Raw genomic sequence first — 72,089 nt, forward strand, 5'->3', positions numbered from 1 at the left:
TGATAGTGCTGCCCATTATAGTTGGTATATCCAAAAGATTGTTGTCAATTAAAATGATCACTCATTGCTTGTTGTCCATGATTAGGGGTAGATGAATGCTGCCCATTTCCATTATTTCCAAAAGATTGATGTGACCAAACAATGAGTTTCCATGCAAATGTTGGTTATGAGTGGATATCCCATGTGGCAACTTGTCTTCTTGATCTTTAGCATGCTGGAAATTGTCTCCTTTCCTTGCTTTATCATGTGCATACTGCCCTTGATCATCTCTTGCACGAAGAACTTGGGTATGTTGAGAACCAAAATATTTGTAAAAGGGATGACATCCATGTACAAACTCATTTTTGTCATCATGCATGGAATAATCTTGCTATCCTTTATCTCTTGAACTAGTAAAGTTGGGCCTCCAAGAATTGGTATGAGGCTGGACTGTTTCATTCACCTTAGAAGTTCCTCCATGTTCAAACGTTCATGGTATATGCTGATGGCCTATTGTGAACCTCACATTACCATGAAAATCAGACCACTTCCTAATCAGACACACCACATTTGTCAGATTCCAAGAATCAGACGAGAAGGAATCGTACATACCACCCCATCCGATCGGATGCTTTATCATTCGATTGCAGCAATTGGACCAAAGAATCGGACCCTGTATCCTATCCGATCGAACACACATTCAAACCAAGCACTCGTCTTCGATTCAGAGAATCAGACATAACCCAATCAGACCAACTCAAGCCATCCGATCGGACACACCTTGTTCGATTGTGATAATCAAACCTGACCCTATCTTATTCCTAGAATCAGACATTGGTAAATTGGATGTTCGATTTTCAAAATTGAACATTGATAAATCACACACAGCTTGAGAAACAAAATCTAGAAATTTGACAAACCTCGGCCAACAAGAAGCATGATCTGCACAGGAAGAACCCATCAAACACCTCATAGGTAGTTACAGACCTAGAAAGCGTGGCCGAACAGTCTGGAATTTTGTTTGGTGTTGTGGGTTGATTGTAAGATCTCAACTTGACCCTATGATTGAGTTGAACAAAACAACGCAGCGAAAAACTCTGGAAGCCAGCGAGGACATGAATACACAACCCTATCAAGCCAACGCATAGACAAGAGTGTCGGAGCTACACACACTTTATTTTCTCACTCACACTAACTTCTAGGCACTTGAGACACATTTAAGGAGAGGACTTGGTACAGGAGTTTGGATGCTTCAGAGCATGCCAATTTCATTAGCTTGAAAAATCTATTCATTAAGAGATTTTTCAAACCTAGGTACTCCCCAATAACCTGCTAGTGCAACTCATGAATGTTCAGGCATGGAGAGAAAGAGGATATTTGAGATTATGTAACAGAGTCTCTTCAAGAGCATCCCCATGGGCAAGAGACCAACCAAAAGAGCGGTATCCCCACAGTATTCATTAACAAAATATGAAGTGAAGAGCTCTACAAAGACTTGACTGGCAACTCGAGCTTACAATGAGACACACTGGCGAGGGTCTTTGAAGAAGCTATTAGAGTGGACGACGAGCTTAAGGAAAGAGGCTCCAAAGGCTCAAATTGAGAAGAGTCTAGTGCCAAAAGTTCCAAGAGGGCATCAACGTCGAGTGAGAGAGTAGACCCAAGCATGCAAGGCAAAGGAAAGGGCACTCATTTGGAACATAAGCTAGTAGAGATTAGGATGGACGTAGCCAAACTACAGGAGATGATGAGATGGCCAATACGCCCACACGTCCAATGTGTGCATTGTGGCAGAAACCACTTGCCAGCTGAGTGTCAGGGTCCTAGGTCATGATCTTGCGTGGTAGGTTCTGCCATGACACCATGTATTGTCGATTACCTTGGAGGCTCGCATACCCACAGCCTTACGGTCAACCCTACCTTGAGAACAGGCCATTGAACTTCTTTGGAAGGGGAGCCCCATTGGCTCTCTTGGCACCTAACAATGCCAAGCCATCCATCCTTATGATAGAAATAAATCCTACATGTATCCTTAGACCACATGGACCCTAGGTGATCCACCCACTAAGTGATGCTTCAGTTTACTATGTGGATGAGCCTAGCGGCAACGAGCCTTATGTGAACCCATACATGCCATACGATGAGGAAGGAAATGCAATCCTTATGGACTATCTACCAATACCGGTGATGGCATTAGGAAGAGGGAGAGGCAAAGGCCTAGGAGCACAGACCCAAGAGCCTTGGACTTGCAGTCACCCAGGACACATTTCTTTGCGTTGCCCCGAAAGGGAGCAAGCAAAAAGAGATAAGCTTGACTTGAGATGCGTTGAGTGTGGAATCACTCATCTATTTGTCGATTGCCCTAGGTGAAGGCCATCTTCTGGTTCTGCAAACTAGCCATTGGTTCCATTAGGGTTTTTTGGTGTTGAGACACTCAATGGGGAGGCCATGCCTATCCTATTGCATGTCATGACTTGTGCGTAGATGAAGCAGGCCAGCATTTCATTGCCAGGGCCTAACAACCTTGACGCAACCTTAGTTGGAAAGAAGAGCCGGAGACAAAGGAAGAAAAGACCAAATGCTAAGGTTACCCTCAAAATCAAAAGTAGCCACAATATCGGCGGTTGGAAGGAAAGTCATTGACACAGAGGAAGAAATGTCAACCCCACAGACGGCTGAAAAGGGAAGTGCTAAGGTCGAGGAGTACCCCAGCCCGAAGCACCAACTGGAAGCCATCAAGAAGGTGAAAGAGTGGGTGAAGGAGGCCTAGGAGCACCTAATGTTGAGATATCGAGCTCCACTCGTGATATGCCAGGGTGACCGTTGTGCATTTATGTCACCGACTTGTCAGTTGCAGATGCGGTTGGTACACCGCCCATGAATAATAGCTACATGACAGCTATCCTTATCTACTCTAGTTCATGGCTCAGTTAGTATGCCACCTTAGTTAGTTGAGTTTGGTTTGAGACCCATATATAGGGTTCTTCTATTTCTTTGTAAGAGAGTTCTTTGGCTTCCACAACTAAGAAGAGGAAAACTGTTTTCAAACAGCCTCCACCCTTGTGTGTATTCCCCCATTGTGCAAGCAAGAAAGCTGACAGCTATCCTTATCTACTCTAGTTCATGGCTCAGTTAGTATGCCACCTTAGTTAGTTGAGTTTGGTTTGAGACCCATATATAGGGTTCTTCTATTTCTTTGTAAGAGAGTTCTTTGGCTTCCACAACTAAGAAGAGGAAAACTGTTTTCAAACAGCCTCCACCCTTGTGTGTATTCCCCCATTGTGCAAGCAAGAAAGCTACAAGTGAGACTCCTTCCTTCTCTCCCACAATCTTGATATGGTATTAGAGCCTTTTTCGTGGTAAGGAGCTCAAGAAAGCAAGCCAAGCTCATAGTGTTCTGGTAAGAGGAGCAGTGTTGCTTTCATTTTCTGTTTTGGGAGCAGATCTCTACAGGTAGCACAGCCAGAAATTGCAAGAGTGCATTGTCTCAGGTTGAGACGCCCTTTGCGGTGAAGCAAGAGGGCAGTATATGCTGCGAGAAAGGGATTTAGCCCTTGGCGACCCTGTTTTTTTGATTTGAGGCCATTTCGGGGCCTGTTTTGGAGGCGGAAGTTTTCTGTACGCACTCATTGCAGTATTCTGTAATGGCATCTGATTCTCTTTCACAGATTGTAACTGAAAAGCTTGACAAGAACAACTTCCAAGCATGGAAGTTTAGAATGACGAATTTCCTTATGGGAAAAGGAATTTGTCGCAGGAAATGAAGAAGAACCAGTTCTTCCTGATGTTCCCAATCAACAGCAAATGCAGGCATTCAAAGCATGGCATGAGAGAGCCAGGAAAGTTATGTACTGGCTGTCTATCAGTATTTCAGACTCTACGATTGTGCATATTCAGGATGCAAGTACGCCAAAGGAGGCATGGGATACTTTGTCAAAAATGTATAGCACAAATACGCAAGCCAGGAAAATGCAGCTCAAGCAAGAGTTGCATAATGTGCAAAGAGAAAGTATGAGCATCAATGACTACCACATGAAGGTGAAGAAGATTGCAGATGCACTTGTTTCCATTGGGTCGCCAGTGGAAGATGATGATTTAGTTTCTGTGACCTTGAATGGTCTAGGAAAGGATTATGCACAGTTCCGAACATCCATTTCCGTCCGTGAAAGATTTCCTGATTTTGAGGAGTTGATTGCTCTTCTAAGTTCTGAGGAGCAGAGAAATGGTGGTGCATCCTCTTCAGGAGGAACTTCAAAAGAAGCTGTCTTCTACTCAAATGCTGGAAGAGGTAGAGGCAGAGGTAGAGGAGGCCGATTTGGAGGCCGTGGTAGAAATTAGAATATGCAGCAAACTCAAGAAAACCAGTCCTATGGAGGAGGACGTGGTAACTCTAGAGGCAGGGGGAGCCAAAGAGGTTGTGGTGGATGGCAAAGAGGGCAAAATGCAAACAACAATGTTGAATGCTACTACTGTGGTAAAATGGGTCATATGGCTAAAGACTGCTATAAAAAGCAGAATGACATCATGAATGGAAAATTGCAACAAGGGAATTATGCATCTTCTAGTAGACAGGGTGATGACAGAAATGAGTATTTGTTTATGGTGCAGCACATGAACAATTCTGTGACAAGTGTAGAAGAAAGCAATGATGTATGGTATGTTGACTCAGGTGCATCAAACCACATGACAGGTCATGCAGAATGGATGGAGGATGTAAGGAAAATGGAAAAACCAGGATTTGTGGAGACTGGTGATGATACTACACTTCCTATTGTGCAGATTGGAAAAATTCCTTTGTCTATGCAGGATGGGAAAAAGAAATACATGTCAGATGTATTTCATGTCCCGAATATCACCAAGAATCTGGTTTCTGTTGGTCAAATGGTTGAGCAGGGCTTGCAGGTCAGATTTAATCCTCATGGATGCTTTGTTGAGGATATGAAAAATAAAGGTCGCTTGATAGCAAAAGGAAAGAAGAAGGGCAGAATGTTTACGTTGGATGCAGACATGTCTGAATTGAGTGCAGCAATGTTTGCACATGGGACCGGTGTAGTTGCAGATATTGATATCTGGCATAAACGCATTGGTCATGTTAATGTACAATGACTTAAATCAATGCAGGCCCAAAATATTATTGCAGGATTGCCAAAATTCAAGGTTTCAGAAATGCATAAGGTATGTGAAGCCTGTCAATTTGGAAAATAGGCAAGGAAACCATTTCCTAGACATGTTCAAGAGAGTGAGAAGCCATTGGAATTAATCCACTCTGATGTGTGGACTACTAAAGCTGCATCTCTTGGAGGCTGTCATTATTTTGTCACTTTTATTGATGACTATAGCAGAAAAGTTTGGGTGTATTTTATGAAAAAGAAAAGTGAAGTTTTTGGGCATTTCAAAACTCTTAAAGCTATGGTTGAAAAAGAAACAGGCCTGCAAATAAAATGCCTAAGGTCAGATGGAGGGGGAGAGTACCTCTCAAATGAGTTTGCAAGGTTCCTGCAGGAGCATGGCATAAAGCAGCATTATTCATGTAGTCATACCCCACAACAAAATGGAATTGCAGAAAGGAAAAATAGGCATATTGGAGAGGTATCGTGCCATGCTCAACGAAAAAGACTTGCCAGATTTTTACTGGGCTGAAGCAGTTGCTACAGCAGTCTATATAATGAATAGGACTCCCACTGCAGCAATACATGGGATGACTCCAGAGGAGAGGTATACTGGTAGGAAACTAGATATTTCTCATTTGAAAATTTTTGGTTGCATTGCCTATGTACATGTGCCAGATGAGTTGAGATCCAAGTTGGATCCAAAAGCTGAGAAGTGCATCTTTATTGGTTATTCTCTGCAGCAAAAAGGGTATAGATGCTATAACCCTTCTACTCGTAAGTTTACAGTGAGCAGAGATGTTGTTTTTGATGAGATGAGTAGTTGGTATAAACCAGTAAATGTGATTGATGATGTAGATGCACAAAATGGTAATGCTGCACAGAATTCACAGCAGCAGTCACAAAATATTAGTGGACCTGGAGCGTCCTCTAGCAGTGGTTCACATTCTTCGCCATGGACAGGCAGATTGAGATCAGGAGAATCTTCTCAAAGCAATGCAGATAGTGGTATGCAGGTATCATGAAAAGGAAAAGAGAAGGTTGATCAGCCCATGTTTGATGTGAATGCAGGTCACTCTTATGTGGATGGTGAATCCAGTGGCTCAGAACAGAGCATTGATGATAAGTTGGGTATTCCTTCTATTGTTACACCTAGAGTAAGGAAGACCAGGGATGTTTTGAGAGCACCTGGGAGTGAACCTATTTTGCGCAGGTCTACGAGAGCTAGGTATCCTGTGGATAGGCTGAAATATGATGGATTTACAGCCATTCACTATACATATATGGTCAAAGTGATACAAGAACCAGAACCCACTTCTTTTGAGCAAGCCATGGGAAAAGAAAAATGGGAGAAAGCCATGGATGAAGAAATGGATGCCTTGGAAGCAAATGCTACATGGGAATTGGTACCTTTGCCTAAAGGTAAGAATGCAATTGGTTGTAAGTGGGTTTATAAGGTGAAGCACAATGCAGATGGTTCTGTGAACAGATACAAGGCAAGATTAGTAGTCAAGGGGTATCCATAAACATATGGCATTGACTATGAAGAAACATTCAGTCCGGTTGCAAGGATGGCAACCGTAAGAGCAGTCATTGCTATGGCTGCATCAAAGGGATGGTCTTTACATCAGATGGATGTAAAGAATGCCTTCTTGCATAGTGATTTGCAAGAAGAGGTCTATATGGAGCAGCCACCAGGTTATGTGCATGCTGTTCATCCTGAGTTTGTTTGCAGGTTGAAGAAAGCCTTGTATGGATTGAAGCAAGCACCTAGAGCATGGTCTGACAAGATAGGACAGTATCTTGTCACTATTGGCTTTCAGATTTCCAAGGCAGATTTCTCACTTTATGTGAGAAAAACAGAGAAAGGTATTATGCTACTTGTCATTTATGTTGATGATTTGATTATGACAGGTGATAGTGATGAAGATATCCTTCATGTGAAAATGCTATTGAAGCAGAAGTTTGAGATGAAGGATTTGGGAGAGCTGCGTTATTTCTTGGGCATTGAGGTGATTAGATCACCAAGTGGGATACAGCTCTTGCAGAGGCAGTATGGATTGGACATGCTGTCCAAATATGGGATGACAGGCTGTAAGCCTATTTCAGTTCCTTTGGAGCAGAATATGAAGCTGAGCGCAGATGCAGGTGAGCTTCTGGAAGACCCTACTATGTACAGACGCATAGTAGGAAGCTTGATTTATATGACCATTACCAGGCCAGATTTGAGCTATGCTGTTGGATTGGTAAGTCAGTTTATGCAGGCTCCAAGGAAACTGCATTTGGATGCGGCTAGACGCATACTCAGATATGTGAAGTCCACATTGCAGTATGGACTATTTTATGAGACTGGGGTTCAGATACAGTTGCATGGATACACTGATGCTGATTGGGCTAGTAGCATTTCTGATAGACGATCTACCAGTGGATATGTGTTCTCTTTTGGGAGTGCTGCAGTCACTTGGAGCAGCAAGAAACAGCCTACAGTTGCCTTGTTCAGCACAGAGGCTGAGTACAGGGGTGCAGCAATGGCTGCATGTGAGGTAGCTTGGTTGCATAAGCTACTTTATGATATGCATCAGCCTACAGATGGGCCAGCTGTCATTTATTGTGACAACATGAGTAGTATACACTTGGCAAATAACCCAGTCTATCATGCTAGAACAAAGCATATTGAGGTGCATTATCACTATGTGCGGGAGAGGGTTTTACTAGGTCTTATTGATCTAGTTTATGTCAGCACAGAGGATCAGGTAGCTGACATATTTACGAAGGCATTGGGCGCAGAGAAGTTGCGCAAGTTCAGAGACCTGCTTGGTGTGCAGGAATTGGGATTGAGCTCGAGGGGGAGTGTTGAGATAGAGCTCCACTCGTGATATGCCAGGGTGACCATTGTGCATTTATGTCACCGACTTGTCAGTTGCAGATGCGGTTGGTACACCGCCCATGAATAATAGCTACATGACAGCTATCCTTATCTACTCTAGTTTGTAGCTCAGTTAGTATGCCACCTTAGTTAGTTGAGTTTGGTTTGAGACCCATATATAGGGTTCTTCTATTTATTTGTAAGAGAGTTCTTTGGCTTCCATAACTAAGAAGAGGAAAACTGTTTTCAGCCTCCACCCTTGTGTGTATTCCCCCATTGTGCAAGCAAGAAAGCTACAAGTGAGACTCCTTCCTTCTCTCCCACAATCTTGACACCTAAAGGACACTGAGCCTATGCTAGAAGACAAGATCGATGATCTCTCAAGCATAAGCATGCCAATCTCTCTCCCACGACCAAGATCAAGGGAGGCGATGGCACCACAAACTGGGCTACCTAGACAAAGTCTAAATGCTTTAGGCTAGCAAACCAGTCAGGGCCATTGGCCAAGAATTTCATAATTAGGAGAGAGGCAAGTGACTAGTAACCTCCTCAACACACTGTGGCCACCCTTGTAACTCTAAGCTTAGGCGACCTACTTAGGCAACATCCAACGCTATGGCTAGAGCTGAAACAGTGGGTTGAAGAATCAAATGAGCCAATTACCACAGACTTGCCTGAGCACGATGCAGAAACTCAAATACCGAGTTTGACACTGCACTGCATACCTAAATCCTTGCACTTTAATGCCTTTTGGGTTAGGCATAGAAATGCATGCAATCCTGCTAGTCTTAGCACTGGGGGTTGTCACCAAAAAGAGGATCATGGAAATGGGGATAAGAGTGAGTGTGCTAAGCCATTTGGTACTCCAAACTTGGGGTAACCCACCAGTTGAGACTGCTACATTTAACATCACACTAGCTAATAGAATGAAGGTGAAGGAGTGTTGAAAAATTGACCAGTGGGAATCCAATTCTCTGTTGACTTTATAGTCATGAAGGGAGTGAACTACGACATCCTGCTAGGCCGACCCTGGATGCGCAATGCAAGAGTTGTGGAGGACTAGGGCAATGGCTTTATCTTCATGGGCAATCAAACATAGGCCGTAAGAGTGGAGATGGGCACATGGAAGACTACGCTTGTCGACCTGAATGCCATCTCTACCATGCTGAAGGGCAAGGACACAGACTAGGGGATCCTATGGGGCCCTTACCAAGTATATCCCGTGCCTTGAGGATGAGCGAGACTGGATGCATGTTCTTGCTACCATTGACCTACCGTTCTCAAACGTTGAGGAGTACAAACAAGCCATCAAGGCAAACGGAAAACTCAAAGACATACCCTCAGTGCCAGTCTACATGATGACCGAAAGCCTATGCAGAAGACCAAACCTGGTCATGTTTCAAGTCCCAAACAATAGACGAATAGACAGGATGAGCTAGAACCTGTAAGCCCAATCAGAGATGAAGGGCCAAGATCAAGCACCCATGTGCTAGAGTTTGTGCCACTTGCAGTGCAAGAAGGCAAGGGCAAGGCCCCAATCACCCCCATTCCCACTTTCCTGACGCCCGCCACCACCACTGCCATCTCCACTCCCCATTCTATGATCTAGCTGGATGCCAACAACTTAATGGCTTGGGTCTAGTACTTTGTGAATATAGAAATGGGCCAAGGGGCAGGAGAAGGAACCCCTTGGTAGGAACCCCTTGGTAGGAACCAAAAGGTTAGCAACGACAGACACCGAGTCGAGGCAAGACCCTAAGAGGCAAAAGGTGGGAGGTTCCACAACCTCCGTCCTCGCAATAGAGAGGCCATCCAAAGAATATGACGAGTATGTCAAGGAGCTCCTCTCTCAAATTAGAAAAGCCAAGGAGGAGAAAAAAATCGTGGTAGCAGAGCTTGAAGCCAAAAAAGAGGCCATGGTTGCATCCCAGTTGGAGAAAACACTCCAAATAGCCATGGCCCAAAGGGAAGCTCATGAGCTAAAGGAGCAGCTACAAGCTAAGGAGAAGACAGAAGTGGAATGAACAGCATGATTGAAAGAAGAAACCAAGGCCATACTACGCCTAAAATGGCACAATGAAGAGATTGTTGCATGCTATGAATATCTACAAGCTAAAATGGAGAAAATCACTAAAGCCATAGAAGAACTGGAGGAGCTGAGGGAGGAAAGAGCTCACAGGTACGAAAGAGAGGTGGAGAAACTAACACAAGAGGTTGCCTCAACACAAGAAGAGTAGCAAAAGCTAAGGATAGAAATGGAAGATCAAGAATGAAGGCTGACAGTGCTAGCTCAGAGGCACGGGGAAAGCCGTGAAGATATGAACATGAGGGCACAAGAATGGGCTAATTAGAATGAAAAAAGAGTCAAAGCCTTCGCATGCCATCTCACTCAAGTTGAAAAAGAAAAGATACTTGCTGAGAGCAGAGCGAAAGCAACCCAAATGAGCTTCCAAACCTAGCAACACGCCTTCTTGGATACCCTAGTGGACATCACCCATACAGAGAAGGGAGAGTCCATAAAGGCAATGAAAAAGAAACTAGGAATGGCTTGTAGGGCACTAAAAGCAAGACTAAAGATGCCGCCACAACCTAGTGGAGTTGGCCCAAGCCTGGAAGAGCAATGCCATTATCTCCTATTGGCATGACTAACCTTGCAGGAAGTGGGCGCACTTAGGTTCCTCGAAGAAGAGTAGCAACAACCAAGCTAGGAGAGGGAGGTGGATATGAACTTTGAAATGAGATTACACAAAAAAGAGCTTGTCCACTGCCTCCTTCCTTGCGGTTTGAAGAGCAACAACATGCAGAAACCTCCTCAGAAAGAAAGGTGGCACTGAGGAAAAGAAGAAAACAAATGGTGGAGGACACAATGAGAAAATGAAATGCCAAGGGAGTGAGGGCACCCTAGGCACCTATCCCACCATGTGAGGATGATGCCTAGTGAGCTTCCACGCCAACCTTGTAATTTGGGAGAGGCAATAAATGTTGAGGAGCCCCTTTGACTTTAACTTCCAGTTCCCCACCATCTTGCGTAGGGTCTTGCCCATCAAGGTGGCGGAGGAGGTGATTAACATCGGAAGCAGGCTTGGATAGAAATTGCTGGAGGAGAGAGAGTAGAATCCCACCTTATGGGCCACTGAAGTTGCCAAGTTTTGGCAGAATAAAGCTTTTGAAGTGCTAAGGTCTGTGGTTGGCTACGAATGTCAACCTAAATAGAGAAGAAGGGTCTCCGACTCCAACCTAGACACTTGGATGGCCTTTTGTAACACTCAACCCTTTGTATGGAATGACCCAACTTTTATGCCTTACCCTTGAAGGATGGGAGTGGATTTTGACTCCAGTGTCCACGACTGCTACAAATTCCCTATAATCTACAATCCTAATTGTAGTACATATTGAAGAGGCCCTCGTCTTCACATAAGAGAACTTGTGTGATACCCCAATCCAATTAACTAACAAATTCTCTTCATGCTCTGTCCCCGCTTTCATTACTACTTGTAATTACCTTAGACTACTTAGGATACTCCTTAAGCAAGACCCCACCCCGCAGGAGTGCAGCCTTCCAATACTTCATTTTGATCCCAACACTATAGATAGTTGTGTGATGTCTCAACTAATGATGTAGGCTACTCTATTACCTTCATTTTTCTTAGCCCTTACAGAGGACATGAATGATAGCTGCTTCACCTACTACAATCATCTATTCCTCTCCCTTCAGGTCTACCTAAACCTTAAGGGGTATCTCCAAAGCTACCAGTTTCTTAACACATCTATTAAGCCCCCTTCTCCACCTCACTCCAATGATGAAAACTAACTTCTGTCACGACTATCTAACTTGGGCAAAAAAAAGACACCACGCAAAACCCGCAAGTTCCACATAGATCACAGTAACTGCACCTATGGGTTCTCAAGTTAGGTGCGTCCGGTGGCCTCGGTTGGCCGGCTCTGTGTCTAACCCCCGTAGCCCTTTGAATTTCCCATGACACATGCTTAGGGCACATCAAGGATAGGAAATACCTAGGAAGGTAATTCTTGCCTATGGTTAGACTTGTCACCCTAAGTCCCATGCATCGCACCTCCCCTATGCACAAACTGGGTCCTCAAGTGTGGGACACCACCGAGGACTTGGACCCATCTCCCAGTTCCACAAGTGTGGGCACCACGTACTCCATGATAAGGAAAAAACACCCCCAAGTAGTGCACCTTCTTTTCTTTCCAGGTACAAACAAAGACCTTGACCACCAGCTCAAGAGGCCCCATCATCCATGCAATGCACTCCCCATCTTATGCAACATGCCCCCATGCAAGCACAACACAGAAAGGGGCGATGAGATGCGACAGCCCTAGTTGAAAAGTGAATGAAGAAGCTCATTTGAAACAATGCAAGAGAAGGCAAGTGCGGAGGGCCAAAAAAGGGATATGTCCAACAGGATATTCAATTTCAAAGGCATAAATCTCTTCAACACATCCTCCAACACTAGGGCTCATTCCAAACTCAAGGGCCTCCTAGGTCCATAAATCTCTCCAACACTAGGGCTCATTCCAAACTCAAGGGCCCTTCAATTCCATAAATCCCTCCGATACTAGGGCTCATTTCAAACTCAAGGGCTCTTCGAGTTCCATAAATCCCTCCAACACTAGGGCTCATTCCAAACTCAAGGGCCTTCCAGATCCATAAATCTCTCAAACACACGATCCACCAAGGATCGTATACAAACTTAAAAAGCCACCTGGCTACTCTAGCAACACCATCCACCCTCACCACCCAGCAGTGCCATGGGATTGGCACTCAACTAGGAGGGGGGTAATGTTTATTGCAGAGCAAAGGAAGTGGAAAACCAAACATCAAGAGGAAAAGCACAATGCAAAAATAAGAAAAGGCGCCCTACAAAAGAGTGGGTCTGAAGGAAATCTAAAAGTATGGGAACAACCACTAGGAGTCCAAGACACAACCATGGAAGTTGCAAGAAGCCAAAAGCAAGAAGGCACACCTTTAAATATAAAGGCGCAGCCAAATCCTCTGTAAAAGAGCGCTAGGCTCCCTTCTATGCAATTTGTAACCATGAATGGGTAGGAGGACCAAGCTAGGAAGAGAGGAGGACAAATGGGAAAAAGGTTCTAGGCTATGACTACCATGTAAAAAAGGGGATAAGGGGATGACTACCCAAAAGGGATTTAGGGTTTTTCATATAAAGTTCAAAAAGTGGATGAGAGCTCATTCTTTGGTGTGTGGCAAAGTGGACTCTTCTTCTTCTCTTCTTCTCTTCTTCTGTTCTCTTGCTTGCTTGTGAGTGCTTGAGGGAGGGAGTGTGAGTGATTGAGGGATCTTGGAGGTGAAGCCCTCCCCCATTTCCTCTCTTCTTCTTCTCTTCTCTTCTCTTGTCTCTCACGTGGCTATGGAGGATGGAACTTGAAGAAAGAGGCTTAAGGATACTTGAGGGTGCATCACGAATCATGGAGCTATCCGAGTTCTTAAGAGAGGAAGCAACTCAATCGGTGGGCATTAAGATAAGCTCACTACACTTTAGAGAGGGATAGCGTGTCGGCTATGTGAGAGGTAGCCATTAGTACTCGCTTGAAATGCTTGAACAATAAGCGGTCCGTGAGTCTTGGCGGTAGATTGCCTCTACACTAGAATTTAAAAAATTTGAGAAAAATCAAATTTGGCCCAATAGGTTAGAATTATAAGGGCTGAGTGTATAATTTGGAAAATGGGCCAAATGGATGAGGGCCAAGAGGAATTGGGCCAAATTAGAATGTTCGAATGACACGTGGCACAAGTGGACCGAGGCCGAATGGTCGAAGGTCGAGTGACCAAATGGGATTGCCTGGGCAGTCGAGGTTGAATGGGGTGGGCCGAGGGGAACTAGACCTAATTGGAATATCCGAATGTGTAGCTCATTGGCTGTGATGAATCCTTGTGGGTCGAGTGGCTGTGTGTCCAAGTGAGGAAGGTTGAGTTGGCCGGGCTGAGTTGGCCAAAGATAAGAGGCCGAGGGCCGAGTCTAGGACTCGGGCCCAAAGTGAGCCGCTCGGATGGGGCCGAGCGTGCCACATTTCTTATTGAATTGACAAAAAATTTGACAAACTGCTAGATTCACGGTAAGGAAATAATTGAGCACTTCTAGATCATATCTATGGATGAAGGAGAAGGGTTTGATGTACTTGTAATGAGCAACAAACTTGTCGGTGGCAAGATCGAAGCAAATCCACGCAATGGAGCTCTCTCTCTCTCTCTCTCACAACCAGGGTTTCAAATGAGCTCTCCTTTGGCCTCTTGGCTATTAAACCCCTTCCCATCGAAAAAGGTATTGCCACTCCTAATCACTCACTTGTCGACCTTAATCCCCTTGAGCACTCTTTTTTTCTTGTTTTTCTTGATTTGTGCCCTGTTTGGGTTTGTTTTACAGCAGCAAACCCTACACTTTTCCAATCCGATTTCTTAATCCTAACCTGCTCTAAATGCAACAAGAATCAAAAGAAAAGTACTAAAATTATTTCTCCTACTCTCCTAATCATCAAACCACCAAAATAACCAAAATACTTACTTGTTGTGAAGATTAAAGACCCAAAACTTCCTACCTATCTCAGGCTCCGGTTTGGGGATGAAACCCTTACTTCGATGCTTGATTTGAGGCGTGCAGGTGCTCAAGCTTGAATTCTTAGTCTTGGCAATAGAACCAAAATGTAGAGGGAGCTCATGCTCAATCACCAAAACCCATGAACCGCTTATTCGTTTAAGCGTTTCAAGCTAATGTGCCTTCGATCCTACCAGGGTGTAGTGAGCTTACCTCAATGCCCGAATGAGTTGCCTCCTCCCTCAAGCACACCGGTAGCTCCACGATTCTTGATGAAAGCTCAAGCGACCTCTGTAACATGTCCGCTCATCCACTTGTGGGACATGTCTTAGCAGCCCATCGGGAAGAGAGTCTAGAAAGCATCGCCTGGCACTCACAAGGAATGTCACAGGGTTTGCTATCTAGGTCTTCCCGAGTCTGCCCCGAGAGTGGAAGTGTCCGGCCATTCCCACTTAGGACCGACCTGAAATCAGGGTTCATTTCCTATCAGCAAAATCTCTAGGAAGTAGCTAGCGTCAAGATCCAGATGACCCACTTTGCGTAGGAGCAACAGAGTCGAAGTGGATTTATGCTGCACTTGGTTCATGGAGAATGGGAAACGAGAGGGATGCGAAGCTCAACCTCTCTCCCATAAGGCATAGTCCTATTCCTTTCCCCTAAAACAACATAAATCGGGATTCTAGCTCTACTGATGCTAGGTCTTCATAGTCTCGTTATCACATCTTTTGAGAAAATTTCCTAGCTAACCAGGACCACCCTTTCATAGCAACGACCCAAGTCATGTCCACCGCACTTTCCTCGGTTTGCTTAGTTATCTAATTACCTACCACATTATGTTTGACATGCAAAAGCAGCTTCATTAATTAACCCGTTAATCATAAGTTCCTTTATGTAATTTAGGGCACGAAAACAAAGACAAGACAAAACAAGATCAAACAATTCCTTAACTTATCTTCATGTTAATGTTTGTCTCCTGCCCATACAGGAGAATTAAGTGTCCCTTTCTGCCTCCACAAAAATAATCCTTTCGTATCCCAAAAATAAAAACCTGAAGGTTTATCCTTCCAAGATTCTGCCTTGCAGCTAGTATCCAGAGCCTCAAGATCCCATCCTGAGTCACGTAGGGGGTTAGGCAGTGAAAGGGATTTACAGCCTATGTCCCCTCGGGCACCCTTAGCATTGTGTCTCCTAAACGTAAACCCTGCGGAGAGACCTCTCGCAGTAGAAGTTGGTCCAAGCTCTCGGTGCGGAAAATAAAATTACCCCCTTGGTATAGGGCATCACTGCTAGCCGGGGGAGTCAGACTAGAGGAATCCTTCCTTAATTAATCCTTTTAAGAATCAAGCACAATCAAGGCAACTAGCCCAATGTCATCTTCTAAGAAAACATCCTTTGTTCCCATGGTAGTCAATCATCACAGACCCGGCCATGAAATCATCAACCACACCCCACTTGGATTAACATCCAAAACCACATTAACGAGCAGTTTGAATGCACAACCTCTCGCTTCAAGGCATCGCAATCCCATTGCATGCACAACCAGAATTTAACTTGGATGTATCAAAACACTTGCTCAAGGAATTTACACACAACCTTTTCTAAGGTAGAAATCCTTCTAAGATAATAATCACCTAATCAGCTTAGGTGGCTCTTCCCCTTAGGGTTTATACGGCTGGACTCCAAGCCTTCTTTGCTAGTCATTAAGTTTCATCATAACTTAGGTCCTATTTCAAAGGGTGTGTTTTAGGTCCAAATGTCTACTACACAATAGCTCTCTAACCTTTCATCCTGGAGTACGATACTATACAAAATTTTTCTTAGCACTCATTCTTTTTGCCTAGGGTGCATTCCACCTTAAACTTAACATAAACAATATATACGTATCTTAGGGTTTACCTAGCAAGGATTTTTGCTAACAGGACCATAGTGCATGCAATACTCTTCTTCTTCCTGGGGTTTTCCAACCTTAAGTTCTCTTAATTCTTCTTAGAGAAATCATGTTCCCCCTAGTGTTTATCTAGTTCCCCCCCTAGGAGTAACAACTTGATCCTAGATTGGCTCGGTTAAATAGATGGAGGGGAGCTATGAAGCTCTACCCCGAGACCTACGGACCGCTTATTGTGATCAAGCATTTCAAGCCGAGCGGCCATGGCTACCTCTCACATAGCTGATGCGCATTGCCTACCTTATGGGTGTAGTGAGCTTACCTTGATGCTCGATCGCTCTCTCTTGCACTCCGGTAGTTCCATGATCCTTGTGGCAAGCTCAAGAAACCTCAAGCCCTCTCCATCAAGCTTCATCCTCCATAGCCGTGCAAGAGAAGAGAAGAGAAGAGAAGAAGTGAAGATGAAGAGAGAAGATGGGGGGCTTCTTCTCCACGATCTCTCACTCTCACACACTCACTCCCTCACTCCTTCACACTCACTCCCTCACTCCTTCACACTCCCTCAATCCCTCACTCAAGCACAAGCAAGAAGGCAAGAAACAAGAGAAGAAGAAGAAGAATCTTTGGCCACACACAAGAATGAGCTTCTCATTCACTTTTGAACTTTATATACATGCCCTACTTTTTGGGCGGTCACCCCACTTTTTACATGGCCGGCCATTAGCCTAGGCCCTCTTTTCCTATTTCCCGCCGTTCTAACTTATCCCATTCCCAATTAATGCATACAATTTTCACAGGAGTGAGCCTGGCACTCTTTTACAAGGATTCGAGAGTACTTTCACAATTGATGGTGCACTTTTACTCTTTTCTTTTCTCGAGGCGACATTGAGGCCTTCTGGGGTGGTCGTCATTCAAAATTTTCAGGGTCTGTCCGGGGTGCCTTTTCCTTCCCTTGTCTTGTGCCCTTTGAGTTATCTCTTTCTTCCATTTTCTCGCTCCTCTGCTCCATTTTCTGATCCTCTATGTTGCGGTAAACATTACCCCCCTCCTAGCTGAGTGCCAGTCCCATGGCACTGTGGTGGGGAGTAGTGGGGTTGTTGCTAAGTGGAACTGGTGGGTAGATGACCACAATCAAAAGGTGTTGTTGTGAATGAGAGGTGATGGAGTTTGATTAGTGATGATTGGGAGAGATTCTGGCATGCTTTAGACTTCATGAAGATGCTCGGCATTTGTCACACAGTTGTAGCTCCCATTCTATGACGGCTGTTAAACCTGGGGATCTCTAATCATTTGGAGAAGATGAGGCTCCAAGTTCTATGCCAATGGTGAGTCCATCACTGAGTTTTCCTTCTGCTTGATTCGGTTCAGTCATGGTAGCCATCAACAGGCAGATGGTTAGCTACATCAAGCATGTTGGTCCATCCAACCATCGGAATACGTAGAAGTTTTTCCTGAAGTTGTAGTAGTAGTGTGCTGTCCAACTCAGAGAAAAATTCTTGGACATTAGAAGACGTCATGGATGATCTTCTTTAGCTGGATAGCCATTCACTGAGTCACGATCATAGCCTATAAGAGAAAGTTGTGCACTCCCTAAGGGGTGTGTCTGTCTCACACTGTGGTATAAGTGCATGTGTAGTGGAACTGGGAGATGGGTCTAACCTTGGGTAAGCCCTTGGTAGTGTTCCACACTTGAGGACCTAGTTCGTGTGTTATTGAAGGTGCAGTGCAAAACCAGGTCTCGATGTCCTACCCTTGATGTGCCCTAAGCGTGAAGTGGGGGAGAGGCTAGGGGTGAACACTAGGTGTAGTGAGAGAAGTGAGCCCTCGTGCTTTAAAAAAATAAAAAATAAAAGAATTGCATACAAGGAAGGTGTCCTGGCTAATGCCTATCACCTTCGGCCGGATTACGAGGTGGTCGCAAGCATTGGGATAGGAATGCGTGACTTTGTAGATATTCTTTAATAGCGGCTCGGGCCTTCAGAGGTGTGGATGACAAGAAGGGATGATTGCACCTTGTGAAGCGGGTATCATTCATATCTTCTAAGATTTCTAGGAAAAAGGAGGGAAGCAGGGTTCCCCTCATCATCAATCTAGTCATGGCTCTACTATCTATCCCTAGGTTGATGTCCCAAAATAGTGGAGGGAGGTGGGCTTCCTCAGCTGTGGGCCTCTGGATTAGTAAGAACTTGATAAGCCTAAGATAATTATAGGTGGTTAAGAAGGCTGGATCTGGGTAAGAAGAAAAATCCTCGAGGAAATGGTTGATAGATGGGAGGAGATCCTCTAACCTAAAGACTAGGCATTCCTCAGGGCTCCGGGCATTAACGTTATATATCTTAGGAAAGTCAAAATCCCCATGAATGTTTCGATCATAGTCAACTCCATGCCTATGGGGGTAGGGCATGTAGATGGGGTCGTTGTGTTCTTCAGGGAGCGAGCTATAGAAGGCGGTCCAGGCGTCAAAATTGGTATCCCAAATCCTCCTCCGCCACTTTGGCTGCGCCTTGTAGCCTTGGACGGTTTTGGGAACCCTGTTTACCTTGTCCTACCAGTAATCTGCAGGCTCTTGCCCATCTAGTTATTATGAGTCTTCTTTCCTCTATCCACCTATTTGCAAGATCATTAGCTAGATCCTTGATCTTGGCTAGAATGCCTAGAGGCAACGCACGGTCCAGAGGCGTGGATAAGCAAATGACCAATTCACACCATATGACCAATTCTTGAGGCCAATCGATAAGATGGGAATCCCCCCGTAGTGGCACTGACTCTTTAGGGAATTGTCTTGGCAGTGATCATACTCTGTGTTGGGCTTCCTCTGCCAGTTCCTGTCTTCTTCTTCTGGCTACCACAATGCACTCAGGCATGTGGGCATCTTCGGGCTCTTTAGGCGCGGGAGGTCTGGTAGAGGCGGACTGGGCATTCCTTGTTGCTCTTCTTCAGCATCTTGCTCAAAGTCCAGACCCTCTTCGACATTCTGCTCGGCCACTGCTGCTGGGGCCACTTGTGGTGGTGGTGATGGCTGCTCATGTTCTTCGAACCCAAGTTCCTTAAGCTCAACAGTGGAGAGGCCGACACGACGTAGGTAGTGAAATTGCTGCTATTTTGTGATTCGTGTGCCTGTTGGAAGCTCCCGCTCTTGAAGGCCATACCTTAGTGCTTGGGTAGTCAATTCTAGCTTCCTTCTTACCTTCTCCACTGAATCATTGCCCTCTGCTTGGGTGACATGTAGTAATGTGCTAAGGAAGGCTTGCCTTTGTGCATTGGCGCATACATCGGCACCTTCTGCCCTGGACTCGGCAAGCACTCTCTTGCACTCAGCCACCGCCAAGTGTTCCGTTAATTGCCTAACTCTTTCAAAATTGTTCTGTTCCCACTCGCTGGCTCTCTCGTCCATCTTCATTCTTCCCTCCTCCAGCTCACTTGCCAAGGTGGTCACCACCTGCTGCTGCTCATTTGTTAAGAACCAGAGTTGGTTCCTCTCCCTAGATTTCTGAGCCAGTTGAGCAATTTCTTTTGCTTGATTTGCAATGCTGAATCTCTATTCTACCTCAACAATTAGTTTTGACTTTTCTTTCACAAGATGCTTGTGGCTTTGGATCTTTGTAAGGTGCAATCTTCTTTGTGTGAAGGCCATGGCCATGAGGGCCTCTGTGTCTCCTTGGGCAATCTCCAATGCACCTTGCAGTCGTTGTGCCTCATGTTGCAGCCTTTGTGCTTCTGCTATGGGGATTGCCGGCCTTTCCTATGCCAGGAACTCTATCTCTCTCTCCAATTTGTCTTATTCCTCAAGTCCATACCATAGATGAGAAGCTAGGGTATCCTCTTGTCGCTCGGTTGGCTCGCCTTCTTGAGCTACTATCTGTTCGTACCTTTCTAGTTTGGCAGTTCCACATTGCCACTTGCTTCAGCCTCATGGTGGGGACTCAAAGGGTTGATCTCTCCTCCCCCGTGGGTTTCTTCAACAAATCTGCGAGTGGCCTCTGCCAACTCAGCCAGTTCTTTCATCCTTAGCTCGCCGGCTTCCTCCTCCACCCTTCTTTGCCTCTCTTCTTCTACCCTTTTTGATTATTCTCTAACTCTTTCGAGTTCTTCCTCTTCCTTTTTCCTTCATTCCTCCTCCACCCTCCTTGACTCTCCTTGAGCCCACTTCACCTCGGCTCGCTCTTCTTTGCTCAGTATTTCTTCCTTCTTCTTCTGGCTCTTGTCAGTCTTCTTTTGCTTTCGTGGTTTGGCCGTTTGAGTGGGTGGTATTTTCGGCTCTCCTTTGTCACTTACTGTCTTTTCGCTCAAGTCTCCTTCCTCGCGGTGAGGTGAGCTTCGGTGCACAGCTTGCTCTTCATCTACACTGGCATCCTTGATGGCCTCATCAATGATTGCCGTCAGGACACCTTCCTATCTGATTGTAGAGGCTTTTGTGGCAGGCTTTTTTCTTGCGGATCGTGCGGTAGAGGCCGGAGATTCCCCACCAGCTGGTGTTGCGGCTGGAGCCAGGAGCGCATTTGTTTTCTGGACAAAGCCATTGTTAGAATATCAAGATCTTTCATGTGTGTTTGACCGACATGAGCTGGACACAGCTAGTCTGGCTAGATCAGTTAGGTACATTAAATAAGTCAGTTCTACTTCTGGTGTGAATGGTCTTTATGACCTTAGGTTGTATATGCACTAAAGTGTGTGTGGAATGAATAATGAGTAGAATGTAGAGAGGAAGCATGTTCCTTCACTCTGAGTTGCTCTCTTTTCTGCATCCATGAAAGCTAACATGGTATCAGAGCCATGAATGGGCTCACTGGTTGAATGCACTCAAGAAGAAGACTTGAAGATTGACCTGAAGAGCTGGGAAAGGAAGAGGACTGATAGTCATTTTCATCAATGGTCACACAGAGGTATGTATTGTGAAGCATTGGAGACTCATTGCTTGAAGCAAGAGCTGTGGCTTGCTGAGGAGTCTCCCAAGGACTGGTTGAGCACCAACGAGTGCCTTATCATTATAATAATCAGCAAAACGTGCAGCAGTAGAGGTCAAGCCAGCCAGCGTGTTTGCGCCTATTTTCAGGCTGAACTCCATGGCTGAGATTCAGTACATGGACTGCTCATCAAGGCTCCATTGAGCATCAACAAGAGTGTGGCTTGTCTGGAGACTCACCAAAGCTCCATTGAGCATCAACAAGTGGGCATTCATCATCATCACCAGAAATCTGATCTGAATATACTCTGAACAGTCTGTGTGGACTGTGCCTATGAACAGGCTGCTCTCATTGGCTGAGATTCAAGGTAAATAGCACTTCTCAAGTGGCATAGAGCATGGATGCATACCAAGGAAGGTTCTTGAAGGGTATACCTTGCTATTGCTCTTGTGGGAGCTCATGTGTGAGCTATAATAGAGGTGTACAGATCTGAATACACAGGGCTGAACTGTCATTGAAGTTATAGAGACATTATACACTTGTGATGTCTGCATTTTGGATGCTCTTTGGCATGCACATTGAGCTTGAATGTAGCACTTGATGCTTAGTAGAAGACATGTCATATTTCTTGGGTATTTTGACATAAACTTGGAGCTTGGAATGGACTGATCTAAGAGCTTGTGACAGGCTGAAAATTGAAAAAAATTTCAGACATAAAGCACTAATTGGTTATTCCTGAAGAACTAGTTGATTTGGTTAGTCCCATAGGTACTTGGAGACTTGGTATGTGGACTGTTAAATGCTTGAGCATTGGAAACGGAAGTGATGCAAATTTTTATGGTTTTTTGGGACTGAAATTAATCCCTGTTGCCAGTGCATTGGCTGTTTGAAATGTGGGAATGTATTTACGACATTCATATATGCTGGTTATATACTGTTTTGTGGTTCTATGCCTATGCATGGCTTGACACATGTACTAGTAGCTATCTATGGAAGTTTGGGACATGTATGACATGTATACCACTCAGTTTTGGGCTTGAAATCACTGCTGGTCACTCACAGAATTATAGTTTTCAGACTGCATATATGTACCCTGGCAGTGAGGTTGCAGGAGTTCAAACCGAAGTAAATACATAGCATTTGCACTGACTGCTTTACTCATAGGTTAAGCCACTTGTTTGTGGGTTGTTTTGGTTTGTCAGTGGGCTAAAATACCCTGGTTTTTACTGCAGTTAATTGCAGAAAACTATCATAAACAGTTCCGGGCTAAAGTTGAACTGTTAAGAAGATCTTGGTTTGCAGGTAGTCAGGCAAGGTCTACAACATGGCAAATGTTGATAGAACTGATAATGTAACCTAGATTGTGGGAGAAAAGCTTGATAGCAACAATTATGCAATATGGAAGTTTCGCATGGAGAACTTTCTGATAGGCAAAGGATACTGGGACTTAGTGACAGGTGTTGAGGCTGAACTTGAAGTTCCAGAAAGGAATCCTACAGTTGATCAAAGACGAGCGCATCGAGCTTGGACGGAAAGAGCTCGCAGGGTTTTATATTGGTTGTCATTATGTATCTCGGATGCTATGGTGATGCAAATCATGAATTGTAAATCCCCAGAGCAGATGCATGGAATATATTAGTCAAATACTATGGCACAACCACAAGTGCAAGGAAGATACAATTGAAGTAGAAATTCAATAACATGGAGAGGAAGAACAGATCCATACAAGATTATGTCACAGAGGTTAAGACCATAGCAGATCAGCTAGCATATGTTGGTTCACAGGTTGAAGATGAGGATATGGTTGCAGTTACCTTAAATGGCTTGGGTCCTGAGTACAAGTCTTTTGACACTTCAGTGTCTGTGCGGGCTGAGATGCCTGACTTTAATGAGCTGGTTGCATTATTGATTCATGAAGAGGTGAAGCTTGGCTTACCTACAGAGTCAAGGAGTTCAAAGAATAAGGATGCAGTTTTTTACTCGAATCAGCATGGTCGTGGTAGCCGTGGTAGAGGCTATGCATCTGGCAGAGGAGGCCAGCAGAATGCATCCTATAGTAATAGCAATCAGCCGTCATCAAATGCAAGAGGTGGTGGAAAATTTTGAGGCAGGGGGAGATCTAACTCCCGTGGGGCAGAGGCTCATGGCAGCAGCAGCGTCAGTTAGACAATCCAAATAAAGATAAGGATTGCCATTACTACGGAAAGTATGGGCATATTGCAAAGGACCGCTGGAAGAAGCAGGGAAACCAGAAGGGCAAGCAGCTTGGACATTATGCTACGTCCAGTCAGGCAGATGACTCTGGTGATAGACTATTTGCCATGCAATATGTCAAAGATAAGGCTGCTGAAAAATCATCTGATGATGCAGTGTGGTACATTGACTCGGGGGCGTCGAATCACATGACCCCTCACGGTGATTGGTTCACGGATATGGTGGCTGAAAAGCATGGCTATGTATGCACAGGTGATGACACGCAACATAGCATTGAAAGGCAAAGTGCCTCTTGTGGTCCATAATGGCAGAAAGAAAAATTTGCATGATGTATTGCATGTCCCTTCAATTACGAAGAACTTGTTATCTGTTGGTTAGATGACGGAGCAGAACTTGCAGGTTAGATTCAATAAGCATGGCTACTTTATTGAAGAGTTTGGCAATGGCTACAAGTTGATAGCTCGTGGTCACAGGAATGGCAGAATGTTTACTCTTGATGCTTCTTTGCTAGAGCTGAATTTAGCTATATTTGCCCATGGTTCTGGCACTGTTAGGGATTTGGAAATATGGCACAAGAGAGTGGGGCATGTCAATTTGCAAAGGCTGCAAATTATGCAAAAGAAACAACTGGTTACAGGTTTACCGAAGTTCCAATATTCAGATATTGGTCATGTATGCGAGGCTTGCCAGTTTGGTAAGCAGTCACGATTGCCATTTGTCAGGCATGTAAGACAAAGTACACGTCCATTGCAGTTAGTGCACTCTGATGTTTGGGGGCCAGCTCATAATGTATCTATGGGAGGTTCCAGATATTATGTATCTTTCATTGACGACTATAGTCGCTATACTTGGCTCTACATATTGAAAACAAAAGATGAGGTCTTTGCTGTTTTTCAACAATTTAAAGCACAGGTTGAGAAGGAGTTTGAATGCTACATCTCTTGCTTGAGATCTGATAGTGGTGGGGAGTATGTATCAAATGAATTTGATGATTTCTTGGCTGAAAATGGCATTCGTAGGCAGCTCACCTGCAGAGAACGGAGTGGCTGAAAGGAAAAATAGGGTTTTGATGGAAGCTGCTAGGGCCATGATGAATGAGAAGCATATGCTGCTTTACTATTGGGTGGAGGCTGTTATGACAGCCATATACATTCTGAATAGGACTCCCACTGCAGGTATTCATGAGATGACACCGTTTGAGAAGTTGTATGACTATAAGCCGGATGTAAGTCACATGAAAGTCTTTGGCTGTCTTGCTTATGTGCATATTCCAGATGAGAAAAGGAAAAAGCTGGATCCCAAAGCGCATAAGTGTGTTTTCATTGGATATTCGCAGGAGAAGAAGGCATACAAATGCTATGATCCCTCTACCAAGGAGACTTTGGTAAGCAGGGATGTTATCTTTGATGAGATGGGCTCTTGGTTTGTATCACCAGTTGCAGTGCCAGCGGATATGCCTTCCACTCATGCCTCTACAGTTGATTTACAGCAAAGCACTGCTATGACAGGACCTCGTAGTCAGACAGTATCCCCATGGACAGGGAGATTGAGGAGCTCACCGTCCACCCACTGACACCAGTGTGTCAGTGAGGGGGAGACATGATGTCTTGGACAGCAAAGGAAAAGAGAAAGTTATTGAGGATGCATATGGTATGATGACACCTGGCAGAATGACTTCTGGCTATGAGTCTGGTGATACTCTAGACAATGAAATTGGTATTTCGACTGTCTATACGCCTAGCACAAGGCAGAGCAGGTATATTCTGCCTCATGAGAGAGGGGAATCGAGTAGTGCACCACAGCTTAGACGCTCGTAGAGGGTCAAATACCCTGTTGACAGGTTGACATACAGTGGCTACTCTGCAAAGCATTATGCTTACATGAAAAAAGTGATGGAGGTCAAAGAACCAGGTACATATGCTGAAGCAGTGAAAGATGAGAATTGGTTTGTAGCCATGGACGAAGAAATGAATGCCTTGACTGAAAATAAAACATGGGATTTAGTGCCACTGCCTGAAGGGAAAAAGACCATTGGCTGCAAATGGGTCTACAAAATCAAATGCAAGTCAGATGGCAGTGTGGAGAGATACAAAGCCAGGCTGGTCGCAAAGGGGTATGCCCAACAGTATGGACTTGATTATGAGGAAACATTCAGCCCTATTGCCAAGATGGCAACCATATGCACTGTGATTGCCTTGGCTGCTGCTAAAGGCTGGAAATTGCAGTAGATGGACGTTAAGAATGCATTTCTTAACGGTGACCTAGTAGAGGATGTCTATATGGTTCAACCGGAATGGTATGTTCACCCTGATTTTCAGCGTTATGTATGGAGGCTAAAAAAGGCATTGTACAGGCTGAAACAGGCTCCGAGAGCTTGGCATGCTAGGATCAGTAACTACTTGCTTGCAGAGATTGGGTTTTGCTATTGGCAGGGCTGATCACAGCCTATTTACAAAGAAGACTGACAGTGGCTTGGTAGTGCCGGTCATATACGTTGATGATTTGATAATCACTGGTGATGATGACTTGGGCATACAACATGTAATGAAGATGCTGAAATCTGAATTTGACATGAAAGACCTAGGAGAACTGAAGTATTTCTTGGGCATTGAGGTAGTTATTGTTGACAATGGGTTATGGCTGATGCAAAAGCACTATGCCATGGAGATGCTGAAGAAGTATGGCATGGCTGAATGTAAACTATTGGATACACCTCTTGATCAGAATGTCAAGCTGGACATGAACACTGGGGATGAAGTAGAGGATGTGACTATGTACAGGCAGATGGTTGGCAGCTTGATTTACTTGACCATCACTAGGCCTGACTTGAGCTATGTTGTAGGGCTCATAAGCCAGTTTATGCAGAAGCCTAGAAAGCCGCACTTGGATGCAGTTAGACGTATTATGAGATATGGTGAATCCATTGTAGAGTATGGGCTATTCTATGTCAGAGATAAGCCCTTGATATTGACTGGATACACGGATGCAGATTGGGCAGGTTGCTCATATGACCGTAGATCTACGAGTGGATATGCATTTGGATTTGGTAGCGGCATGATTAGCTGGAGCAGCAAGAAGTAGCCTACGGTTGCTTTGTGGAGTACTGAGGCAGAGTACAGGGGTGCTGCATTAGCAGCATGCGAGATTTCATGGCTGCTCAAGCTTATGGCTGATTTGGACATACATGTAGATGATCCAGTGAAGTTACTATGTGATAATCTGAGTAGTGTACTCCTGGCTATGAATCCAGTCTATCATGCCAGGACGAAACACATAGAGGTACACTACCATTTCATCAGAGAGATGGTTCTTGCAGGACGAGTTGATCTTTTGCATGTAAAGACAGATGAACAGGTAGCGGATATCTTTACCAAGTCCTTGGGTAAACATAAGTTCTGTGGTTTTATGTGAGAAATGCGGGATCTAGAGCATGGCAAAACGGGAAGCTATGGAGGATGAAATGAGAAGTGTGGACTCATGATGGAGAAGACAAAGACACTGTTTGTTACACAAGTGAATTAGGTTCCAAGATTGAGACTTGGACTCATAAACACAATCTTGTGTATGTGGACAATGACATTGACACTTCACTGAAAAGAAAAGAGTACTATCATAGCATTAAGAAAGGAAGCAAGTACAATGCTTTATAGGAAAATAGGAAATTGCAGTAGGCACCATTGTGCATATGGGATAAGTTAACCTGCATGTCCTTGACCCTGAAGCTCCATACAAAGAGGATGTTTTAGTGAGTGTGATTGCTAATTCTCAACATTTTAGACAGCTGCTTGGAGTACAGATTGTGTCTTGAGCTTGAGGGGGAGTGTTAGAATATCAAGCTCTTTCATGTGTGTTTGACCGTGGACACAGCTAGTCTGGCTAGATCAGTTAGGTACATTAAATAAGTTGGTTCTACTTCTGGTGTGAATGGTCTTTATGACCTTAGGTTGTATATGCACTAAAGTGTGTATGGAATGAATAATGAGTAGAATGTAGAGAGGAAGCATGTTGCTTCACTCTGAGTTGCTCTCTTTTCTGCATCCATGAAAGCTAACAGCCATTCCAATCCACCTCCTCTGGAACTCCTGCAACGATGCTTTCCAGCAATGTCACCCCGTTTTGTTCATTAGTGCGTTGTATTTGTGTCCTGAGAAAAGGGTGTGGACCATTTTAGCTTGCATCCTTGTCACAGGGTCTGGAATGTCAGCCAAATTGATTCCATCCACCATGTGCATGTCCTCTTTTTTGACTTCCATCATGGCATACACATCTCTTTTTGGGCGCCTCTCCTTCTTGGACACCATCCCCAGGGCTTTCTCGACAATAGCTGCATTAAGGGGCACTTGCACCCTTCTTTCCTGGTCACCAGTCCTTACTGTGACCGTGCCACAGCTCCTTCCTTCATCAAAGCTCCTTAAGAAGTCAGCGCACATGCTGTAATCTACAGTCTGTCCGACCTTTTCCACGTACTTTCGGAGGTTGCATTTGTCCACCAACTCTTTCATGGCCAGCTCTTCCAGGATAGCTTCATCTAAATTCATGGTATGCTTGAATGTGAACTGGCTAAATCCACGTGTCTCAACGCTGATTCCATACTTTGTAAGCTTCTCTTCAATGAATGAAAGTTTACCCTGTCCTACCATGATAGATGCCTGTCATTACACCATGCCAACATTAGCGTTATGAATTGGCTCATCACTAACAAAAACCTTAGAAGGAATGCATGTGACAATTTTCTGTGTTGATTCAGAGGCATGAAACTTGGAAATAATTCAAAAGCAACATCTATTTCCTCCTTGCATTCTTTCCTATTTGAATTCAGTTGATCATTTTCAACCATTATACATCTTGCTACATCACTTGGCTCTCACTTTGCTCCCCCCCTTTTCCTTAAGTTTTAAGGGAATCCTTCCTAGGATTAGTAATGGGAGAAGGAGGGCTTGCATGGGCTGTGTGGGGCAAGTTACTTGGCCAACAACCAAGTATAGAGGTTAGGGTTATATTCGAGCTAGGCATGATGATCAAGTTCATGTGGTTGTATGGAAGCTTGGTTGATATAGGTCAAGACATCATGAAAGATGTCCCCGAAGTTGAGGCGACTAGCAATGTGCAACTCCTCTTTTGTGAGGAATTGGTCAATGTAAGGGTGGGCCAACACCTGGTCATCTAAGTGTATGTTGCGTGTAATGGCCAAAACCCTAAATGAAAGAGGTGCCACATAAGTAGGGTCGTGTTCAATTGTTTTGATTGCCCTTCTTTGCTCGACATTGGTCATGATACGACACCCTTTTTTCTCCCATTAGAGTCACAAGGAATACCATAGTTGTAAGAATGAAGAAGTAGAGTTGGCCAGCTACGTGAGCTCCTCCAGTTCTTGTTTAGGTGTAGAGCGAGCATGCTTGTGGTAAGAGGTAATTAGTCTTCTGAGAACGACTTGCTCCTTTGAGATTTCTCCATTAGCGATTAATTCGGCGGCAATTTTGGGGAATTTGACAATCAGAAACTCATAATCTTCCCAAGTGCATGGCAAAGCATGAACATCAAAAGCAAGGGGTTCATCAAGAAGTCCTAAGTCAAGCCTCTCATAGCTCATAGCGAATGTGATGAAGGTGTTGTCTAACTCCTTGATGCATGTCACTACGTTGTCTCCCGAGGTCTTAGCAAGATCCTTGGCCACTGAAAGGAAAGTTTGTCTTTCATACGAAGGCCTAAGACCTGCTGGTGGTGATGGTGCAATTGGGCTGGACAGTGGTGACTCCATTGATGGCGTCATAGATGGGACTTTGCACTCAGGAGCACTTTGAGATGCTGCAGGGGGCTCCAGTGGCATAGGAGGTGTGCTGCATTCTATCTGAGCCAGCATGGGAATGCTCGACTCCTCTAACTTGGATAAATCTGGGGCATCTCTAGCTCTGGACGATAAATGAGTTGGGATTCATTAATCACAACCGGTGTTGGTCCAGCTTGCTTTGCAGTCTAGGCTCCATAGCAGTTTGAGCGTGGGGTGAGATATCACAGCCCTTCTCCCTAGGCTTGGTCATGGGCGTGGCCATAGGGGTCTCTATCAGTGGCTCTGCAATTGTAGAAGGCTCAAGATAACCCTTTGCTGAAAGTAGTCACTATGCGCACATTGCCTATCACAAGATGGATGCGATCTAGGTTATAGTCCACATTGCAGTTTGTCTGCTTTTTAAAAGTGCGACCTAGTAGTGACTTATTACCGGCCCCTTTAGTGTTTGACAATACATAAAAGAAGGTTGGTACACTTTCAGACTCGATAGAGATGGCCACTTTGCATTTTCCTAAGAATGAGTAAGTGTTGCCCCCGAATGGGCTGAGTTTAGCGTTTGTAGGCTGTAATTTAGGTTGACCAATGCGTGTCCAATGGTCATGCATCAAGATATTATAGTCGGCACCTTCTCGATCAAGGCATCAAAGGAATACATCAGTTCTGCGGTGACCGTGATTCATAGGTAGGCGGGTGCCACTGCTTCTTCATCTTGATTTGTCAGTTCGGTAATTGTGGCCACGCAGACGTTGATAGGGGCTTCAAGCATAGGTGGCTCATGCAACGGTGGGAAGGAGGATAGTACTTTTTCATGCGACTGCCATTGAAGAAGCCTATTCCTTCACCTTCGAGTGTCTCCAACTCAACATTGCCTGTTCTACTAATTGTACGTACTCAGAAAGGTCCTAGTCCTCGAAATTTCATTTTCTGTTTGTGACCCTTCACAGAGTATAGTAGAACGAGGCCCCCCGATCAAAGTTGTGCTGTTTGACATGCTTGTCAAACCACATCTTTCTTCGTGCCTTCTCATAAATCACAGGGTGGGTGGCCAAGAGTCGAGTCTCTGTGAGACGCTCTAACTCCACCAAGCGGTTGGTCCAAGCCTCTCTTCCCTCCCAACGCTCTTGAGTTGCTATCCTTAAGCTAGGGACAAAGAACTCTAAGGGTAGAATGGCCTCTGTTCCATAAGTCAGCCTAAAGGGCGTTTGTCCTACAGCCGTCTTATAAGCTGTACGATAGGCCCACAAGGCCGCCATCAATTTGTTATCCCAGTCACTTCGTGATGTGGATACTATTTTAGTAAGCATGTTAACTAGGATTTTATTCGTGGATTCTGCTTGGCCATTTGCTTGAGGGTAGTAGGGAGAGGACCTTCTATGAATGATTAGGAAGGTCAAGAGCAGGTGGGATATCACTTCATTAATAAAGTGCATGCCCTGATCACTTACTAGTTCAATTGGACAACCAAAACGTGAAAAGACCTGCTCCCACAAGAACCTCGCAGTGGTTCTAGCATCGTTCCTCCTAGTGGCTCTTGCCTCTGCCCACTTTGTCAGGTAATCAATTGCCACAATGATGTAGCATGCCTGGGACGCATGGGCACCTTAGTCCTCTGGCACTCATCGCAGTGTTTTACAAATTTAGCAGCATCACAAAATAGGGTGGGCCACCATAGTTGGGATTGTAGCACGTTACAGGTTGTTGTGTCCCCACTAAAGTGTCCTCCAGCTATTCCACCATGCGCTTATCTCAATACATCATGCATCTCATGCTCACACACACATCCACGCAACAAACTATCTTGTCCTAGCCTATAGAGTTGGCCGGCGATTAGTTGGTATAGCTGGATATTTAAGATAAGTCTCCTTAGCCTGGCTTTCTCAATAGGTCTCTCAAGCAGACCGTTCTCTAGCACTTGAACTACATCATCAGCCCAATATGGCATTAGATCGGCCCTAAACAAGTCTCTTTTGCTAGACAGGCCAAAGAGGTGAGCGTCCGGTAGGTCATCAGGTATGCCTTGTCCAACAGCTTCTCTTGTGGGTATGAGGGACATGTGATCAGCCATGGAGTGCTGCTTTCCCTTACGTACAACCATAGAAAAATCAAATTCCAATAAGAGAAGTAACCATCTAGCTATGCGACATGTAGCGCATGGCTTGTTCACAAGATAAAGCAAGGCTTGATGGTCAACGAAAAAGATGAAGGGTGTGGCCAAAAGATAATGCCTAAATTTCTTTACAATAAACACCATGGCTAACCCTTCCCTTTCTGTAGTGGAATGGTTCATCTCCATTTCAGTGAGTTGCTTGCTAGCAAAACTCATAGGGTAATCTAGGTTATGCTCACCAGGCTGGCATAGAACAGCTCCAATAGCAAACTTAGAGGCATCTATGTGCACATGGAATGTTATGCTCCAGTCTGGGGCTTGTAAGATTGGTGCAGTGGTGAGAGCCTTCTTCAACTCTTCATATGCATGCTGGCATTCCTCAGTCCACTCAAATACGATCAACAGCTTGTACAATGGTCTAGCAATCAGTGCAAAATTCAGTACAAAGCGTTGATAGTATCCTTCATGGCCTAAGAAACACTGAACGCCCTTGTAGTTAATGGGTGGTGGTAGGTCGACAATGAACCTAACTTTTGAGAAGTCGGTGGCAATGCCATTCCTTGACATTACGTGCCCTAGGATACATCAGTGCTTCACCCAGAATTGGCACTTTAAGGGGTTCAACGAGAGGTTGTATAATCGACACCGTTCAAAGACAACTCTCAACTTTTCTAAGTGTTCAGCCCAACAAGAGTGTATGCATAAATCTTCTACAAACACCTCTAACTCGCGTCTAAGCATATCCTTGAAGATGGTTCACATTAATCGTTGGAAGATTGCAGGCGCATTCATTAGCCCAAAGGGCATAATAATGTAGGCGAATACACCCCACTCCATGGCGAAGGCAGTCTTGTGCCTGTCGTTAGGGTGCACTTGCACTTGATTATAGCCAGAAAAGCCATCCAGGAAGCTGTAGGCTTCTTTGCCTGCCACCCTCTCCAGCATGTGCTCGGTGTACGGTAAGGGGTAGTTGTCCCTCTTCGTAGCAGCATTAACTTTCTTTTAATTCACGCACACTCGAATTTTACCATTCTTTTTCATAACGATCACTATGAGTGATACCCAATCCGTGTGCTCAATCTCATATATAAATCTCACCTCCATGAGCTTATCAATTTCCTCCTTCACTACATGGGCGTGTTTGGGATTCATAGGGTAAGGTCGTTGCTTTGTTGGCACCGCATCTGGAACCATTGGGATGTTATGGGTCACAACCCTAGGGTCGACTCCTTTAAGTTCCTCTAAGGACCAGGCAAACACATCAACATACTCTCGTAGGAGAGCAACAAGTTTAGTCTCCTTATCCTTAGTCAAGTCGTCAGCAATGAACACAGGTCGAGGCTTCTCACCTTCCCCTGCCAAGTTGACTTCCTTGACCTTGGAGAGTCCCTCAATTGGCTCACTGGTTTGCCCTTGTCTCTTTGCCCCTAGTAGAATCACCACTCTATCACCCTTCTTAAACTTTGTGAAGCGTTTGTGTAGATCCTGCGGCTTCTTTTGCCTCTCTAATTCTGAGTTCTTAGTTCGCTTCCTGGCCTCCTCCTTCAGCCCTCTGCGCCTTAGGTGGACTGGCAAGTCCCCTTTGGTGTGTCTGACCTTAGAGGGTTGGGGTATTTCGAGGTCAGTCTCCGTACTGACTTCTGACTCCGAGTTAAACTCACATCCCTCACTTGAGGAAGGAGTTTTGCCAGGGGGTTGTAATTCAGTAGGTGTATCTGTCTTAAGCACTGGGACCACCAATGGTTGCGCCACTCGTACTTGCTCGTAATCCATGGCTCCCATGTGCTCCAACCAGGATCTATCGCACTCCATCCGCATGACTCCTCTTTCATTCCAACCTGCCCTTTCCCTTCTAGGCATAGAGTTTGCCTTGATCTGTTCGATTGCTCTCCCTTTAGTGTCATATTCTATAGTGTCTAACTCTTCTTCACTCTCGTCCCCAATAGAGCGGCATTTCTCGTACTCCTCATCATCAGAGTCTTGCCCCTTTGACTGCTCGTCATCCTCCGGGTTTTCCTTTCCAATCTCCTTTTCGTCATTGACTAAAGCCCAATTGTATAACAGGTTAAGATCGTGAATTTCGCTCCAATCTCCTTTTCGTCATTGAATAAAGCCCAATTGTATAACAAGTTAAGATCGTGAATTTTGGTCCATTTTCACTAAGGCTTAGCCAAAAGATCACTTAGGGGTTTTAGATTGGCAGCCATGTTGCCCTTCAGTTTATCGATCAGGTACTCTATGATTTCCTGAAGCTTGAGCTTGTTGGTGGGGATATGGAACAAGACCGGTTTCCCTGGGTTACGTGAGATTCCTGCCATCATGCAGAGTGGCACGATGGGCTCCCTTGCCAGCGTGCTTGGGGATTTAGTAGATTGCCTATATAGCTCTTCCTCATCTGGGAACGATAGGTCAACGGTTGCCAAGATGTGCATCCAATCCCGCTCATCCTCAGGGCAAGGGATGTACTTGGTCAATGACCCATAGGGTCTCCTTGCCTGTGCATCACCTTTTAGCATGGTTGAGATAGCATCTAGGTCGGCTGGGGTAGTCTTCCAGATATCCGTCTCAACCATTACCGCTTCTATTCTATTCCCCAAGATGAGATTGTTGCCCCAATCTTCAATAACTCGTGCATTCCTCATCTAGGGCCGGCCTAGCAGTATGTCATAGTCCACTCCCTTCATGACAATGAAGTATGGAAAACTGCACCCTTGGGACCTTCACTAGCCAGTTCTTTAGGACCTCGAATGGTCTGAGCTTCATTCCGTTGGCCAATGTGACATTGAACCTAGCCGTTTCCACAAGTGGATTTCCCTAGGCTTGTAGAACTGCATGGTTCAAGACATTGACACTAGTGCCTGTGTCTACGATTCCTTTTCGTGTTGCATCCCCCAAGGCTAAGATAAGTAAGACTGCATGCATCTCAGTGCCTTTCTAGAGAGCATTGATGTGCAGTGACCTTGGAACTGAGTGTAGCGTTAGGCTTGGAATCTGTGTGACTGCCTCCTGCTCTTGGAAGTTAGCGGCAGTGTCCAGGTTACTTGGCCCAGGCAATGAGATGCCATAAGGGAGATCTGCTTCGGCAGCACCCTCACTTTAGCAACCATGAGAGAGGGTGCTGCCGAAGCAGATCTCCTAGGCTCATGGTTACTGGAGTGGTTACTAAAGTGGTGAGGAGGTTGCTAGGTGGTTGCCTTCCTCCTTGGCCAGCATTCTTTGGCCATATGTCTTGGTTAGCTTGCTGACATGCTTCTTCTTGGTCTTGCCTTTGTGGCATCTCACATGGTGTGGGTACGTTTCCCGATTGAGGTTGCGATGGTGAAACGGGTGTACCCACACTAGAGAGGTCTTCAATTTGGTCCTCCAGTATGGGCTCTACATCCTTAAGGTGTTCCTGGGCATCCTTGACCCACTCCTTGGCTTTAGCTATAGCCTCGAGTTGTCGTCTGGGGGTGGGGGTATTCCCCTACCTTGGCACTCCCTAGGTCTGCTGTCTTAGGAGCTGATGTCTCTACCTCTGCATCAGTGACCCTCTTTCCCGTCACCATCATTTAGCTTCCTCAAACTTAAGGGTAATCTTTGCGTTCGTTCTCTTTCTCCTTCTCCTCTGGCTTTTCTTTCCCAACGAGGCTGTATCCAGGTTACTTGGCCCAGGCAATGAGATGCCTGTCTGTTTTATCTGTGCTCGCGTCATGACATGTAGTGGGATGGGCGTATCCTCACTGCCAAAGGTCTCCACACCGAATAGCCCCAAGGGTACTAAAGGCACATTGGCAGAACTAGTTGATGTCTTTCGTCTAGGCCAGTCAGGAAATAAGTGTGTGATTCCACATTTGGTGCATCGAAAGTCGGCTTTGTCCTTGTTTTCCTGTTCCCTTTCTGGGAAACATGATGAAATATGGCTTGGATGACCGCAAGTCCAGCATGAAATTGGATCTTGGCTTGGTCCTCCAAAGCCTCTGCCTCTTCCTCTACCTAGGGCCATTACCGGTACTGGTCGGTAGTCCATCAGGATTGGATTGCCTTCCTCATCATAGGATATGTATGGGTTCACGTAGGTCTCCTCTTCACTAGGTTCTTCCACGTAGTGAACAGGAGTTTCACTTGGTGGATGGGTTACATATGGCCTTGATGGTCTGGGTATGCCTGTTGGGTTCATCTCTAGCCTAGGGATGGCCGGTCTTGCATCAGTTGTGGTGCTGGAAGTGCCAACTGGGCTCCCTTGCCAAAGAGGTTAGGTGGCCTATTGCCTACGTATGGAGGGTTTGTATTGGTGGCATTGGCAATCTGCAATGTAATGCATCATGATCGAACCTGCCGTAGTTTGAGCAAGGCCTAGATCTAGGATATTGGCACTTGGCTGGGAGGTGGTTACCACCATAGTGTATACACTGCACATGCGACCGCATAGGCTTCCTCATTTGTTCGTGCAATCGTGCAAGCTCCATTCTTACCTCAGCCAGCTCTCCTGGCCTTGGTCAACACTCTTTTCCTTATCCTGTATGCTAGAGTTATCTCTCTCTCTTGAAACTGTTGACCGTTCTGGAGCTCTCTGGCTTGTACTGTCCTGACTGGTGTTCCTCATGCTTCGCTCCCTAAGCTGATCGTCCACCCTTATTGAATCTTCAAAGACTCTAGCTAACACGTCTTGGTGTAGAGTGGAGTTACTAGCCAAAGCTTTGTAGAGCTCCTTGCTTCGAATTCCATTTATAAACATGGTAGACACAGCCTTCTCGTTAGGTCGCTCATTGGCAGGGATCCTCTTGAATAGGCTACGTACATGAGTGACATAGTCTCTTACATCTTCCTTTTCCCTCTGATACTGACATTCATCAATCAGACGATGAGATTGTCAGAGTACCCTGCCTCAGAGAATCTCTTGATAAAGAGGTCCTTAAGACGGGAAAAGTTTGTGCGCTCAGCTACATCTAGACTAGTGTACCAAATTCTCCCCTTATCACCTAAGCACAGATCAAAAGCTTGAGAGTGTTGTGCAAGGTCCATGAGACCATTTGCTTCGCAAACTTGTTCAAATTTCTCCACAAAGCTATATGGGTCATTGCTAGGTTTATACTTGTCTAGCTGCTTTGCTACAATAGGGATCCTAGATTGCCTCTTTGGCCCTTGCATGACCCCTAATCCCGAGAGTAATGTTGTGGCTAAGGCTATTGCGCTCTGCTCAGCGGACGTATTGTCCATGAGCCGCCTGGCTAGAAGTTCACTCAACGATAAGTCAACCTCTACTGCTTGATCTCTCTCTCTCTGCATTTGGCCCTGCTTTGGCTGCACCAGCCAAGGCTAGCACACGGCAGGCCTCGTATATGTCCATGAGCTACCTGGCTATAAGTTCACTAAACGATAAGTCAGCCTCTGCTGCTCGCGCTCTCTCTCTGCATTTGGCCCTGCTTTGGCTGCACCAGCCAAGGCTAGCACATGCCGGGCCTCGTATATGTCTACATCTTGTTGGAGTTTTCTAGCCTTTGCTCATGGTTATAGGCAATTATGCTCTTTAGCACCTTTCTAATCGCCTTTCTTTCCTCTTCTAGGTTTGCTACCACTTCCTCTACTGGCCTGCCCTGAACTACCGTCCTAGTCAACATGTCGTACTCATTGACTAACTCATGCACTAAGATTGGGAATTCCCCCAAGTCCAGTTGGTCCTCTCCTTGTCTGCCTCGTGATCCTAACATTGCTCCCACTTCCAGTTCCACAAGGTGGTCGATCAATTTGAGTAGCTTCGGCAGCAGCATCCAATCCTCTATGTTGTCGCCTTTTGGATCTTCGTGTCCTCTTAGGGTCCTATTGATGGGGCTCTCAGGTAGCCAACTATGTTTTGGGATCTTCTCCTAATAGAGGGTTCCTTGATGTTATTATGTCTCCTGATGAGTTCCTTGTTATTGAAAGCAATTGTCAATCTTATTCACAAGTTGTGCTTCGTGCTTTCTAGTGCTCAGTGTGAAAACAGGCTTTTTCTTTCTTTTTTGTAGTGCACCTTTGTTGAGAAAATCAAAAGTGAGGTGCGGATGCAAGAAATGCTCAATGCAAACTCCACTCTTCCCCTCACGTTTGTAACATGATATGGCTCTAAGCATAGGTTCCGGCTGATCTAAGGTCTTACTGAAAGTCCATGCTGCGTTCTCTATTCTGCTTTAGGGTTGGTTGGTTGGTTGGTCACCGAAAGTCAAGTCAAATTCTAAATTTGGTCTGCTCAGTGTCTAGCTGTTTGGGGTGAATCCTCTGTTATCCCATCTGGCCTCTGGCTTCTAAGGGCTAAATTGGGTTTCCCGAGGGGCCAGAGATGTGAATAGGGTGGCCAGGACTGTAGGGAAGGTTTAAAAACCCTCTATTTAAAGTTTTGGAGAAGCGATGCGATTCTGGGATTCGGACGGGTTGGTCCGATTCTAGGAATTGGACGGGCTGGTCCGATTTTCACAATAGAAACAGTGGTCCGATTCTCGCAGTGGTCCGATTTGAGACTCGGACAGGGTGGTCAAATTTTACTTTGGTCTGATTTTCCTAGTCGGACAGGGGGTCTGACTATTGCAATGGGTCGAGTGGTCCGATTTTGGGACTAGGACCAATGGTCCGATTTTGGCACTGGATCTGATTCTCACAGTGGTTCAATTCTGGGAATCGGATCAGACAGAGTGGTCTAATTCTCGCAGTCGGACGGTTTGACTCCCGAAATTGAATGGTCCGATTCTAGGAATCGGATGGACTGGTCCGACGGCCCGCGGGTTACAGGTGATGCCTCAAGGTCAACATCTACTCCATAGAATCGTTTCGTGCCTTCCAAATAGGTTCAAAACAATACAAGAAACTGCTAGGCATACTTGGAATCAATGTGGCGCTCGAATCGTGTTGAGATGACAAGCTCAACACATGCGGACATTAATGATGGACCGCCTAGTTAGATGGGTCCACATGTCTACACTTAGTACATCGGTGGCCATTATGACTCTCATATGGCCACTGACTCATTACTTATTATATTCAGGTTATTACACCTATTTACAACTGGCATAGTTATAGCACCAGTTGACTAGTGTAGTCGGTTATGCATTGTTTGACTTAGTAGGCCACTTTCCTTTATGTTGTATCTTATCTCTACTTTGTGTACATTGAAAAGTATGTGGAAGAAGAAGAAGAAACCAGCAAGAAAACGTTTTGGCCTCCATCTCTCTTCTTGTCTCTTGAGTGAGCTTCTCCTTGTGCATTCTGTGTGTATTCAGTGTAGCATCTTGAGCAAGTCCCCCCACTACGCGATTCTTGACATGGTATCAGAGCCGCGCCACTAAGAGAGGCTGATTTCGAAGGCTGAAGTGAAGGAGAAGAAGCAAGGTTCGAGCAAGCAAGCCACGGGTAAGAAGCTCTCCCATTCTTCCACTCTTTCTCTTGGATAGTGCCTGTGGAGGCACCAGAAGCAGGGCAGGGCAAAAATCTCAAATTGCAGTGAGATTTGGTGTACGCAAAGAGCGTTGTCTATTCTACAGATAAGCCCTTTAGGGTTGTCCCGCTGCTATTTTGGCCATCTGAGGTCATTTCAGGCCCAGTTTTAGAGCCACAAGGTTGCAGACAGCAGTTCGAGATACCCTGCAATTTTAGATGTGTCTGCCATATACAGGTGCACAGGTTACAGATTTCAGATCTATAAGTTCAAAGGTGTTTACCAGCGAATAAACACAAGGTTTATCTGCAAACCGGTTGCAGATTGCATGTATTGTTGAGCAGACAGTGAAAAAAGCTATTTGGTGTATTGATGTGCACTACAGGTCGAGGGTTACAGAAGATTTGCTTGCTGTTTGGTATAAGTTTTGTGATAATGGCAGAGAACAGTGGAAAGATAGTGAAAAAAGCTGTTTGGTGTATTGATGTGCACTACAGGTCGAGGGTCACAGAAGATTTGCTTGTTGTTTGGTATAAGTTTTGTGATAATGGCAGAGAACAGTGGAAACCCCATCATTGAGAATCTCGACAAGAACAACTACCCTTCATGGAAGTTTCGTGTCACGAACTTCCTTATTGAAAAAGGCCTCTATGAGTTTGTGTCAGGTGAAGAAAAGGAGCCGGAGGTGAGTGATCCTCCAACTGCAAAAGAGACAAAGGCACGGAAGGAATGGAATGCAAAAGACAAAAAGGTCATGTATTGGCTATTTGCAGTAATTGACAATAACAGCAATTTGGCAATATGCAGGTTTCAGGAGGTCGTGGTAACTTTAGAGGTAGGGGGAGCTTTAGAGGAAGAGGTGGATGGCAGAACAGAGGTTCTAACAACTCTGGTTTTGTGTGTCACACCTATGGCAAAACATGTCATATTGCAACCCAATGTTATGCTAAGAAAGATGATATTCGCAATGGTAAGTTGCAGCAGCAAGGAAACTATGCATCGTCTTCACGATAGAATGAAGACAAAAATGAACTTCTGTTTGTTATGCAGCATATGCTGAATACTATTACAAGAAAGGGAACACATGACGTTGTTTGGTATGTTGATTCAGGTGCATCCAATCATATGACCAGCCATGCAGAATGATTTGGAGAGATGCAGGATTTGCAAAATGCAGGTTATGTGCAGACGCGTGATGATTCATGCTACCCAATTTCACATATTGGAAAAGTTCCCTTGTCCTTGCATGATGGTAAGACAAAGAGTATTTCAAATGTATTACATGTGCCATCTATTACAAAGAACTTGGTGTTAGTCGGTCAGATGGTAGAGCAAGGGCTGCAAGTTAGATTTAATGTAAAGGCCTACTTTGTAGAAGACTTCAATGACAAGTGCAGGTTAGTTGCAAAGAGAAGTAGAGTCGGACGTATGTTTACTCTGGATGCTGAAATTCCTACTATGAATGCTGCTATGTATGCTAAAGAAAAAGGTGTTGTTGCAGACATTGAAATTTGGCACAAACGCATTGGACATGCAAATGTACAAAGGCTGGAATTAATGCAGTCCAAAGGGTTGGTTACAAATTTGCCTACATTTAGAGTTGCAAAACTTCATAAGGTATGCGAAGCATGACAATTTGGTAATAAGCAGGCAAGACAACCCTTTTCACATGACAGAGATGTAAGCAGAAATATCCTTGATGTTGTGCATACAGACATTTGGGAACCTACACAAAATGTATCTCTTGGAGGCAGTTCATACTTTGTCATATTCATTAATGATTGTTCTAGAAAGTTGTGGGTATATTTTATGAAGGAAAAGAGTGAAGCGTTTGAGCACTTTAGAACTTTCAAGGCTGTAGTTGAAAGAGAAACAGGCTTGAAAATAAAGTGCTTGAGGTCAGATGGAGGGGGAGAGTATCTCTCAAATGAGTTCAGTGATTTTCTAAGGTCTCATGGGATAAAGAGACAGTTCACATGCAGGTATACACCACAACAAAATGGTGTTGTAGAAAGAAAAAACAGGCATATTGCAAAAGTTGCACGAGCATTAATGGCTGAAAAGAATATGCCCAAAAATTTTTGGTCTGAGGCTATCCATACTGTTTCTAGATTATGAATAGAACTCCCACATCTGCAGTTCATGGGATGACTCCTGAAGAATGCTTTACTGGCAAGAAGCCTGATGTATCGCACTTGAAGGTATTTGGCTGTGTTGCATATGTTCATGTGCCAGATGAGCTACGAAAGAAGCTTGATCCAAAGGCAGAAAAATGTGTCCTTATTGGATACTCTTTAGAGCAGAAAGGGTATCGCTATTATAACCCTATCACATGTAAGTTCAGAGTGAGCAGGGATGTCATCTTTGATGAAATGAGCAGTTGGTATGCATCTAGTGGTGATGCATTGGATGATGATGATGATCATGACACTCATGTGCAGGCTGAAAAGCAAGAATCACAAACTCTTAGTGGACCAGAGACATCATTTGGTAGTCCTTGGTCTGGGAGACTAAGGAGTAGCTCTACATCTTCATGTGCATCTAGTAGCACTACAGGTAAAGACAAAGGAAAGAATAAAGTGTCAGATGGCATTGATGCAGTTCTTGATGGAGACTCCAGTGGCTCAGAGAGCTTGGATGATGAGCTTGGCATTCCTTCTGTCAGGACACCAGGTGTACAGAGAGCTCATAGTAATGTAAAGGCTCCATTGAGTGATCCGATGGTACACAGATCTAGCAGGGTCAGATACCCTGTTAAAAGATTTGGTTTTGAAGGTTATGCAGCTCACCATTATGCTTATATGGTGAAACTAGTTGAGGATGTTGAGCCCACTTGTTTTGAGGATGCTGTTGGTCATACTCATTGGGATGCAGCAATGGATGAAGAGATGGCTGCATTAGAGGCCAATAAGACTTGGGATCTAGTATCATTGCTGAAGGGCAAGAAAGCTATTGGATGTAAGTGGGTTTATAAGATTAAGCACAATGCAGATGGTTCTATTAGTAGGTACAAAGCTAGGATGGTTGCAAAAGGCTATGGCCAGACATATGGCATAGATTATGAAGAAACCTTTAGTCCAATTGCTAGGATGGCAACTGTTAGATGTGTAATTGCCTTGGCATCAGCCAAAGGTTGGAGGTTGCAGCAAATGGATGTGAAGAATGCCTTTTTGCATGGTGATTTGCAAGAAGAAGTGTATATGGATCAGCCAGTAGGTTATGAAGATTTAGAGCATCCCACATATATGTGCAGGTTGAAGAAGGCGCTCTATGGGCTCAAGCAAGCACCTAGAGCATGGTCTGACAAGATCAGAGAGTATCTTGTCAATATTGGATTTTATGTTTCTGATGCTGATCACTCACTTTATGTGAAAAGGGAGATGCAGGTTTGGTCATCATAGTCATCTATGTGGATGACTTGATTATTACAGGTGATAGTGATAGTGGGATTGCTGAAGTCAAGGATTTTTTGAAGAAGAAGTTTGAGATGAAGGATTTAGGTGAGCTAAGGTACTTCCTTGGCATTGAGGTGATCAGATGTGATGATGGTATATGGTTGTCCCAAAGACAGTATGGCTTGGATATGTTGTCCAAGTATGGTATGACAGCACGCAAACCACTTTCAGTCCCGTTGAAGCAGAATGTAAAGTTGAGTGCTGATGTTGGGGATGAGATAGAAGACCCTACTATGTTCAGGAGGATAGTGGGGAGTTTGATCTACATGACCATTACAAGGCCAGACTTGAGCTACGCTGTTGGTCTTGTGAGTCAGTTTATGCAAGTACCTAGAAAGCCACATTTGGATGTAATCAGACGCATATTGAGATATGTGAAGTCCACGTTACATTATGGACTTCTCTATGAGGTAGGTACAGATGTACAAGTGTTTGGATACACAGATGAAGATTGGGCTGGTAGTATGTCTGATAGAAGATCTACCACTGGGGATACATGTTCTCTCTTGATAGTGCAATAGTTACTTGGAGCAGCAAAAAGAAATCTACAGTTGCTTTGTCAAGTACAGAGGCTGAGTATAGAGGTGCCGTTGTTGCAGTATGTGAGGTAGTATGGCTGCAAAAGTTATTGACTGATTTAGATGTGCAGGTGGAAGGTCCAGTTGTCATTTATTGTGACAACATGAGCAGTATAGAGTTGGCTAGGAACCCTGTGTTCCATGCTAGGACAAAACATATTGAGATACACTACCACTTTGTGAAAGAGAAGGTACTAGCAGGTGAGATTGACTTGGTGTATGCCAGCACACAGGATCAGATAGCTGACATCTTCACAAAGGCATTGGGTACAGAGAAGCTTTAAAAGTTTCGAAGCTTACTTGGAGTTGTAGAGATGCAGTTGAGCTTGAGGGGGAGTGTTGAGATGACAAGCTCAACACATGCGGACATTAATGATGGACCGCCTGGTTAGATGGGTCCACATGTCTACACTTAGCACGTCGGTGGTCATTATGACTCTCACATGGCCACTGACTCATTACTTATTATATTCAGGTTATTACACTTATTTACAGCTGGCATAGTTATAGCACCAGTCGACTAGTGTAGTCAGTTATGCATTGTTTGACTTAGTAGGCCACTTTCCTTTATGTTGTATCTTATCTATACTTTGTGTACATTGAAAAGTGTGCGGAAGAAGAAGAAGAAACTAGCAAGAAAACGTTTTGGCCTCCATCTCTCTTCTTGTCTCTTGAGTGAGCTTCTCCTTGTGCATTCTGCGTGTGTTTGGTGTAGCATCTTGAGCAAGTCCCCCCACCACGCGATTCTTGACAAATCGATCGGCACTTCAATGATCTCCCCGCAACTCTCTCTCTCTCTCTCTCTCTCTCTCTCTCTCTCTCTCTCTCTCTCTCTCGCTCTCTCCCTGGCTCTCAAGCTCACTCTCTTCTTAGAAAGCATAATGTGAAATGTGGTCTTTCCTAGTTTCCTGGGCCTCTTATTGCCCCATCCCAGCCTGCTGTAACCTTAGAAACTAATCCCTCACATTCTTCCAGCCAGAAATCCCCTATTTTCTTGTTTCCAGCAGTAGTAGAACCCTTCTGTTTCCCTTCTTTTTCCTATCCTAATCTTAACCTAATGCAACAAAAATCAAAACTAGAGATGGAGATGGATGGTCCTACTCTAATATTCAACAACAAATCCAAATACTTACTTGCTCCAAGGATCAAAACCTCCTAAATCTCCTACTATCTCGAGCACCGGTTTGGACTGCAAACCCTACTTCTATGCTCGATTTGATGCGTGTAGTGCTCAAGGCCCGATTACGTCGGTCCTGGCAACAGAACCAAAATGGAGGGGAGCTATGAAGCTCTACCCTGAGACCTACGGACCGCTTATTGATCAAGCTTTTGAAGCCAAGCGGCCATGGCTACCTCTCACATAGCCGACGCGCATTGCCTACCTTATGGGTGTAGTGAGCTTACCTTGGTGCTCGATCGAGTTCCCTCCTCTCTCTTGCACTCCGATAGTTCCACGATCCTCGTGGCAAGCTTAAGAAACCTCAAGCCCTCTCCATCAAGCTCCATCCTCCATAGCCACGCAAGAGAAGAGAAGAGAAGAGAAGAAGAGAAGATGAAGAGAGAAGATGGGGGGCTTCTTCTCCACGATCCCTCACTCTCACACACTCACTCCCTCACTCCCTCACACTCCCTCAACCCCTCACTCAAGCACAAGCAAGAAGGCAAGAAACAAGAGAAGAAGAAGAAGAAGCTTTGGCCACACACAAGAATGAGCTTCTCATTCACTTTTGAACGTTATATACATGCCCTACTTTTTGGGCGGTCACCCCACTTTTTACATGGCCAGCCATTAGCCTAGGCCCTCTTTTCCTATTTTCCGCCATTCAAACTTATCCCATTCCCAACTAATGCATACAATTTGCACAGGAGTGAGCCTAGCACTCTTTTACAAGGATTCGGGAGCGCTTTCACAATTAATGGTGCACTTTTACTCTTTTCTTTTCTCGAGGCGACATTGAGGCCTTCTGGGGAGGTCGTCATTCAAAATTTTTAGGGTTTGACCTCCATCCGGGGCACCTTTTCCTTCCCTTGTCCTGTGCCCTTTTGGTTATCTCCTTCTTCCATTTTCCCACTCCTTTGCTTCATTTTCCGATCCTCTGTGCTGCGGTAAACAATAGAAATTATCTAATTGATTGCAAGTTGTCTTGGTTTGATCCACAAGATAAGTTTCCAATTTACCAAGAGTCGAGGCTATCATAATTTTTGGGTTTTTAATCCATTTAATGATTGCTTGTTCTAATCAAGTACATCAACAAGATCCTAACGTATCAGGCCATTGGTTATCACAATCTATCATTTCATGCGACCATTTCAAGGTGTCAATGTAACAACTATGATTTTATGTGAACGATTCACTAATCTAGTCACATATGGAATTTCATACGATCATCTACATCTATGAACAACTAGGAATGAAAGAATACATAACCAACATATAGCTTTTATGAGTATCCTTTTCCTTCAATGGATATTAAAATGAAGACTATGACCTATGAGTGTGTAGAACCATAGAAGTTCTTTCATTCCGGCTAATAGAACAGTAAGCATAGATAGAAAAAGGGTTCGAAAACACCAAAGTTCTTCAAGCGCCATCTCCCAGTTGAAACCTTGGTCTTTCTTTGACTTTTTGATACTTTCATAATCTCCAACTCCAGATCTACCCTTGACGCAAGAAGCCCATTGCTCCAAGAGTGCTTTCCTCTTCTCCTTCTAGCATCGGTTTGCCTCTCTCTCTCTCTCTCTCTCTCTCTCTCCTTCTTCTTCTCCTTCTCTCTCTCTCCCTCTTCTTCTTCTTCTCTCTCTGCCTCTTCTCTCTCTCTCTCTCTCTCTCTCTCTCTCTCTCTCTCTCTCTCTCTCTCTCTCTCTCTCTCTCTCTCTCTCTCTCTCTCTCTCTCTCTCTCTCTCTCTCTCTCTCTCTTTGTCACGGCCAGGGGGAGCGGCGCCTATTGGAGGCCGCCCGGGGGGGTTTCTTGTTCACGACAGGGGGGGCTGCTGCCTGCTGCTGACACGGAGGGGGGGCTGGTGTCCAGACGGAGGGGGGGCATGCTATACTCCAGCCCCATGAGGGGGCTCCCTTTTTAATGGGGGAGGGAGGTGGTATGGGGGAGGGGAGACGGCTATTCACAGTTGCCACCCTCCACCTGGGGGGGTTGCATGCCCCCCTCTCTTCCTTAACTCACACACACTCTCTCTCTCCCCGCCATGCAGGCGGTAGGGGGAGAGAAAAAAAAATTGTTCTAATTTTAGAAAATTTAAAAGGGGGGTTCTCATGGGGGGAAGGCACGGGGGTCACAAGGGGGGATATTACATCCTCTCCCCCTTAAAGGAATCGAGATGTCCTCATCTCGAGAAGACTTGGGGAAGACAAGCACTAACGGGGCTTACGACCTGTGGGTTAAGACCCACCATGCATCCGCTGCGCTACTCTTAATGTTTCAAGTAGTGCACTCATATTATTCGAATTAACCATAGGTAAAAGAGTAGGATTTATTCTCAATTGTGTTACATGTCGATTAAGCTTCTAGGAATTTTAGTCCTTTTAGTGGGCTCTAGATCTTCGTCTTCATCTGATCCGTCTATATATCCATAGACTGCACATGTGTAGCTTCGTTTTCTTGGAGGCTCAATGTCTTCTAGACTTAGATCATTGCAGTCTGCTTGGATGTGTCCTAGCTCATTACAATGGAAGCATTGACGGTAGGGACATCTCCTACGGATGTGCCCTATCTCTCCGCACGTATGGCATCTCTTATCTTGATCTCCATAGTCATCTTTGCTACAATTGCCCGATTTAAGCTCTTGGACGATTGGATTTTCTCGGTGTAATGCATCTTGCAAGTCCCTTGGACTCATTGCTTCAAGACGGTGGTTCAGAGGAGTATTCAGGCCATGGCAGAACTTGGATACTTGCTGTGCAATATCCATAGGTGGCGCATATTTTAGTAGGATTACAAACTTTGAGTAGTAAGCTTCCAGGGTTAATTCCAGCTGCTTGAGCTTGAAGAATTCATTCATCTTCAAGGTCTGGTAGGTTGGCGGAAGGTATCGTCTGTGTACAACATCTTTCAGCTGAGTCCACATAGCAACGACTTCAAAATACCTTAATCTTTGCACCATTGCTTCCATCATAGTCGAGCCTAGCCAACTAACTTCAGTTTTCCAATCATTGCTTGATTCATGGAGGCAGTTCCTGAAGTAGAGAAATAGTCATCCATCGTCTCAATCCATATCTCCGCTTCTACTGCGACGTCTAACCCTTCTCCATCAAACTCGGGTGCCTTAATTTGCTTGAGAAGAAATTTCTTCTCTTGCATGTCAGCATTCGTGGGTGCAGAAGGTGCCTGACAATCAAGCCATACCACTCAGGTTATTTCTGTTTAGGATATGTCTATGAACCGAACATTAATCAATCATGTATCATCATGAAATTTTGCTCTGATACCAACTGTAATGTGTCCGCTTGGGGCAGACTCGGGAAGACCTAGATCGCAAACCCTGTGACATTCCTTGTGAGTGCCAAACAGTGCTTTCTAGACTCTCTTCCCGATGGGCTGCTAAGACGTGTCCCACAAGTGGACGAGCGGACACGTTACATCCTCAAGCCTCCACCTCCAAGATCCATCCTCCATAGCCGTGTGCAAGAGAAGAGAAGAGAAGAAGAAGAGAGGAGATGGTGGAGAGCTTCACCTCCTTGATCCCCCACCCTCACACACTCCCTCTCTCAAGCACACATAAGCAAGCAAAGAGAAGAGAATAAGAGAAGAAGAAGAGTCTCTTGTTGCCACACACCAAAGAATGAGCTCTCATTCACTTTTTGAACTTTATATACACGCCCTAAAATCCCATGGGCACCCATCCCCTTTTCTACATGATCGGCCATTATTGTGACAAGGTCCTCTTTTCCATTCCCTTCTACTTGGCCTATTTCTTTAGCTTATGTCCATTTACCCTTTTACAATTTGCATAGGAGGGAGCCTAGCGCTCTTTTACAAAAGTTTCGGGGCACCTTTCACTTAAAAATAAACTTTTGCCTTTAACTTGATTTTAGAGGCCGCCCTTGTACCTTTTCTTGTTCTCCGTCTTGCTTCTTCCATTTCATCCATATTTCACTTATTTTGCTTCCATCTTGAGCTGGGGTTAACATTAAATATGTTGATTTGGGACATGTATGCTCAGCATGTTAGTTTGGAAAACAAGCTATGTTTCTATTTGCCAAGAACATGACATAGAATAGCAGCAAGCCTCTATAGCTTGTGCACTTAGATATATGGGGACATGTACATAATACATCACTTGGTAGGTCTTGATACTATGTGACATTTGTGGATGACTATAGAAGGTACACATGGATATACATCTTAAATAATAGGAATGAGGTGTTGGACATCTTTATGGATTTTAAAGCTCATGCTGAAAAAGAGCTTAAATGTTATGTCTCATGCTTACAATTTGATGGTCGTGGAGAGTATGTCTCAAAGGAGTTTGACAGATACTTAGCAAAGCATGGGATTAAGAGGCAATTGACTTGCAGCTATAATCCATAGAAAAATGGAGTTGCTGAAAGAAAGAACATGATAACTATGGAGGTAGCGAGGGCCATGTTAAATGAGAAGGATATGCCATTGCATTATTGGGCTAAAGTAGCACTTACAGTTGTGTATGTGATGAATAGAACACCTACTGCAGGAATACATGAAAAGAAACCTTATGAGTAGCTATATGGCTACAAGCTTGATATCCGACATTTGAAAGTATTTGGTAGTATTGCATATGTCCATGTTCCCAATGACAAAGGGAAGAAACTTGATCCTAAAGTAGTGAAGTGCATTTTCATTGGATACTCACAAGAAAGGAAGGCATATAAGTGGATTGTTCCTACTACACGAGAGATATTGCTTAGCTATGATGTCATGTTTGATGAGTTAGCATCTTGATATGGTGCTAAGAAGGCTGCAATATATGATGGCAATTCACATGGCACATATGCTGAAAATGAATAGCAAGGCACCACTTCTATTAGGGGACCTATTTAGGATGCATTTGGCAGTGTAAGTCCTTGGATAGGAAGGCTTTGTAGCCATGGGTCTCCATCCATTGACATGGATATGTCAGTGATGGGGGAGAGATACATGAAAAGAGAAGGTTTCTAATGATGTTACATATCCATTGACTTCAAGATATGACTCTAGTGAGCATCTGGATAGTGAGTTTGGCATATTTGCAGTGGCTACACCACTTCAAGTTAAGTAGAGATATATACCACCTCATGAGAGAGTGAAATCTAGTTCATCTTAGTTTGGCAGAGATTGCAGAGAGAAAGGAAGCCTGTGGATAGGCTTATCTACAGTGGATACTCATTGAGACATTATGCATACATGACAGAAGTGTAGAAATACAAAGAGCCTACATCTTTTGTAGAAGTAGTTAAGGATGAGAATTGGTACACAGCTATGGATAATGAATATGAGACTTTGCTTAAAAATAGAACATGGGATTTGGTTGAGTTGCTTGAGGAGAAAATGCCTATTGGATGAAGTAAGTCTATAAAGTAAAATTTAAGTCTGATGGCTCACTAGAGAGGTACAAAACTAGATTGATAGTGAAAGGATATACCGAGCAATATGGGATGGATTATGAGGAAACCTTTAGTCCAACTGCTAAGATGGCAACTATACGGACTGTTATTGCATTGCTTGCACCCAAAGGCCAAAGTCTATATCAAATGGACATTAAAAATGATTTTCTAAATGGTGAATTTTTTAAAGAGGTTTATATGGATAAGCCAGAGGGCTGTGTGCATCTTGGCTATCCATCCTATGTATGCAGATTGAAGAAAGCATTGTATGGCTTAAAGCAAGCCCCATGGACATGGAATGCCATGATTAATTTCTACTTGTAGATGCTTGGATTTCAAGTGGGTAAAGCTAATCATAGCCTATTTACCAGGAAAATAGAGATAGGATATGTGATTTTGGTATTCTATGTAGAAGATATGGTGATCACAGGTGATGCTATATATGGCATTGATGACATAAAAGCTATGTTGCAAATAGAATTTCAGATTATAGACTTGGGAGAGTTGAAATATTTCTTAGGGATTGAACTTATGCATACACCTCATGGGATATGGATGATACAAAAATAGTATACACAGAATATGTGGATAAGTATGGCATGCTAGAATGCAAACCCATGGACACACCATTGGATCAAAATGTAAAGATGACTATTGATACATGAAATGTGATAGAAAGCATGACTATGTATAGATAGATGGTTGGGAATCTAATCTATCTCACTATCACTAGACTGGACTTGAGTTATGGAGTTGGTTTGATCCACCAATTTATGTAGCAGCCAAGGAACACTCACTTAGATGCTGTGAAGAGAATTTTGAGATATGTGAAGGGTACATTGTCTTATGGCCTATTCTATGAGCATGGTAAGCCTATTGAGCTTAAAGGTTATAGTGATGTGGATTGGACTAGCTATATGTATGAAAGGAGATTAACCAGTGGATATGCATTTGGTCTTGGAAGTAGCATGGTCAGTTGGAGTAGTAAAAAACAATCTACTGTGGCTCTCTCAAGTACAGAAGTGGAATACAAGGGTGCATCATTAGCTGCATGTGAGGCTACTTAGCTATTAAGTTGATGGATGACTTGGGGATTCATGTGGATAAACTAGTCAAGCTATATTGTGATAATGTGAGTAGTATGCTTCTGGCAAGCAATCTAGTTTATCATGCCATGTCAAAGCACATAAAGGTATATTACCATTTCATTAGGGAAATGGTGCTTGGAGGCAGGATAGACCTCATATATGTGAAGAGACTAAAGACCAAGTGGCAAACATCTTTACCAAATCACTTGGTAGAGATAAGTTCACTCATTTTAGATATTGCTACTTGGGATACAGGAAGTTACTTGAGCTTTTGAGGGGGAGTGTTGAGATATGCAAGCTCAGTTAGTACTTCTACCAAGAATACTGAGAGCTAACTTCTCTCTGTTGTCCCTATCTCTCTCTCATCTTTCTAAGATTTACTCCTAAAGAATTTGCTTTGTAAGTGGTGAAGATTTGAAACTAGAGGTCCAAAATTCCATGACATTCAAGAGAGCTCTCAAATAGCACTATCAAAGAAATATGTCAAAGGTAGTAGTCATGGATGTATCTGTTGCTAGTAACATGAGCTTCACCATGTAGATAGTGTTAAAGATGGCAATAGTTAGTTGCCTTTAAAGCTAGGAGTTGCCATTAGTGCATTAATGAGCCAATGGATGTAGGAGAAGTAAGGACCATCTACCACAACATATGGTTGGAAAGAATGTCACAAAAAGAAGTAGGCTATATAAGGAAGGGAGCAAGGAGATCAAGGGTTGCATAGTCCAAGAGATTAAGGGATTAAGTATCCAAGGGAAATTAGGATTTGAAGGCAAAAGGGCTCCCATGCTTGACTGTTACATCTTTCGTATGTCCCTTTGACGAGTCCTTTCACTAGCATCCTAAGTGCTATCTAGTGGTATAGCTAATACTTGTATTTTCCTGCACCAGGACATCTGGCCATAGTATCGCCATTGTATATATTCATCAGATGTCTTGAGTTCATGAAGGTTCTTTGATCCCTCATTGGTTGTCCCTGAGTATTATGTCATTACCACTTTCCGTCTCTATTGAGACAATTTTATTGTTTTTCTCATGTACCAATATACTTTTGGGTTTGTTCTATTGAGTACATTTTAGTATCTGATTTCATTGTTGTGACTATGTGGAGTTTTGTACACTAGACACGAACTGTAGGGTAGGATATCGATGTCCATGAATATCAACTTTGAGTATGATTGCATTTTATTATGTGTGGTGGTAGTGCTTGGACCCAATGTCGGGACCTAAAATGGGCTTGACACTGGCTCTATGGCACTAGCCGGGCCTCTACTACTCACCTCAAATCACCCCACAACATGGCCTTGTGGCTAGGAGCATCTAAGGGGTATACTATCCTAACCTCGAATACAAAACTTTTGCATTTGTACAAATTTGTAATCCAACGAATATCCTTCCCCACACTCCTTAGAGGGAGTCCCTAAAAATATTGGTATAATACACCACGTAAGCACATACAAAGGGAGTGTGTCCCTTGGTTGATTGCCACAGCTCCACTATGGCTCTCCTACACCTGGGGGATTGGACCCAAGCTGCATCATGAACACATAGAACACATTCAAAACAAGCTCTACTCTTTTGATTGATCAATCTAGGAGATAATATATAGTCCTCACTGAATATCCCTCAAGGAACCAAACCTCTAACCCTATAGCTTAGGGTACCTCACACTCTTAACATCATGTCATTGCTCATTTTGCTATGCATCCAGGATGATATCATATGGTGCGTGCAATGCAATTGTGTATGACTACCATGCTCAAACAAGTCAATTCATTAACAATCAACATTGTGAAAGTGTGAAAACAGTTCTTTTCATGTCTTTCTTCTAAACCGTGATTGATGCATTGCTTAGGGCTAGTACCAAGCATTCTTGTGCTACCAGACCCTCTTAATTTTAGACAACAATGTATCCTATATACCATGCACCATAAAACATCAAAATTCAACTTATTTTAAAGACTTAACAATCCCCTTCTCCCTACCATTTAAAGTTATGCATTCGTTGGTAGGTTTAAAGCGTATTTTTTATGTATTTTTCTTTCACGAAAGCAATAAAAATCCACTTTAACATAGAGATAGGACGGAAATGAGGCTAAAACATGAGGTTTAGCTCTACCATATATTCAAAAACATAAATCTTATTTTTTCTTATTTTATGGATGTGAAAAACCTATTTTTTCTATTTTTCCTTATTTTTGCTATTTATTTATAGATAATTATTGATATTTACTGATTTACTGGTTTAGAGTGATTGATCTTGCTGAGAATGATTTTCTCGTCATATTTCAACCCATAGAAGTAGCATATGCACGACAAAACCCCAAAACCACATAATTTCCCTTAAACTGCATAGTCGCGAGTTTTGCGTCTTTAGTATAAAATTATTATATGACTGATTTTTTGTGATTTCTTTAAGATTGGAGATAAAACAGAGCATTGGCAACCAAATACAATCATTTCCAACCATTTCTAACCAAAATTTATCATTAAAAAATGAAATCTATGACTTACTCATGAAATCGTGCCTTATGACGTATGTATTTCAAAATTGGAGACCCATTGATGCTCCCCAACCACTGTTGAGGATCCTTCCAACCTTGATCTATGCTTCTTTGCGCTCCCGCATCATTGCATGATCAAAATCTTTCATCTCAACCCACCCCCTTATCTCATACATTAACCCATCGAAACATACAACAAGAAGAGAGAGGAGAGAGAAATACTAAAATCAGATATCTTGATTCAATGCATTAATTTTTGATCAATTTGGAGCGATGGATGGCGAAGAAATTGAGCATCTTGCTACCCTCTTGCCTCAGTTTGATTCATGCGGGCAAAAAATGATTAAAAATTACTAATTGGGATGTTGAAAAAAATGGCACCCCCCTTCCCCCCACGTTTCATATTTGTGCCCTTTCAATTCTTGCTTAGTTAAGTTTTAAACTACAAAACTAACTAGCTCAAATTTTCCATGTTCACACTTGGCAGAAGTGGTTTCTCACCAAACGGAGACCCAAACAAACTTTGATTTGCAAACAGACTGGACGACTGGCTTCGTGATGTCGAAATCTATAGACTTGGCCTCTGCCATGCACTTTTTGGCTCCTCTCAGATCACATAGTTGCTTTATAATGCCAAACCTTGTAGGGATTAAATGGGGGGTCAAATGGACTCCAATCAACAAACTGAGACTTGCTTTGGATTTGTAACATCAAATTTTATTTAGGAAACTCCAACTTATCGATCCGCAATTGTTTCATTTTGCATGAAAATTTGGTCTTTCACACGAATTGGTCCACTACAGAAATGCGTCTTCGTAGATTTAAACATCTGCAAGATGGAGAAAATTCAGGAGAAGTTGACCGACTCCCGAAGAAAGTGGGCCACTTTTTCACTTCAAAATGGGCTCTAAAAATCCACTCTCACCCAATTACACATGGCGACCATTATCATCATTCCTCCATGTGCAAAGTTAAATGCATACATGTTGTCATGGTCTAGCCAATGTAGTTCTAGCTCTAGATCAGGTATAGTGGTCTAGGTCCAAATGACACCATCTCTTATGGCTTCTTCGATGCACATAAGAAATGATGTACCCTGAGTGCAATAATCTTCTCCATAGTTTCGAAGGCATCATTTGCATTCCACTCCTTTGATTGGTAACAAATCAGCTCTTCCTCTAATTACTCCCACTACTCCACTAAACATAACAAGTTGTTTCTTGGATTTTATTAATCCAATTGTTGTTCTCTCAATATCCTCAACTTCATCCTCACTTCTGATTCCAATGGCTCATCCAGCCAGTATCTACTTTCCAAAGTTCTTTGGATCTTCCAATGAGGATCTGAGTGCCTTTATTTGTTAGTATGATGTGGCATATACTATCAACTTTCTTGGTCAAGTCAATGAGCCTCATAAGGTTTTGTATTCAAATCTTAGATGTGGAAAAAGATTGTGAATTGGTTAGCAGTAGAACATGGCTAGCCAACATGGGATGATGCACTCATTGCATTCCATATTTGGTTCTAACCTAATAGAATGGATGTGCAGAAGCTTGAAAGTTTTTGTCACCTTAAGCAAGGAGAACAATCAATCTAGGGGTATATTACCAAGTTCACTATTATCAATAGTAGAATTAACCTCGAGGTAAGACCTATGGGTATTATTTTCTCTGTACTTTTGGAAATTACTACAATTTAATTTTTGGTTTCCTTGCTTGTGTTGAATATTACTGAAAAATTTGCAAGTAGAGGGAGACTAGGATAGAGAAGAGGAGGTCTGGAGCTACATGCTCACCTCATATTCATTCACTTATCTTCTCAGAGTCAACTACAAGTGTTATCCTCCAGTGATAGATAGCCTCAACTTAGGGACACTTTACACCTGCTTCTAGTTAGATACATATAACCATATGATAAGGCTTAGACTATGCCTTACCCTTATTTCTCAACAAAAACTGCAAGTAGAGGGAGACTAGGATAGAGAAGAGGAGGTCTGGAGCTACATGCTCACCTCATATTCATTCACTTATCTTCTCAGAGTCAACTACAAGTGTTATCCTCCAGTGATAGATAGCCTCAACTTAGGGGCACTTTACACCTGCTTCTAGTTAGATACATACAACCATATGATAAGGCTTAGACTATGCCTTAGACTTATTTCTCAACACTCCCCCTCAAGCTCAGAATGAGCTTGCAAAGGTAATACTCCAAGTGCACTCCTGAAGTATTCAAACTTATCTTTACCTAATGCTTTGGTAAAGATATCAGCAACTTGGTCATTTGTTTTCACATGGACCAAGTCAATCTCTCCATCAATGACTTTTTCTCTAATGAAGTGATAGTGCACTTCTATGTGTTTTGTTCTTGCATGGTAGATTGGGTTCTTTGCCAACATAATGCTGCTAACATTGTCACAATACATAATGACTTCACCATCAATCTCTATGCCCATGTCATATAAGATCAATCTCAGCCATGTCTGCTCACATGCTGCCAATGCAATGCCTCTATACTCTGCTTTAGTGCTTGATAAAGCAACTGTAGGTTGCTTTTTACTGCTCCAACTTACCATGGCTGATCCAAATGAGAATGCATAGCCACTAGTAGATCTTCTATCCATAGAGCTACCTGCCCAGTTTGCATCTGAGTATCCAAATAATGTAGGCTTGATTCCTTTTCCATAAAACAGCCCAAATCTAGCTGTCTTCTTCACATATCTAAGAACTCTTCTTACTACATCCAAATGTGATTTGCATGGTTTCTGCATAAACTGACTTGTCAATCCAACAACATAACTCAAGTCTGGTCTTGTAATGGTCAAGTAGATAAGACTACCAACCATCTTTCTGAACATAGTAACATCCTCAACATAAGATCCATCATCCATCAACTTAGCATTTTGATCCAATGGTGTATCAACCAGTTTGCATCCTGTCATGCCATATTTTTCCAACATCTCCAATGCATATTGCCTTTGTATCAGCTATATACCATGAGGTGTGTCAATAACCTCAATACCCAAGAAGTATCTCAACAAACCAAGGTCCTTTATATCAAACTCTTTATGTAACCCATGCTTGACTTCAGTAATCTCCTTCTCAAGTGTACTTGTAATAATGAGATCATCAACATAGATGACCACAACAACCATACCATCTTCTGTATGCCTCACATAAAGTGAATAGTCAGCTTTGCTCTGCTGAAATCCCATACTGCACAAGAATTTGCTGATTCTATCACACCATGCTCTTGGTGCTTGCTTCAGTCCATATAAAGCCTTCTTCAACCTGCATACATAATGTGGGTATTTTGAATCCACATAGCCTTTCGGTTGATCCATGTACACTTCCTCTTCTAAGTTGCCATTCAAAAATGCATTTTTCACATCCATTTGATAAAGCCTCCAACCATAGATAGAAGCCAAAGCAATTACCGATCTCACTGTCGTCATTTTAGCTACTGGACTGAATGTTTCTTCATAGTCCAAACCATAAGTTTGTGCATATCCTTTTGCAACTAGCCTTGCTTTTTACCTTTCAAGAGAACCATCCGACTTACATTTGACCTTATAAACCCATTTACATCCAATGGACTTCTTGCCATAAGGTAGTTTCACCAAATCCCAAGTCTTGTTTTTCCTTAGTGCATTCATCTCTTCATCCATTGCTTGTCTCCACTCTTTGCTCTCTACTGCTTCTTCAAAGCAAGTAGGCTCCACATGTTGTACATAAGAAACCATGTATGCATAATGCATCTTCATGAACCCATTATAAGTCAATCTATCAACTGGATACCTTACCCTTTCTGACCTTCTCAATTGAGGTGCACTACCGTGTGTCTCATCTGATCTAGCATGTGGTGGCACATACTTTCCTGCACTTCTAGTGCTAGGTGTTTTAACATGCGGAATGCCATACTCATCATCTATAGATTCATCTTCTGAACTTTCAGTCATTGGTCTCTTACCTTTTGCAACTTTTGCACTCCTTTGTGCATTTCTCAATCTACCACTCCATGGACTGTAGCTGCCACTGCTTTCCACATTCTCTTGAGGTCTTGAAGCATCTTCCACATGCTGATTTTCAGCCTTGTTGTTTGCTGAAATTTTCCTTCCATAGCCATCATCATCATTGCTTTCATAGGAATCAACATCCATTGCAATTTTGGGCTTGTACCATGATTCATATTCACTGAGTTTGACATCCTTGCTTATGTATACTTCCTTACTCACTGGATCATAGCATTTGTATCCCTTCTTCTCATCAGGATATCCAAGGAAAATGCATTTTATAGCCTTAGGTTCCATCTTCTTTCTCAAATCATCCGGAACATGAACATAACAGACACATCCAAAGACTCTAAGGTATGCAATAGTGGGTTTCATGCCATACATTCTCTCATATGGTGACATATTATGAATCAAGGCTGTAGGTGTTCTATTCATAATGTGAACTGCAGTATGCACTGCTTCTGCCCAATATGACAATGGCATGTTCATTTGGTTCATCATTGCCCTTGCAACCTCTGCAATAATCCGATTCTTCCTTTCAGCCACACCATTTTGCTGAGGTGTATACCTGCATGTCAATTGCCTTTTGATACCATGATCTCTCAAGAAGTCACAAAACTCAAATGACATGTACTCTCCACCATTATGTGACCTCAAACATTTTATGTAGCATCCAAACTGCTTTTCAGCCATAAATTTAAATTCCAAGAACTTTTCAAATGCTTCACTTTTATGCTGCATAAAGTACACCCAAGTCATCGTGCTAAAGTCATCAATGAAAGTGATATAGAATCTACATTTTCCACTCATGGAAACATTCTGACATGGGCCCCAAATATCTGAGAGGATAACTACTTATTCTCCCCCTCTTTGGAAATGGCAATCTGGACTGCTTGCCAAATTGACAAGCCTCACATACATGATCAAAATTCACATATCCTAAATGCGGTAGACCACGGACTATCTGTTTTGATTGCTTTTGCTTCAATCTTTGCAAATTAACATGACCAATCTGTCTATGCCATAATTCCACATCCTTATCTTGCCCATGTCCTCTCTCAACATACATAGAGTTTTGAATCACTGGGGTACCTGCATCCAAAGCAAATAATCTCCCTTTCTTTCTACCATGAGCAATCACCCTGCCAGTTCTCCCATTATGGAACTCTTCAATAAAACATCCAAACTTATTGAATCTCACCTGCAATCCTTGATCTTTGACCAACCGATGCTAGGTTCTTAGTTATTGTGGGCACATAAAGTACATCACCAAGCTTGTTCTCAATCCCATCTTTAGTAACAAGTGGCACACTACCAATATGAGTAATTTTGTATAAAGTATCATCACCAGTGGCAACATATTCATCATTCTGCATTTGCTCCTTGCTATCAAACCACTCAGCATGATGAGTCATGTGGTTTGTAGCTCCTGAATCCAAAAACCAATCATTCTCACGAAGAGGATGAGTCATGCTCCCAAGCACATGCTCCATAGCAAATAGGTGACCTCTAGGTGATCCACATCTAGGTCCATACCCTATACCACCATAAGTGCCTACATAGTGGCCATATTGGGTCCTTCCACAACCCCTAGACATAACATTCTGTTTCTGATAACAATCCCTCTCAAAGTGACCAAACTTCCCACAATAATGACAAGTGCCATCTCTTTGTGAAGAAGGACTAGACCGTCCTCTACCTCTAGGGAAAGATCTCCCCCTGCCTCTATGCATGAAGTCACCACGACCAAAGTTACCTCTTCCATGAGCAAAACCATCATTACTATGACCAACTGAAGAGCCTCTAGCTCTAGATGAGCTGCCACAACCTCTCTGGTGATAGAAAACACTATCTCCACCTGCATTTTTTCCACTGCTAGATGCATTCAATCCCAACTTGATTTCTTCTGTAAGTAGCAATCCAATAAGCTCTTCAAAGTCAGGCATAGAGCCTCCCCTAACCGAAATAGAGGTATCCAAAGATTTGAAAGCTGGTCCAAGTCCATTTAGTGTCATTGACACTAAATCATCATCATCAACAGGTGCATTAATGGATGCAAGGTCTTCTGAAATTTGCTTGATTTTTGCCACATAGTCACTGATACTGTGATTGCCTCTCCGGTGTAATCTCTGCTTAAGTTGTATCTTACGCGCCTCTGTACATGTTCTATACATTTTTTCTATGATTTCCTATGCCTCCTTACAAGTACTTGCCTTTTTGATATGAGGAATCAACGTTTCTAAAATACATATGGAGATCCAATGCAAAACCTTCATATTCTTCCCAGTCCAATCCTTGTACGCTTTCTTTTGCTCTTCAGTTGGATGTTCGGGAACTTCTGGACATTCATCATCACCTGTTATGAGGTCCCATAGACCTCTACCCATCAAAAAATTCTCCATCCTGTAAGACCACACACTATAGTTGTCTTTGGTCAATTTCTCCCCCATGATCTGAGTGATCAGTGTCGTGTCAGACATTATGACTGTTGCAAATTCAGAAGAAAACAACAATACAATCTGTCTAGAAATGGTATTCAGGAATATGATTGTCATAAATGTGTCCAAAAACTGTCATATACATCCATCCATGATGCCAACATGTCATACATTTAGTCCCCAGCAAGAAACATCCAAATCGGATCCCACATGATGTCTGTATGACCCAAAATGCATCAAAACATGGGTCTAAAGTTGACCACTTTTCTTGCAATTTTTATGCAATTTTTTTGTGCCAAACTGAAAGTACTTGTCAAGCTAAAGTTGCAGAAGATTTCCCAGAATTTTTTGAGCAAAAAATCAACCCCCAAACAGCTAATTCAACACTGCAAGACATTAATGCAGCACAACTTTCCCTTGAGCAAACAGAACCCTGTATAATGCTGCAAACACCCAAGAACATTGAAGGCCCTTCCATAGCCCCATTGTTAAGGTCTACCACCAGTTTACTTCTGATTGCAGCATGCCTTTCTGATGAGCATCCATGATTTTGCACACATAACCAGCTTTTTGCCACTTGGAACAACTAACCAGCCAGCTTACAGCTTCTGCCATAGCTCAGCATTGAGCATATATGTATGTTGCTACAGACCTGTTTTTTTATGTGACAAAAAAAAAACAGCAGCTCACTGAAGATTAAGCCCATTTCAAAACGACAGCTTCATCAATAGTTGCAACAACTCCTCTAATCATGGCTCTGCAGCACCTCACATAGTAGTTATAAGCCTTGATCTCTCTTCGTTATCGATTACTGTAATTCAAATTTCGTCCCATCTGTTAGCTTTTGTAAGATTATAAGCCTTGATCTCTCTTCATTATCGATTACTGAAATTCAAATTTTGAGCTGCACAATAGCAAGGTGAGCGGTCTTCTCTTCTTCTGCAGTAAACAGCTACCTTATCGGAGATGGTAGATATGTAGTTTTGCATATTACAGGCCCGCTTAGCCTGAAATCACCATGGATTGATGGCTCTGTCTCAGAACTGATAAATAAGGAGCTCCAATACGATGAACGAACAGAATCAGGATGTAAATCCATCACAAGATGAAAACTTTTTGGCCTCACTTAAGGCTTGTGCTAAGGACAATGACCTGCATCCAATTCCAATACATGCTGGCTGGAAAGTAGGTGCCTTGCATGTCCTAAGTGTCTTTCTGCGAGCTTGCAACTACCGAGCCAGAGATGACGCTGCAGAAAGGTCAAGGAACGCATGGCAGATGCATGAATGTGGTCTGGAGGAGACATTGTTAGAGAATGGGAGAAAGAAACGGGCAGAGGAGGAAGACGAGGGAAAGCTTCTTCTTGCTCCTGTTTGCTGTTTGTGTGTTGCAGCAAGCAATCACATTGGGTGTGAGACGGCTAGTAATGATGAGATCTTGCGCAGGTGGAGGCTCCATGATTTAATAACAACATGATTACCCATACCTTAAAAAATTTCATGTGACCTTTTTATTCGATAGGGCTTCTATTGCCAGTCGTTGACAAAGGAGCCTCACAACAGCAGCGCAGCCTCCCATGTCTCCATTTCTTCTACTAGATATGGACTCATCAGGAAGCATCACACATGCCCATGGCATTGGGAATAATTAACTATGACTGATATTGGAGTGTTATTTTCAGCTCTGATACCAACTGAAAAAACTGCAAGTAGAGGGAGACTAGGATAGAGAAGAGGAGGTCTAGAGCTACATGCTCACCTCATATTCATTCACTTATCTTCTCAAAGTCAACTACAAGTGTTATCCTCCAGTGATAGATAGTTTCAACTTAGGGACACTTTACACCTGCTTCTAGTTAGATACATACTGTCAAGATTGTGGGAGAGAAGGAAGGAGTCTCACTTGTAGCTTTCTTGCTTGCACAATGGGGGAATACACACACAGGTGGAGGCTGAAAATAGTTTTTCTCTTCTTAGTTGTGTAAGCCAAAAATAACTCTAGTAGAAAGAAATAGAAGAACCCTATATATGGGTCTCAAACCAAACTCAACTAACTAAGGTGGCATACTAACTGAGCCACGAACTAGAGTAGATAAGGATAGCTATCATCTAGCTATTATTCATGGGCGGTGTACCAACCGCATCTACAGCTAACAAGTCGGTGACATAAATGCACAACAGTCACCCTGGCATATCACGAGTGGAGCTTGATATCTCAATACTCGCCCTCGAGCTCACTCCCAATTCCTGCACACCAAGGAGGTCTTTGAACTTGCGTAGCTTCTCTGTGCCCAATGCCTTCGTAAATATGTCAGCTACCTGATACTCTGTGCTGACATAAACTAGATCAATAAGACCTAGTAAAACCCATTCCTGCACATAGTGATAATGCACCTCAATGTGCTTTGTTCTAGCATGATAGACTGGGTTATTTGCCAAGTGTATACTGCTCATGTTGTCACAATAAATGACAACTGGCCCATCTGTAGGGCTGATGCATATCATAAAGTAGCTTATGCAACCAAGCTACCTCACATGCAGCCATTGCTGCACCCCTGTACTCAGCCTCTGTGCTCGACAAGGCAACTGTAGGCTGTTTCTTGCTGCTCCAAGTGATTGCAGCACTCCCAAAAGAGAACACATATCCACTGGTAGATCGTCTATCAGAAATACTACCAGCCCAATCAGCATCAGTGTATCCATGCAACTGTATCTGAACCCCAGTCTCATAAAGTAGTCCATACTGCAATGTGGACTTCACATACCTAAGTATGCATCTAGCCGCATCCAAATGTGGTTTCCTTGGAGCCTGCATAAACTGACTTACCAATCCAACAGCATAGCTCAAATCTGGCCTGGTAATAGTCATATAAATCAAACTTCCTACTATGCGTCTGTACATAGTAGGGTCTTCCAGAAGCTCACCTGCATCTGCGCTCAGCTTCACATTCTGCTCCAAAGGAACTGAAATAGGCTTACAGCCTGTCATCCCATATTTGGATAGCATGTCCAATCCATACTGCCTCTGCAAGAGCCATATCCCACTTGGTGATCTAATCACCTCAATGCCCAAGAAATAATGCAACTCTCCCAAATCCTTCATCTCAAACTTCTGCTTCAATAGCATTTTCACATGAAGGATATCTTCACCACTATCACCTGTGATAATCAAATCATCAACATAAATGACAAGTAGCATAATACCTTTCTCTGTTTTTCTCACATAAAGTGAGAAATCTGCCTTGGAAATCTAAAAGCCAATAGTGACAAGATACTGTCCTATCTTGTCAGACCATGCTCTAGGTGCTTGCTTCAAGCCATACAAGGCTTTCTTCAACCTGCAAACAAACTCAGGATGAACATCATGCACATAACCTGGTGGCTGCTCCATATAGACCTCTTCTTGCAAATCACCATGCAAAAGGCATTCTTTACATCCATCTGATGTAAAGACCATCCCTTTGATGCAGCCATAGCCATGACTGCTCTTACGGTTGCCATCCTTGCAACTGGACTGAATGTTTCTTCATAATCAATGCCATATGTTTGTGCATACCCCTTGACTACTAATCTTGCCTTGTATCTATTCACAGAACCATCTACATTGTGTTTCACCTTATAAACCCACTTACAACCAATTGCATTCTTATCTTTAGGCAAAGGTACCAATTCCCATGTAGCATTTTCTTCCAAGGCATCCATTTCTTCATCCATGGCTTTCTCCCATTTTTCTTTTCCCATGGCTTGCTCAAAAGAAGTGGGTTCTAGTTCCTGTATCACTTTGACCATATATGTATAGTGAATGGCTGTAAATCCATCATATTTTAGCCTATCCACAGGATACCTAGCTCTGGTAGACCTGCGCAAAGTAGGTTCACTCCCAGGTGCTCTCAAAACATCCGTGGTCTTTCTTACTCCAGGTGTAACAATAGAAGGAATACCCAACTCATCATCAATGCTCTGTTCTGAGCCACTGGATTCACCATCCACATAAGAGTGACCTGCATTCACATCAAACATGGACTGATCTACCTTCTCTTTTTCTTTTCGTGATACCTGCATACCACTATCTGGATTGCTTTGAGAAGATTCTCCTGATCTCAATCTGCCTGTCCATGGCAAAGAATGTGAACCATGCTAGAGGATGCTCTAGGTCCACTAATATCTTGTGACTGCTGCTGTGAATTCTGTGCAGCATTACCATTTTGTGCATCTACATTATCAATCACATTTACTGGTTTATACCAGCTACTCATCTCATCAAAAACATCTCTACTCACTGTAAACTTACGAGTAGAAGGGTTATAGCATCTATACCCTTTTTGCTGTAGAGAATAACCAATAAAGATGCACTTCTCAGCTTTTGGATCCAACTTGGATCTCAACTCATCTGGCACATGAACATAGGCAATGCAACCAAAAATCTTCAAATGAGAAATATCTGGTTTCCTACCAGTATACCTCTCCTCTGGAGTCATCCCATGTATTGCTGCAGTGGGAGTCCTGTTCATTATGTAGACTGCTGTAGCAACTGCTTCAGCCCAGTAAAAATCTGGCAAGTCTTTTTCATTGAGCATGGCACGAGATACCTCTCCAATATGTATGTTTTTCCTTTTTGCAATTCCATTTTGTTGTGGGGTATGACTGCATGAATATTGTTGCTTTATGCCATGCTCCTGCAGGAACCTTGCAAACTCATTTGAGAGGTACTCTCCCCCTCCATCTGACCTTAGGCATTTTATTTGCAGGCCTGTTTCTTTTTCAACCATAGCTTTAAGAGTTTTGAAATGCCCAAAAACTTCACTTTTCTTTTTCATAAAATACACCTAAACTTTTGTGCTATAGTCATCAATAAAAGTGACAAAATAATGACAGCCTCCAAGAGATGCAGCTTTAGTAGTCCACACATCAGAGTGGATTAATTCCAATGGCTTCTTACTCTCTTGAACATGTCTAGGAAATGGTTTCCTTGCCTGTTTTCCAAATTGACAGGCTTCACATACCTTATGCATTTCTGCAACCTTGAATTTAGGAAATCCTGCAACAATATTTTGGGCCTGCATTGATTTAAGTCACTGTACATTAACATGACCAATGCGTTTATGCCAGATATCAATATCTGCAACTACAACGGTCCCATGTGCAAACATTGCTGCACTCAATTCAGGCATGTCTGCATCCAACGTAAACATTCTGCCCTTCTTCTTTCCTTTTGCTATCAAGCGACCTTTTTTTTTCATATCCTCAACAAAGCATCCATGAGAATTAAATCTGACCTGCAAGCCCTGCTCAACCATTTGACCAACAGAAACCAAATTCTTGGTGATATTCGGGACATGAAATACATCGGACAGGTACTTCTTTTTCCCATCCTGCATAGACAAAGGAAATTTTCCAATCTGCACAATAGGATGTGCAGTATCATCACCAGTCTCCACAAATCTTGGTTTTTCCATTTTCCTTGCATCCTCCATCCATTCTGCATGACCTGTCATGTGGTTTGATGCACCTGAGTCAACATACCATACATCGTTGCTTTCTTGTACACTTGTCACAGAATTGTTCATGACTCAATGTTTCAAGAAAGCTTATATCATAGTTGTTTCCTCATCTTGGCAATCTCCTTTGATGCATCCTCTATATTATGAATAGGCCCTGGTCTAGAATGTGGTGATGTAGACTCACCCCCTCTAGTCTTTTTGGAACTACTTAATTCTCTTACCTACATAAGACAAGTTAGCTTGCTATGCCTTACCCTTATTTGCCATTGATAATGCAAAAGACCATAGCTCTGATTTGTTTTTAGGTTCCTTTTCAATCCATATCCCATAAACAAAAGCATCACCTAAAGCTACATAAGGTGCCCACATAAACATGTCTTCAAAAAGCTTTTTCATTCCACTTTTACCAAAGTTTGGTGCCAAGGTTTCTCTCTCTTTGTAAAGTAATTATTCCCATCTTTCCAACATACCAAATTTTTTCTATGGGGGATTCCAATTTCAAGGGCAAGGGAGAATGAGCGGGATAAAGGAACAAGCAATTGTAAGACCAAATATATCAACTAAGAAACTACACAAATACACTTAAGACTACTTATAGTACCTCCCAAAGGAGCTCAGTCTCAACACCATTTTAAGAAAGCAAACAATAACAAATAATAAGCCCTACATACATAAAAAATCCAAAGTCATGTAGAATTGTAGAAACATAAAACATGTGACACTAATTGCAAATGGTGATCTCCTCTCACAACAAAGCCAACAATAGAGCAATCTTTATCTATATTGTCTCTAAACTATTTGGTAACCTTGGAATGCCAACAAACAATCTTTCCACCTCAATATTTGGAACTAAATGAACTTATTCATCATTGTGCACATCCCCACTATACCATGAGATGTCACAATGGATTCTAGGAGTTGGCCTAGGAAATCCAATCAATCAAGTGATATCTACACTTTGGTAATGTGAAACAACAAAAGCACAAAACCATATGAAACCCTCACGAACACCCCAAGGGGTAGTAATTGAAGGTGGAAAGGCATGTCAACACTAGAAAAATTGTGAGGGCAACATGGTCTACTATGAAGCGTTTTGGAGATAAATTCTAGCTTGAGATCTCTATTTCAACTCCTCAAGAACCCAAAGCAAGTGACTTTTGATTTTGGGTCAATGCTTCTAATTGTCAATATGGTCTTAGCTATCTTCCTTTCTTTGATGGTAGGAATTGAAGATATTGGTTCATCGGTCACCCTTGTTGTTTTCTCATTGCTCACTATGGTTATCATGTACTCTGGTCTGTGTGACTATCATCATCCACCAGCACAATACTAGGTGCAAAAAAGCATTGGATGCTTGCATCTTATAGACCTCTACTCTTCAATAGTCTTGTGTTTGGCACTCCCAACCTCGTTTATTGCACTATGGGTAATTCAATGAGTCACTTTGTTAAAGTAGGTTCTCTTTTTTGGAGAGAAAGTGATTTTTTATTTCTTCAAGGCATGGCCCAACCAATCCTAGTATATCTACCTACCAAGTGTGCATTGGCATGTGCACTTTGCACAACCATGGTGAGATCAACAATTGTTGCATCATAGAGAGTCAAGTGATTTTTATATCAAAGGGTTTCTCTCATACTGGAGTGCTTTGTCTCTACTAGATTTGTTGTGGGGAGAAATGCACCATTCTCTTATTGATCCAAGAACCATGAGCTCCAATGTGGCGACCAACTGAACTTTCCACTAAGCAAGCCAAGTCTCCAATGCCGGCAACTCACCCTCAATTGCATGACCTTTTATCCATCATTGCTGCAAAGCATGCTTACAATTTCTCGCTATAATCTCTAAATCTACATCTCTCCATCTTTGACAAAGCACTTTGTGTTCCTTATGGAAAGGTACTTTGATACAATGCTTTGTATGTTTCCCCATACTTTGTTCCCAATGGAAGGAGCAAGATCTCTCCTTGTTGTGAGGTTGAGGCTTACCATTGAAATAAACTAAATGCACTGCATTTAAATTTTGTACTAGCTTCATCCATCATTCATCACATGAGTTCAACATAAGGGATTTTTTAAATACCAATTTTACACATTTTTTACATACAAAAAAGGGTCCCATATAAAGCAATTACTTATAGATGGAATAGAAAAGGCTTACATTTTATTAAGGGAAAATTCACAGACAAGGATATTTATAAATAGGCCTTGAATGCACATGATATAGACGGTATACATATAGTGATTTCCCTGGGAATGAAACCCTTGAACTTTGGTTTCTCATAAACATTTTTCAAGAGCCCAACATTCAACATCCTTCAAAATTCCTTCTAAGCATTCTTGTTACACATTGCAATGGTTAGTAGATCTTGAAGGTGTGAATCATACACATGAGCTCCCATTGTTGACCATCCCACCACAAAATACATATGGTAAAAAAGGACCCACATATCTTGAAAATTACCACTCATTTGCATTCAATTCACAAGTTCCACACCACTACCGAGCCCTAACATCAACATCTTGAAGATATGTGCCTACAAGCCAAGGCCCAACTAATCAAGAAAGAGAATAATGCGTATGAAATGGATAGCAAATCTTTTTCTTCAAATCCAGGATCACCTCAAGCCCTTTGGAGCCATCTGAAAGCTACACTTTTGAAACTCCACCACAATTATGTATCCTACAACTTTTCCAAAAAGTGGTTTTTTAAAAAGAGAATCCATGATGTCTTTTTATTTTTCATAAAAGACCCTTGTGTTTAAATTTGGCCTATCGTGCCCAGTTTAACAAAGCAATAGAGCATTATCAATCTCTGGCCATCATGGATTGCAGGTAAAGGTATTAAAAATATCAAGTTTGCCTCTACAATAAACAATTGCCATTGCATCTTGATACAACTAGTACATGTGGCATGGGTTACCAGTAAATGACAATGGAAGAATAATGTGCTTGCTAACAAGCCTTTTAGAGAGACAGCAAGGCCAGAATAGAGCTCTACATGCAAATGAGACTAATTGACCAAGTCAATCTAGATTGCTCTACACTACAATAAGCATCCACCATGAACTGCTATGATAATTGTCCACTATATAACTAACACATGGCACTATTTGACCGAATCTGAGTACAAAAGGCATAATATTACATCTGTGTGACATAATCCTTGTTGGCTACCTATTTCGGAGGGATATCTACCCAATGGTATTTTTTTGTACAGAATTTTCAAGGGCCATCCATCCTCACCATTAGAAAATAGGACATAAAGCAATGGCATGTAGCTTCTATGCAAGTTGGATATAGAGACAAAGGTAATATGCCTTATATGCATCTTTATGTCACAATGCTGCAAGGTATCATCATCACCTTGCCTCAAAAGATTTTTGAATCAAGATGTCAAACAACGAAAAAAATGCATGAGTATGAACATTGTGTGCATGTATCATTGCTTGAAGCAATGCCAAGAGTTCATAGGTCAAGATTCAACATAACATTCATTCTATTATTCTAAAGTCCATGCTTACTATCATATATGTAAAATTGTGGAAATCTTGGACATGTATGCTAGCAACCATTTGGCACCACAAAGAAACCAAATTGTGGACACAAAAGGTGTAACCATCTTGACATCCAAAAAGCACTGATGAGTAATCTATGTTAGTGCCCATCAACACAAAAGCAAGTGCAACATTGTACACACTACTATGCACATACTCTCGAAGCAACAAACTTTGCGAGGGCTTGAGTGGTGCTTGAAGGGATGAAAAATGAACTTTTTTATTCTAGAACCAATACTTTTCCACTGTTAAACCATCTATAGACTTGGATCGCAATTCCAAATCTTTGAATGATAGTGAGAACAAAGTTTGTTTATTTTTAAAGACTATGAGCCCTAGAATCATGCAATTTAAGTGCAATATTATTGGATGAATTTTCATTGGCTAGAAGTTGTCTTAATGTGGAGGGACTCCACCATTAGAAGGTTCCAACCTTGGATGTTTAGCTAAACCTAAGGCATGCATTGATCTTTCAAAAATATGTGTTGTTATGTATCTCTATGCAGCATTGGCTGCACTTGGCTTGCAAGTGTGAATAAATTCAACATTTGCACATGAATACCACCATGAGAACTCCCATTACTAATAATAGGGGACATTTTATGAGTTTGAGTTATTGGAAAGACTATTTGTTGAGGAGAATGCACATGATGAGACATACAGTTTCCATTTGAATGGAAATATGAAGCAAGACCTAAGTGAATCCTACACACATGACTATGGAGTCTTGCATGATGTCTTTGACTAACTCTTGTGAAGTTTAACTAAAGTTTATGCAGTTGTACCACACGATCCCTTGATGGCATACACACACTTGGAGCAATTTTGACAGTTTGTCCACTTGGTGCTTTTGATGAGCTTGCACTTCAAATAAAATGTAGGTGCTGCAAATCAGGTATTCTTCTACTTGGGCAATGGCATCCATCCAAAATGGAAGTGATTCCTCTGGGATGAGCCAATCTTGTATCATGAGTCATAAACTTAGTACTACATACTCCAGGAATGTAATGGCTTCTAGTTCAAATGTTAATCTGTACATAGTCACGCTGGTAGTGACCTTGAAAGAAGTTGAGAAGGACCATAGTATTACGAGAAGCTTGGTATCCCAGTCTTTTCTATTTTGATTTGCCAACTTGGTTTTATAGAGGACCTTGTTGATTGACTTTACTAAGCCATTGGCTTGTGAATAATAAAGGAGAAGACTTTTTATGTGCAACGAGAAAAAACTGAGGTGAGCTCTTTGATGACCTTATTGACAAAGTATGTATCTTTGTCACTAATCAATTCAACTAAAGTTCCATAACTAGTGAATATATCCCATAATAAACATTTAGCAACCAATTTAGTAATGTTGTCTTGTAGGGTCCATGCTTCTACCCATTTTATGATCAATTGAAGTTAGGACATACTTGTTTTTTGTGTAAGCAATAGCCGAAGAGATTGGAACAATAAACTTCAAACCCCATTTCTATAAGGTTTCCACAGTTATGATTGGTTAGAGCAACATGCAATCTCTGGTGCCAGGTTAAACCAACCTTTGGCAAGAATCGCAATGCTAAACTCACTTGTAGGCATCACCATGCATGGCCAGCCACCACAAGATATCTTGCTAGATTTTCTAGATTATTACTTCAGTAGCAAAGTGACCACCTATAATACCTTAGCTTTCTCTAGGACAATAGGCTACTCCATTGGGATTATTACTCTTTGTAGCACTCCAAAGAGAATGTGATAACACATCTAGCCCATAATAATCTCAAAATTATGGCTCCAGAGAGCTAGTCATTTTTGTTGGTCCTTCTGGAGATAGGGTGGAGGTATTTTGGTCTCTAGTAAAGCCATCATTTATTCATACCATGACCACAAAGGGTTTGGTGACTCAAGCTCTGGTACATCCATTTTTGCTGGAAATAAGTGTGCATCCAATAAGTCATCTTCGACAGTTGTTGAAGTTCTCTTGAATCAAGGTAAGATAGAAAGTAGACAATGACATGTTCGGTTCTAGTGTGATATATTACTATTTATTCAAACTCTTGTAGCATAAGAATTCATTTGGAAAATTCACTAATGACATTTTGCTACTTGACCAAGTAGACTAAAGTTGAATGACCAAGTAGACTAAAGTAGACTAAAGTTGAATGATCCACATGAAAAATAAAGCGTACCCGAGCAAATAATGTTACAACTTCTTGATTGAGTAAATCATGCCAGACATTCTCTGACATAATAGTTTCTTTTGGCATTAGAAAATCTTCTACTTGCATTAAACACTGGGTGGAATCATCCATTTGCATCCTACTGCATAAGCACACTACTAATAGCCATGTTAAAGGCTTCAACCAATACATGAAAGGTTTTCACCCAATCTAGTGGGATCATGATTGGGGCTCTATAAAATAATAATTGGAGGCAATGAAATGCTAAGTTGGACTCTTTGTTCCACTCATATACAGGTTTGGCCACATACACCAATTTATTCAAGGGGATAGTCAAGTGTGCCAAAAGTTGTAGGTAGCAGCCATACCACCAGATTTGGCCTAAGAATCTGAGTAGCACAAATGGTGAATCTAGTGTTGTGGCTTGCATGATTCTTGCCACCTTGGTGGGGTTGATAGCAATGCCATCTTGAGAAATGGTGTGGCCCAATAAAATCCCACCTCTAATAGCAAACACATATTTTAGAGGATTTAAATTTAAACTTTCATCGTGAGAATGTGTGAGCGACAGAGCTGGAGATGCATCAAATGGAGCATGGATTTTCCAAAGAAACTAAAATCATCTAGAAAGACTCTCATAAAATTAGTTGAAATATCTCATGCATGTCTCTCTAAAAAGAGACTAGAGCATTCTTGAGGCCAAACCACATCACCATACAAACTGACACTCGCCATGCTATGCAGCCACTTCATCCAGTATAGTATCCAAATAAGAGATGGGGAAGGGATCCATGATTATGTCTACATTAAGCTCTCTATAGTCCACACATATTCATAGCTTCTTGATCTTTTTAGGAACTATGACGATTGGAGAATTCCAATTTGCTTGATCTACTAGAGGGATCAACCCAACTTGTAGTAGTCAACCTTATCTATTTGGTCATTGATGGTTCATCATGTAGCATTGCATCACGATTGGGTTAACATATGATTTCAAAGAAATCTGGTGCTGATAGAAGCAAGCATCCAGTCATTTCATCTCTGAGTATTCCTAGGTAAAAACATCTTTAAACTCAATCACCAAACTGATGAGTTGCTATCAAAAGTCTTGGGTACTCATCTTGACTCTGGTTTTGGTCTTTTTCAAACCAAGTTATATGCAGCAAACTCAAGAAAACCAGTCCTATGGAGGAGGACGTGGTAACTCTAGAGGTAGGGGGAGCCAAAGAGGTCGTGGTGGATGGCAAAGAGGCCAAAATGCAAACAGTGATGTTGAATGCTACTACTGTGGTAAAATGGGTCATATGGCTAAAGTCTGCTATAAAAAGGAGAATGACATCATGAATGGAAAATTACAACAAGGGAATTATGCATCTTCTAGTAGATAGGGTGATGACAGAAATGAGCATTTGTTTATGGTGCAG

The sequence above is a fragment of the Lygodium microphyllum genome, chromosome 26 (genome assembly GCF_053477565.2).
Source record: "Lygodium microphyllum isolate KBCC chromosome 26, Lygodium_microphyllum_v1.1.10, whole genome shotgun sequence".
NCBI classification, from domain to species: Eukaryota; Viridiplantae; Streptophyta; class Polypodiopsida; order Schizaeales; family Lygodiaceae; genus Lygodium; species Lygodium microphyllum.